The sequence below is a fragment of the Lepeophtheirus salmonis genome, chromosome 4, assembly GCF_016086655.4.
Source record: "Lepeophtheirus salmonis chromosome 4, UVic_Lsal_1.4, whole genome shotgun sequence".
In the NCBI taxonomy this organism is placed as follows: Eukaryota; Metazoa; Arthropoda; class Copepoda; order Siphonostomatoida; family Caligidae; genus Lepeophtheirus; species Lepeophtheirus salmonis.
The window spans coordinates 33,751,325-33,812,272 of record NC_052134.2 but is presented as its reverse complement, the minus strand read 5'-3'; the positions used below and the strand labels follow the sequence as shown (position 1 = coordinate 33,812,272).

Below are 60,948 nucleotides of genomic sequence, written 5' to 3'. Positions count from 1 at the left end.
ATGAATTAATAACCCCTTCTGTTATTTTTAGTTATAAAAGAACCTGATTTCTTTCAGGCATATACCTTTGCAACTTTTCTAGGTTACCAAGCACGTTACAAAGTATCCGGAAGTGTTCCACTGGTAAATACCGAATTACGTACCTTATCAAGATTTCAAGGATCTTGTGGTGCTGTGGGGATCTTCATTAGAAAAAAGTTCAACATTGTCCTAGACAAAATGGTATAAAGGGTCCAATTCCGTCGAGTTAGGGGACAACAAAATCGGTGGGAAGTACATCACATTATCATAATCAAGAAAATTGAATGTTCTTTTACTAGTGTGACAAGGTCTTGCTGCCAGATCCAAGGTCGGTCTTTCATGATGCTATGGATCCAGTGGCAAGACTTTGTTGAGTGAAACACTGATGTACACCGTGGTGGGTGTTGAATTACAGTCCCTGCTTTAATATGAACACGGAATAATGTGACGTTCCCTGCTAACAACGCCAAGAGCCATAACTTACTGTGGGTACTTGTCCTTTATTATCCTAGGGACGTCATAAGGACTTTTTCTCAACTATATTTGTTTCTCCAGTTTTGTTTCTGATTCTGACAGAATTTTTTTTTGATTATCTGAGAAAAACCATACAAAAATTTTCATGCGAGGCTTCTGTTTTAGCTTGATCAAAGACTTGGATCGGGTGACCCTTTTTTCTTTGTTTGACAGGGTTAGAAGCTGTCCCTTGCGACATGCATAGCTGTGATACCGTAAGTGTTCATTGATGGCACGATGGGCAGTTGAACGGGTCGCTTCGAAGATGTTATCAGCTATCGCATTCATCGATTGGCCAGGATTCTTCTCCATTTTTTTATTATTATTATCCTCAACAAAGCAGGACATAGGGCAATTTTGGCCACTTCTAATTCATAAGGCTTCTGGAAATCATCATCAGCGTGTCCTCACTATCCTGTTCGACATGTTTTCTTCATTTTTTGACGAATCAAATAGTGAACCCAACCGCTTTAGCCGGAGACAATTGCGAACGTTTAAAAGAAGTACCCTATGTATTGTAAGATAAAATAAGATCAATTGTGGATCACTTACAAACGTAGGGGTCTTTACTTCATATAGTTTGTTAAAATAACTGACAATGTCTTGTGGTTAAGAGATTGAAAGAAAACATATAGCATAAGTTATTTTTGTGTATTAGTATATTGTTTATTACAACAGCTTAGTTCATTTGAGCCATCATATGGATTTGAATATTTGGACGAAGACGAATGATATGAAACAATGTATTTTGGTCTATTTATTTTTTTATTTTCCAGAATATTATGGTGGACATCACTTATTAAGTAACGAACAAAAATTGATCAAAAGGAACAGGAAATAAACTATAGATAAAAGGAAGAAATGTCACAGAAAGGGGGTCAAATGAAGTTACTGGCTGACCAGCAGCAACAGTTGACAAGGGTATGACTTCTGTTTTCTGTTCGCGCTCTCTAAAAAATATTATCTACCGATTAGTATTATGGATCAGATGAGTTCACTCTCACAATTCTGTTCAGTCCCCTGCCATGCCTAAAACATATGCTTGATATGAAGTCTAAGTATATAAAATAACGTAGAAACATAAACTGCCACACTTCTTGCAACTGATTCTCTATTCTATACGTTACAATATCTCAAATTTCTTCTTGATTATTGACTTTAGAATTTTAATAAAACTATATCAATTTACAACAAAATAATCAATAATTATTAATAATAGCAACAACAATGAACAAATGAATACATTTGATTAAAAAGGAATCAAATTGTTTATTGATAAAGGGCTTTTATTATTTTAAAAAAAAATTCAGAGCTCCAATTTTTTTTTAAAGTGACCTCATATTTAGGTATGTAACACCGCTTGAAAAAGTCAAAATATGAATTTGAAAATGGGCTCTTATCCTTTGTGTGGAGTGTTTCTTCCCATAAATACCTCAATTATTAAAATCTATTGGCTATTCACTGAGAAATCCGGATATTCGTGGTCGAAAATTTAATATCCGTCTTCTCCTTGAATTGCACGTACTAAGAACTGGTTTCTTAAGACTGGCTTATTAAATATGACGCACGGAGTTTGTTATTGTCATCTCACTCAAATTATGTATTTCTATATTTAGAGCTGTATGAGCTTGAATCACGAAACCTGCACTTACCCCAGATGTGTATTGTACGAGGTTTAGTGACCCTAAAAGAATGAGCATAACACAAATATGATACTCTTCTCATATTTTATAAACGCAAACAATTTCAAATTTCCATAAAAACTTATGCACTCAATCAATTTATATATTTTTTTCATTAATGAATAGAAAAATGTTCTAGCTTTCTTACATTTAACAAAAAAATCCTCTATTAATTAATAGGGTCATTTTTTACCCAAAACATGGAAGCCAATTTAAAGATAATGATGAAATAGTTCTATTATTAATTAGCGACAACAAACTTATTAATCTCATAAAAATGGATTCCGTTTATCAATTTTATATATTTTTTTGACTAATGAATCGATAAATATCCAAGCTTGGTTGTGTGTTTTTAAAAATTTTCTCTGTCAACTAGAAAGGATAATTTTTTTTTCCAGAACGGCCATGCAAATCTGCAGTTCATTACATCTTCTATTCATTAGATCCTTCAAAATATTGCATCTCGTAAAAACTGATGCTCTCAATCAATTTTTATATTTTTTTCATTAATGAATAGAAAAATGTTCAAGCTTCCTTACATTTAAAAAAAAATCTCTATTAATTAAAAGGGCCATTATTCGTCCAAAACCTAGAAGCCAATTCGGAGGTCATTTTAAGTTATTAAATGAAGCTGTATATTGCGACTTTTTCGACAATTTTTGCAATGCCAATAAAGTTTAAACCCTCTAGAAAATTGTTACGCTAATATTTTTGTATGTCTTTAAGAAAAAGTCCTCAAATTTATGAGTTAAAAAAGGTACATATTTATGGAATTTTATCCGTTACGAAACTTCTTATCGATCAGCTGTTCGAGCAACTTAATATGTGGGGAAGAGAAAAGATTAGAGCACTCCCTTTTTTGTAACATATCTATCATATTAGAGTCGGGAAAAATGAAATCTCAGTGCCCCCGCACTGTTTTCTTGAACTCAATAAGGATTTAAAAAATATTTATGGTTTCTCGGCAAATATTACTTTTAGGCCTCAAAATCCGTTTTTATTCAATATCTTGAAGAAAAATTGATAAAAACTTTTGATAAATAAAAAAAATACACTATGCAACTTTCTCAAGATCAAAATACTCAACTTCTTGGTGCTTGATCCCCTGATTCGAATTAGGGTCCTAATTTTTCTTTTTCCGCCTCAGATTCTTTTCAAAAAGGTCATACATTTTTAGGTGGTCTTGCTACTATTAAGATTCAAAGCTTTTTTATGTGTTGAAGATGGTGAATAAACATATTCCCAAGCCGAATGTTAAAAGAATCTAAAACCATTTTCATAATGTCTTTATAATATGTAAACCTCAAGTAATTAGATGATGTAATGCAAATAATTATTTGTATTACATTATACAATTGTAATGTAAGTTGTATGGATTTAGTCTTTTTATGTTCTAGAAAAGGGGTCTGTCCCAAATTTTTACGCCCCCTTCTTATATTTATATTATATTAACTGATAGCAAAATAATCATTGATTCAAATGATATGATTCATAATAAAAACAATGGAAAACAAACTGCATTATTACAAATACAATATCTGTTATCGATCCTTAAAAAAAGTTTTAAATCATACATCGCCATCTACAGAGTATAATTTTTACTAATATTATGTAGAAATTTTAAGTTTACCATTTCAGTTAGTTAAGTAAAATTTTAAGTGTCCACGTTATTATGCATTATTCCCTTAGCTGACTCTAAATTATACCTATTAAAATGATAAAAAGATTGATTTATTAGTACGTCATTTATGAAAGATTGTTCTGCGGGAAGGCATTTGTGTCCGATTCAGACGCATGTTTAAAATTTAGCAAATCAACATTTGGGGCCCATTCATAAGGGCGTCCACAAATTTTTTTTTTTAAAAAGATCCAAAAATTAAAAATTTTTACAGAAAAACTTGAAAAAGCAAAATTTTAGAAAAAAATTTGGAAAATTAAATTTTTAATATGAAATTTTTTGGAAAAAATTTCAAAAATTAATATCTATTCTAAAAAAATATATTTAAAAATCCACAGCTGTTTACAAAATATTAAATTTTTTTGAAAATTAAATTTGTAATATAAAATTTGATATACAAAAGAATCAAATATTTAATTTTTTTGAAAAAAATTTCCAAATCCATTACTTTTCACAGAAAATCAAATTTTTTGGAAAAAATTAGAAAAAAAAATTAATTTTTTGCAAAAGTCAATCTGAAAAATCTAATTCAATTTCAAAGATTATGATTTTTTGTTGCAAAAACTTAACATTCTAGTATAAAGGAAAAATACCTTCATTTAAGGCGGGCTACAGCCCCTGCAGACGCCCCTATAAATCCTTAACAAAAACTTATTTGAATTCAATTAATGATCAAACGATCAGAACACTAATAAAGAGAAATTAAGCCGAATTATAGACAGCATTATTCAGTGAACATTTTTATGTTAATGAGGTTAGGATGTACATATTGATTATTTTTCACAAAAACTATCATCAATTTATTAAGTTGAGATGTAAATTATGTAGCCCTTGGGACTGTCGATTTTTTACAACTGTCCCCAGTCTTCCCTACATTCAATTTGTATGAATGTCCTGTAGGCAAAGATAAGAGAATCATATTATACTATTACACTGAATATTCTATATCAGCAAGACTTCCTTCTTTTTTAAAAATGCAGTGAGTGATTATATAAGCACTGCGTCATCACAAAAACAATCTTAAAACAAAAATCAAGATAAGTAAAAAATCCCAATATATATTTTTACTTCATATATACGTACAACCCAATCAAGTCAATTATAGGCCTTGATTTCAAATTTGTGGGATGAGTTGAGATACTCACGAATTTTAACTATAGTTTAGAGCCTTCTTTTTACTTAAGATACTTATATTGGCCACATTATGGTCTCCTTGAAATAAAAAAAAATATATATTTGTCCTTCTTTTAAAGGGACAATCAATTTTGGTGACTTTAACTGCAATTTTCGACACACCCACAGAGTTAATATGAATATTTTTTTAAATAAAATTTAAGGGTAATTCGTCAAAAAATGCAAATGCAAAACAAAGGGAAGCTTGAAGGATTTTTTTCAAAATTGATAGTGGATTACATTTTTATTCTTCGACGAATTATCATCAATTTTTATCAACAAATTATTCTTAGACACTGCAAATTACGCTTAAAGAAAAAACAAAAACAAAAAAAAGAATGTCGAATAATATTAGGGACAGGATTATATTTTGGTGGAGGCTAGGTTTTTGTATTTTCTTTTATTTATTAATAAAAAAATCAACTTGCTCATCACAAAAAATTATTAACTTTAAAAATTAATTTCAAATATTATATTTTTTGGAGAAAAAAAATCAAAATCCAAAAGTGTTTACAAAAAAAAAATATTTTGAAAATTTCAAATATTAAATTTTTGAAAAAAAAATTATAAATTCATAGGTGTTCACAAAAAATTAAATTTTTTGGAAAAAAATTTCAAAAATGAAGTTCAAATATATAATTTAAAAAAATCAAATGTTACATTTTGTAGCAGAAAGCAAACATTCCTTAATTTGGGGGGGGGGCTACAGTCCCCCAGTCCACCTTCTGATGAAGGGGCCAATTAATTGAGATTTTCTCCTTTTCCTGATTTTTGTTAAAGGTTTTTTTTTGTGTTGATGCACCAAAAATGCACTATTATATACCTACTATGTGCATATTATTGATTTGGCTTGAAATAGTTGTCATTACATTGTTAGGAGGAGAAGGAATCCGTTAGAAAACAACTACTAACCTGTTCTCATGGATCTTTAAGATCCATGCATGCCTTTTATTCTTATATCTACTAACAACAAATATGACAACCTACAAAGTCGATTCAAGCAATATAGAGTGCGCAGGAACAGCTGCAGTCATGAGTACTCGTTTCTTCTTCTTCTTCTTAACTACATATATAATATTATTCATTATTTCTTCTTTTTCCATGGAAGGCAGTATTTAAAACTTCACTCACTATGAAGAAGACAAATGTGAAGAATAAATTAGTACTTGAACATCATCAACTATGTACATAGGTGCTTGATAACAGGTAGTTATGGTTGGTATGCCTGCACATGTTGATATTCCACATTATCGATGGGCTTTCAATGAAAAGAAGAGGAAATATGTGGAGTATAGGATCGACTTTTGGCTTGGAGATGGTTCAATCTACGTTCAAAAATATGCTCGCTATTCCCAACTTCATATTTTTCATTCTAAGGTAACTTTTTGTTCTTTAAAAAAACCCATTAAGGGCTATGGATAAATATTTATTTTGAATTACTTAATGTGCGTGAGTTTCATTCCCTGTTACTTCTAGAGAAGAAAATATACGTTCAATATTTATATTGACTTCAACTTGTTAGCCCAGATGGATTGATTAACTGTAATACTTTAATGTTTACTAATACCTAATTGGTGCAAATTCATCTGACCAATGAGGGAATCAGGGACGTCCACATGATTAATTATATATAGACTTTTTTTATTTGAGTTTTAAAAATTTGATTTAAATTTTGAAATTTTTTTCCAAAAATCCATAGCTATTTACAAAAAATCCAAATTTCTCGTAAAAAAATTTAAGGTTTATAATTTTTTTGAAAAAAAAATCCAAAAAATCTACAACTATTCAAAGAAAATTAATTTTTTTTGAAAAAATTTCAAGAAATCACAGTTATTACAAAAAAAAATCAATTTTGTTTTAAAAATAAAATTTCAAATATGAAATTTTTTGCAAAAATCTACAGATATTAAAAAAAAAAATTAATTAAATTTTTATATTAAAAATTTCAAATATTAAATTTTAAATATTAATTAATTTTTTTGGAAAAAATTTTCAAATATTAATTTTTTTTTATCTGCCATTTAATTTGCCCGAATGACAAACAAAATTATTGTAAAAAGCAAAAATTCCTTAATTTGGGGAGGGAGATACAGCACCACCAGCTCACCCCTTGCAGACGCCCCTCGGATACAATTATGTATGTTCCTATAGTGGCTGATAATAAATATTAACTTATGCTTAAAGCTCTTGGTTGTACTAAGCATTTTTCCGCCCTCATAAGGTATACAACTATTCTACCGAATGCGAAATTCACCTTATTAATTCAGTGAGAAGGGTGAATTATTCATGGAGGTTGTATAGTTATGCAGTACTATTCAAGTATACTCAACTCCCCTAGAGGACAAAAAAAGTGTTACTGCAACCACTACTTTGTATAAATATTGATGTTGTGGTTTTTGTTTCGCCTCTTGGTTTATAGTTTTACTTTAACCTAATCAACACCATCTGATCAACAATGAGTTGAAAAGTAAAAATGCGTGCATTTTTAAACAAAAACTTGTATAATTTGCTTATACAAGGGGAAAAATAAGTGTGTTCATATGTACATATTAAAATCCTCCCGGAAATTTGCTCATTTTCCTTGTCTCTATTGTGGCTAACCGTCGAAGCAGCTCCATTAAATATCAAATGAATATTTCATTATGTAACTGAAAACTTGTTTTGATCTTGTTATATACATATTGATATATGTATATATTTAAATTTTGTGAAGAAGAAATGAAGATCTAATATACAAATTTGATTTCAGTTTCACCGTCTTATTTGAGACGTTTTGTTAAAAAGTAATGTAATAGAACCCTAGATCTAGAATAATTTTGAATAATACATTTTCTGCTTTGCTCCATAATTTGCCCGAATATGTATATTTATTTTTTTTTAAAGAAAAGAAATCTTTCCAAAAAAATGTTAACCCTATTTTGCACAATTTTTTTCCCTACCGACCAAAAAAAAATTATAGTAAAAAGCAAAAGTTCCTTAATTTGGGAGGGGGCTACAGCCCTTCCGGCTCTGAGGACCCCCTTGTTAATTATTTGATAAGCCATAGCACACTCAAAACCTTTCGTTGTTTTATTTATGGTTTTTTGTACTGTTTCAGACAAAAAACATGGATTTACCATATGAATAGGATTGTAAACCAAAAGCATTTTTGACTGGGATTGTTTTTTTGTCTTTGGCAACCGGAAAAATATTCTTTTTTATTTTCTGGAACTGTTATTTGTACTCTTTAATTCACAAATTAAGGACTTGTGTACAAAGTGTAACCGTGAGTGTGTTTGTTTATGAATGAATCTTCAGAGCTAATTTAATGAAACGTAATTACACTTACGCTGTTCTTCTCTCAAACATTATTCGAATTATCAGCGTAATTTTTTGGGTTTTTATTTAAATAATGAAAATGCCAACGATTTAAAAACCCTACATATGAATTTTTAATGTTTGACAGATTCCATGGTATTGTAATTTTTCTGTAGGGTTCGTTCCTTTCCCGAAAAAATACCTTACAACGAGATCCAGGGAAACTCATTTTTAAATTTCGGGATTTAGGGAAATATGATTTTAAATAATAAATAATATCAAATTTTAGTAATTTATTACAAATATAAATTTCAAACTAGTCTTACCAATACATAAAGGAACTATCCAAAATCAGGTTATATTTCTTACGTTAGAAGATGTTGTTATTATTACCGGATGGAAGCTTGAAACTTATTCACTTGTGCTATATTGATTTGAGAGATTATCCGTGAAGAAATTAGAATGGTCTGTAATTGTATAGCTAGCCATGTATCTCAAGCACTTGGTGCTTTTTGAATTTTTTAAATCGGACAAGAAATGTCATCGCAGCGATAATTAAGGTTTAGGACATCTGCTCTTCTTCGTGGGGGCAAAACTCCAAGAGATGTAGCCAGACTGACGGGAATAGCTCATAAGACTATTTACAATGTTAATTAGAGACTAGATCATAACAAGACCATAGAGAGGAAAGAGGGGTCTAGGAAAATCCCAGCCTTAAAGCGAATACCCTCCAGAATGCCACTGATCTGGTGCCCAGGCGGTTACTGGCTCACGGCAGCCATTTAGATCGAAGTTTTAAAACCAATATGCTCCCCTGGGTGCAGAAAAAATTCCTAGACGGCAGCTTTGTCTTTCAGCAAGATGGGGCGCTCGCACTGCAAAAATTACTCAGAGCTTCTTAACTAACAACATGGCTTTCTTGGAAAAGATAATGTGGCCCACATACAGTCTGGATGTCAAATCCCTTGACTTTTCTTTCTGGCCGTACATTGAGAAGATGGCCTCTAGCATCTGTCACCCAAGTGTTGAAACCATGAAGGCTTCTGTCGGCGAAGATTGACTACCATTGACCCAAACTTTATTTGCAATGGCGGTAGTATGAATAAATCAATTAGACATGGGCTATGTATCAAAAAAAGATTAATTAAGATTTTTGTTAAGAATGGCTGGCTATTTTCTTTCCAAGTCTGTAAGTTTCAATTTTTCACCTGGTATATATTCATTTGGTGGTCTTATAGTTATTTTTTGTTAATAGTAAAATTAAATTGAATATGCCCTCAGAGTCATAAACTGTTGATCATATTTAAATCATGGAGTAACCGAACATTTCTTTATTATTAAGAACATTCTGGAGCTATCGAGATATGTACCACTTCATCATATCTGGTGTACGGTACTCTTGCCTTAAACTATTTTGCCTCAGGATATTTCGCCTTTCAGTTATTTTGCCTCAAGGATGTATTGCCTTAATATATAAATGAATGATAGGTATAGGGAGGAATAACTTAACTTCCAAAGTAATCAATGGGTATATGCCGTTATTATTTATTTTTTATTGAAATAGATGTTACCTTTGAATTTTTAAATCATAATATGTTATGTTTATTACTTTATAAACAGTAAATGGTTGTTTTCTGTTGGAATAATTATGGTATTATGCTCAAAGTTTCAAACCATACTATCAAGATCTCACTTTGTAATGAATTCGACCCTGAGACAAAATAGGTAATATATTAAGAAAAATAAGAAACACAACATGATTCGAATGGAACTAGTGATAATCACTTCAACAGTTTCCTTTATCGATCATCATTCCACATGATGGATTATTATCACAAGAGCAGTGATTTATACTTTGTTAAGATCCATGATTTCTCAGGAAAAGATGCGACTGGCTATTAATTATGACTCAACCTTTCAGTCTCACAAAAATCAACCTTCTCTTTTTCTAACACATTATAGATCATAATGAAGTAGAAATCACTGCTTTTTCCTTAGAAATATCATTCAATGTTTTTTAAAGTAATAAACATAACATATTTTGATTTAAAAAATTCAAAGTGAACATCTATTTCAAATAAAAAACTCTTCATAATGATGTTAAAAGTTTAACATATAACAGAAGTCAATAAAATGTTTGATACAGTAGTAGACAATATTAATGATCCAAGACTCCATAATTAATGGATCACAATAATATACATTTGGGCAAATAAGAGTCCCAATTATCATAAAATAAATAAATAAACCCTTTTTTATTGGAAATGACGATCTAAATCGATTCAAAAATCAGAGGTCCGGAGTACAAAGTGTAGGAGCAAACAATTACAACATGTCTTTCAAATGATATTGAGTTTAAACACTTCTCACTCAGAGAGTCTCTATAGATATTACAATCCTTGGCTAGAGTTATAATCCAAAGCGAGGAATAAGCCATAAATGAGAATTGATTTAGCATAATATAACTATCTATTCCTTCCCAAGACGGAGTTAGAAGTTGATATTTGTATTTCCAGCTAATGAGGAAGTTTTTAAATTAAATAATGTCCTTTTCTTGTATAACATTTATGGGATGAATGTCAAAAGGGTGGTTGTGGGGGGCTGTTGGTTGTTTACTTATTGCATTCAATTATTACTAAATGAAATATTGTCACGACACCTTACAGATCATTTTTTTTTCTTCTTTGCCTGTGCTCGATTACATTCATTATCTACAAATCATTATATGGAAATTCAATTATTATTATTTTTTCTTTAGTCATAAGTTCATTAAATGGCTCATTTATAATGTTTCATTTTTTTTTTTTTTGGTTGCCTTGCACAATATATATAAAATATAACAAAAATGATGTAATTTGATTACTTGCTTTATAATAATTGAATGGAAATGAATGATTCTAAGGTTGAGTTGATTTAGATTAAAATTAAAATGAATTGTACAAAAATAATTAATTATACGTTAATATATTCATGCTGCAAGAACCTAACTTCCTTCTTCCAAAAAGCCATAAAACAGTTTTTATAAATTAAAAAGTATTATTTTTGTTTCTTAACAATATTTCAAATTTTAAATCAAAACAACGAAAATATAAATATTTAAGAAGAGTTGCACAGCAAAATAAGTACATTAATAGACATATACTTATACTATAGTACCAAGAACAGGGGTCTCCAACACTTCGATCGCAAGCTACCAGTAGCTCGCAATTCCTTTCCAAGTAACTCGCCAAAGGGTGTTGGCTACGTAATACTTTATTTTTGTATCTTTTTTTTGTCTAATAATAATAATATTTTTGTGATGTTTCAATACAGAATGGGAGATGTGTAGAGTAACATATTGTAAATGTTCAGGAAGAGGAAGATTATTCGTTTTGTTTGTTCGAAATCAGCGATGATAATAAATGTTACAAAATATGAGTAGCTTTTGGCCATTTTTATTTTGTAAAAGTAGCCCTCAGAGGAAAAAAGTTTGGAGACCCCTGACCTAGAATATCAAAAGAAAATATACTAACTGTACGCTATAAAATCCGTTCAACAAATATAAAAGGAATAAAAACGAAAAAAGAACCTCTACGGAAAATAATTGTTAAAATAGCAACCGCTAAAAAAATTATATCATTTTTAAAACATTTATTTGTAGCTTAGATAATACCTGTACCTGTAGATAATACGCCAGAAAGGTCATTGTCCAAGGAGCTCTGCCTTCCGTATAAAATCTGGTGAACCTTTATGATAATGCCGTTTATAAGTTTTTCTACATTTGCACTGTAAAAGGCCATGAAATGGTTTTTTTTCAAATTATAAAAGTCGTAATGTTCGTGTAGAAGATTTCCAACGGCGGCTTTGTATAAATGTCCAAGTGTGATGCAATCAAATAAAAAATGGTCACTTGATTCATACCTCTAGGGTAACAAAAAGAATCCAGTACTTCAGCCATTTCTCTGCTGAAGACAAAAGTGAGCTTTTGAGAACATTCAAACCTTTCTTGACGTGGAGATATACGATAGTGCGCATTAATAATTTTGAAAATCATATCAGATATGTGAGGTTCTCCATTGTCCATACACTGAATAAACCGAATTTTGGAATTTTAATACCTGGTGACTTTTTAACTTTAATTGATTATCTTGAAACAATTTACAGTAAGAGATTTTAGAGTGATTGTTACTTTATAAAAAAAAAATTACAACGTATCTTATTTTATAATTGTGGACAATTAGTAGATTCAATAATTAATTGTCGGCAATTCTGCAAAGATATATAGGTTTTTAATATAGGTTTATCCGGAACTAATCCGGTTCCAATCACCCAATTTGGACAAACTGAACCAATTTATAATTCTTGCATGATATTAGATAAATAAATGGATTTTCTATGTTTATTTCGATTCAATGAAGATTTAATGATAATTTAAGAAGATGTGGACAATTTGACCAATTATAGACTCTGTCTGTTGTCATGAATTCTATAGATTTATTAATTCATAAACTATTATCATCCAATTTAGCGTTCTTACACGTCATAGAGTAATCTATTTTGCATCTCTCAATCTTTTCTCCTTCAAAAATTAGAGACCCCCCAAATCAACTAATGGCTAGCAAATTATGAAATTGTGAAATTCATAAGTCATAGTTTTTATAGATTACTCTAATTGCAATATCAAGACTATCTTAGGCCTCTTTTTTAGTTAAAGAAATCATATATTCGACAATTTGAATCCAATGAATGCTTGTTTGTTTTTTTCCATAATAATATGAAAAATTACCTATTACACTTACCCGGTGGTCCATTTAATTCAAGCACTTACTAATTCAATAATTAGTTAATGTTAAGTGGTTGAAATTAATTCATATTACAGCATAAATAATTAGTTAAAAAACAAAATAAACCTCAGCTCTCTAGTGTTATATTTAATTTATTATTGTTGAAGATTACATTCATAAATCCTCAGTGTTACACTACAATTTTCATGAGAACGTTCCCATGTAATATTTCAATACTCAGAGGTTCTTTCCTCAAGAATCAAATAATATTGACAGCAGCTTGAGGTAATAAAAAAAACACTGTTGAACTTATTAAAAACAGAAAATGCTATAGATTTACAACCGCATCAATATGTACTCCCTTTTTTAATATGAGGGGATGAGCGTACCTTCTTTCTTAAATTATTTTTCACCTAATATACAATGAATTTATCTCCTTTTTAATTAATTTTTTAATATGAACTTGAGTTAGACATTCTCGTTGATAAATATGGGTCCTCAAATAATATTATATACAGTTCTATACAGTTTAGTATTGTACAAAATATGAGTTGCTCTAAACACTTGCGAGATTTCATTTAATTTTACGTACCGTTCTTACTCAACTCAATACAAATATATCATTTCTTTTTTAACACGCTCATACACTAAAAAATAAGGCTACGTAGTATATCCACACAAACAGACAGACATATTTAAAAAATATGAACACTTTGATTATTTTTACTTTGACCCACTGAGCTTTAGCTATACCCAGTTATTGTAAAAAGTGAGTCTTACAAAGAATACGAACAAGCAGGCAAATTTTGCTTTGTTAACATAAATTACACTTCACAGCAGTGACATTGCTAGCCCCTGGGGGTGGGGGTTGATCCCCCGATAGTTTCTGAACCCCTCCCCCCCCTCTCCCAAAAAAAAAAAAACATCGTATGGGTTGTAAACATAACTGCATAAGACATCAATTTTTTTAAATTGATGTCTTTTTCAATCAAATCAGCCACTTAGCTTGCGTTTTCGCCTTTATCAAAGAAAAACTGTAAAGTGTGGCGTATTTTCTCTTTGTGGGTGTTCAAAAAATACTGAGTCAAACAATCGCAAAACTGTTCAGGCAAAAATTAGTTTTGTTAGTAGTAAATTTATCTATTTAACGTCATCTAGCGTAAACCGACTGTACTCCTGCAACGCGAAATACACATTACTAAAGCTATCTATGATGTATAAAAGGAATGGGTTTCTTTTTAATACACCTGTTATATAAAGTAAGCCTATTTATTAAAGTAACAGTGTTGATGATCCCCCCTACCCAAAGAAATGCTAGCAACGCCTCTGCTAGTAAGATAATAAGGATATCTTTTAGTCAGAGCAGGGCCTGAACAGGGTTGTGAGAGTGAATTTATCTGATCAATATGTCGAATAGAGCAAGATAATAAAAAACTAGTTCTTTATTAATATCTGAACTGCAAATAACACAATTATTGGTTATGTAAACACATATGTACTATTACTAAGTAAAACAGTTACAAAACTGTCTTGGGGCAAAATTTTGTAAAAATAGTTCATTTTGAGTAAGGAACCTTATCTTTTTAATATGTTTTTATAATATGCATCCCCCATAAGTGATCTATAATATCAATCTTATTTTATTTTAATTTGCTATAATTCTTTGATAGTTTAATATAATTTAAAGATCTGATTCTTGCAACACTCAGTAAGGAGTTGTTATTTGCAATCAGTTCTGTAATTTTCATCTTGTTATTGATTCTTCTTTACTAGTTCATTTATTTAGTATTTACGTTTGTTAGCTGGGGTGAGGCTCTGAAAAGGTTTGTGAGCGCGAATTTATCTTATTATCTGACAACTAATACCTTGAAAGTCCCCGTTATATATTCCTCAAAAATATTATTTTGTCTATTTTCTATTTTTTATGAAATTCGATTTTTTAAAACTGTTTTAAACATTTGTGAGGTATTCAAATTGTATTTGTGAAAATCTACAGACTAGTTTAATTTTAATAGATTCAAACAATAGCTGACATATGCTGGTATACTGTTTTAAATTTTTGGCGTGTCGGAGTCAAACTAGCTCCAGGTGACTCAGACACAAATAAAAATTTTGTAACCCACTAAATTTGGCCTAAAAATTGATCCCGTTATTGTAAAAGGAAATTCATGAATGAAAGGAATTTAAATCAATATTTTTTATGCTAAATTAAATTTATAAGCCCGAGATTTTGATGTACGGATGCTTTGAGAGTATGTATATTTTATTGGTTCATTTTTTGTATTTCAGATCCGATCCCTCTATCGACGAGTCCCAGAGTTTCCACCTAAAAAATTACGAAATAATGAAAGCTCTTTCATCGAAATTCGTCGAAAGGATCTCTCAGAATATCTTCGAAACATTGTTCAAAGAGAGGATCTTGGTCATTCCCTGTTGAACTTTTTTCGGATAAGAAACACTCAACGGAGTCAGGGGTAATTTGGCCATGGAGTGGGTTCACATATTGGGGAGCATCATGTCAAATATGACAATGTATAAAATATGTTCATTTTATTTTAACTCTCGTATTTTCCTATTATAAAGTTTGGAGAATGAATGGAAAATGAGTATTTTGTTCATTTTTAAGGGCGCTCTACTGAAAATATCTTTTAACAGCGTTCATTTATGTACCTTTTTTTTTTATTGTTCTCCAAATACATACCTATGGACCAAAGCCAAAACAGAGTGACAAAAATGCGACTAAGGGATCCAGTTTTATGTAAATTTAATTGGCTACATGAATATAGATACTCCGAAGATATAATGAATTGCTACATAACACTTATATAATCTCTATGAACTCACCCTATTGATTGAAAAATGATTCAGTGACGTCATATGGTGTACCTCAAAAATAATATATACTGTGTAGAAAAACTTTTTGTAGCCCACTAAATTTGGCCTAAAAATTGATCCCGTTATTGTAAAAGAAAAATTCATGAATGAAAGGAATTTTCCCCGAAAAAACGGAAAAAGATTAAAATGGTCCAAGGCTGTCTATAACAAACCTATATAATATTTGATGTGACATCAAATTTTTCATGACCCTCATCAACGTGTGAACCCACATGTACTTTGATTAATTTGTCTAATTTTTTCTGCTTCTTTAGGAGTGATAAATTGATCTATCCAATTATGGGTTTTCTTGAGGACGAAAAAAGTTCCACAAAAGTATGTCAGATCTGTTACCGACGTGATATAGAATTTCCAAATGTTGCCATTCAAGGTGTACTGGAGTCCTTTTATGGTGAGGAATGAATAAAAATCTTCACTAGAGACTCAAATGTCGTTATCTTTTATTCATTTTGGATAATACATTTTGAATCAGTATTATGCCGTGAGCTTAAAATATTTAAAGAAAAAAAATAGATTATGTTGAAAAAATGTACATAATAAATGAGTTATTATGAATAGATTATTAATTGTTGGGGACTCTGAGCTTTTGAAGGAAAGCTCATTATTCGTCATCAGCACTTATCTACGAATGTATTTATTTTTGTAAAAAATGTTTATATTTGAGCTCAAAAAATTTATTAATTATTGGAATGACAATGTCATTCACAAACAAATCATGACGTAGGATTTAAACTGGTTTAGAGCATGTACCTCTTATGTTAAAGTATTTTTACATTAGCTTATTCCATAATCCAATTCGAACTTCTTTTAAAATAAAACAACATTCGTATTATGATGGAGGTTCAAAGAATAAGGATATCCTACTTGATCGACGCCCATGTCAAGGTGGCGGAAATTGTCTGGATCGTTGGCTGCTCGGAGAGGCTCGTTTACAAGGTGAAGCAGCTGAAAAAGGATGGCCTTAGCCTCGCACAGAGTTCTGAAAGCGGTGGCCTTAAGAAAATTTGATCTCCAGCCTTTTTGGACTCGGTGAAGGGAAGATAGAAATGGGAAAGATTTTTTGATGCAAATGAATAGCCACTACTGTGCCTTCTATCCATTCAAAATATGACAGGATCTCAAATTTTAACCCCTACGAGGAAGTCGAATTTATTTTAAAAAAATTCAAATTACTCTCTGGTCTCATTTTCTCTTGATATAAATTTTAAGAGTGTATTTTTTTACATTTAGTCATGTTTTCAGGCATAATTCAGGTGTGTTCGCAGGATTATATTTTGAGAGAGGCCTGACCCCTCTTTTAATTATCTTGATTTTTCCTCCAATACTAGCGCCGACAATCTGGAAACATGTCGTGTGATGACGTTAAACAGTCACTATATAATTATGGACCTTCTCTCGATAAGTAAATCAATAAAATATTTATGTTACATGAATATAAATGAATGTTTTCCCCACATTTCTGGGTTTCCCCCTCTCTCTCTTAAGACGTTAAGCCACAAACACAAAAATAGACTGTGTTTTGTTGCTGGCTATGATTATATCTGCTTCTTTTCTCCAAATAATTATTCTGAACATTGATTGATGGAATTGGAATTAGCTCTTGTTAAACTGTAAATACAAATTATTGAATGATAATTAAGAAGAATTGGCTAACTACCAACTGATTTTGGGCCCTTTTCTCTGCTTCTTTTCGTACGAAAGGTTGTGTGATACAATAGACGTAACAACGGTCTCTATCTGAGAATGAATGTTAATTTATTATTGCCCAGAGTGTGAATTTTATCCTTTAATGTAATATTTGATCCACCTTTTTCAACTGTTATATTTTTTTAAATACCAAACCTGGTTTGAAAGGTCACCTGTGCTAAGCAGTAACTTTATCTTTCAAGACGTCTTAATAGAAGTTTGACTATATTTATTTAAATATAGTCAAAAATTGTTTATATTTGAGCAATTAGATACGAGTTATGTTAACTTGTTAATTCACTCATTTTCAGTTAGTAGTAACTACCCAAAGGCAGCTCTCAAAATTGAATGAAAATCTGTTTTTAGTTTGTGGATTATTGCACTAAGTGTGACGCTACTTTTTCTACCTATTTCCAATACAATGAATCAAAAACAATTTCATTTTATAATTTTAGACTCTTTCTTGATGGGGGAAAATATCGTACAAGCTAAGTAATGGCTCACAATGTGTTAAGGGGACTCTGTTCTATCAGAAATAAAAATTTAACGTTGTATTGCAGACTTCAAAGGGGGTCGTTGATACAGCAATGATGCAGAACGCAGTGGACGTCCAAATGAGGTGGTAACAACAGTAAACATTTTTTAAAAATCACAAAATCGTTTTGAGTAATTAGAAAGGGAATTTTCGAGATTCAGGTGAAATCGTAAGTTTATCAAAAGAACATGTTGCCTTAAGATTGCAGGAAATTTTGTCCATGTGAAAGCTCTGTTCAAAGTGGGTACTGCATTTGCTTACCCTTGACCAAAAACCAAAACGTGCTGATGATTTGGAGCAGTCAGCAGTGGTTGACGCTGTTTAAACTTAACAAACGCAGTTCCTTCATCACACAATTTTGTATATCTATTTTTTGGAAAATTAATTTTAAAAATCAATAGCTATTCACAGAAAATTTAATTTTTATAAAAATATTGCAAACATTATTCACAGATGTTCATAAAACATTTAATTTTCTAACATTTCTTAGTCAAAAAATTTAATTTTTCAATTTTGTTCCAAAAATTTAAATTTCACCACTTTTTTCCCTAAAAAATTACCTTTCTGTGAATAGCTATGATTTTTTGAAATTTTTTAATACAAAATTAAACATTTTGTGGAGAGTTAAGAATTTTTGAAATTTTTTTCTATAAAATTTCTTACACATAAACATTCTATTATAAACGCTTCTATTTCAAGTTTAATAGTGTAAGCTTTAACACCAACGGAACACAGAGTTCACTAAATCAAGATAACTCTATCCTCAACGAACTGCGTGATTAACCTGGTCCGTCGGTTACCATATAACAGCCTCTTGAAGACTTAACGGTGCAGTACTTATCAATTTATTTAAATATAACTTAAATGTACAATTTAATAAAATAATGCATACACTTGACAAAACTTTTCAGAAAAATATTAAGAAAAAGAGTGTGTAGTAGTTGCCGTATTTTTTTCTACAATAATTTTAAATGTATCAAAAATAGAAAGGCAAAATAGAGGAAGCCAAATAAAATATGTCAGTACACTTCAATACAGCTTTTGAGCATACATTTCGGCAGCTGTGGGTTTATCTACTCTGGTCCATTATTATAATTAGGAACGTTGATTGGTTAAATTCGAAAAAAATATCATTTATCAGTGAACCAATCACCTACTATTAAACATAGGATTCACGGGAACAGGTAACCTACCCCTCGTCCTTTAACCCCCAACCACTACCCCCTGGACCCTTTACCCTCCATCCATTTCTATTTCTATTATTGAGAAGTACAGTTAGTGCATGATAGAGGGCCAAAGTAATAAATGAATGTTATGGTTGCTTGGATCGGTTGTTGAGCTATAAAACTTTCAAGTTCGAATCGGAAAGTAATTATGAGTTCTATAAATCATCAAAGTTTTAATACTAAAATAAAACTAATTTCAATTAAAATAGATACTTAGCCTGATTGTTTAACCATAGGCATGACATATAAGATACAATAAATATTTATTATAATGCCTTATCTGATTTCCTTAATCCCATTACAACAAAGTTGGTAAAACAATTCATTTTAGTATTTTATTTATACGAGGAATTTGAGGATTGATTATCCTGAACGACTACACACATGATGTTATAATAAATATCTGAGAAGGATTTTCGGATAACTCCTTAAATACGGTGAAATAGAGTTATGCATATCCGAAATAAATAGGTTAATTATATCTAATTTTTAATATATGTGTATCAACATCACAAAAATCAAAAAGAAACATCCAAAATCTTCTCAAGTAAAATCAACGGTATATTTGTAATGGAAAGATTCAAAATACTGACTTAGATGCATATAATTATTATCTCGTATTTGATGAGATATATTAGTTAATAATAATATGTATCACTAATATTTACGTCATTAAGTTAAATCAAGGACTCCTTGGTTAAATTAATAATTACGATTGTATGTTTGTTAAAAGGTTAAATGTTTGGTCTTATATTTACTATTTAATGTAATAGGAGGTGAAATACTGGGGGTAGATGTCCTGGGGGGCAAAAGGAGGTAATTGATCGGTGGTTAAAGGACAGGGGGTAGTTTGTCGGGGTGGGAGGGGGGAGTAAGAACCAGAATTCATAGGGTTACCTCAAAAACAGAAAAAGTAACACTCTGCAGGGCGTCCACAGAATTAATTTATATTATAATTATTATATATAGATTTTTAGGGGGTCATTGTTTTTTGAATGAAAATTTATTCAAATATTAAATTTTTTGTAAAAAAATTTCAAAAATCAGTATCTATTCATAGATAATGTAATTTTTTGGAAACAAAATTCACAGCTGTTCATAAAAAAATTTAATGTTTTGGGAAAAAAATTTCAAATATTAAAGTTTTTGAATTTTATTTTTTTCAAAAATCTACAACTAATCACAAAAAAATTTATAGCTGGAAAGAATTGGATAACTGTTTCCAACTGATTTTGTTCCTCTTTTTCTTTCTTTTTGAGGGATCACAATATAAGAAGGTAATGTGAGCAAGTCTAGGAATTTGGAATAATGTCACGGAATTGGGTAGCTACCTAAAATTTTGGTTCTTTTTTCTTTCTCTATTAAAAGGAGAAAATACCGATAAATAACTGAGTTTGGCCTCCTGCATTATTTGCCCAAGCACTAGGGATTCCTTTATTCTTATATATTCCAACCTCTAGAAGGAAACCAAAATAATAACATCTTTTTAAAAAAATCCTCAGAATATTCAACCCTAACATTACCTTCAAAATGCCACAAGTTATAGAATTGCACGTGCAATTATTCTACTAATACAAAAAGTATGTAAGTATTAGCCTTTCATTTCACTCATAAAAAAATGAGTTTCCTTTTACCCAACCTAATATAAAAAGTAAGGAAACAGTAAAAATATATGAACAAAATGATTCATTCGGCCTTTCTCAATAGATCTTTGAATCAATCAGCTGATACAGTTACAACATGTATATATACCAAATAAAAAACTAATCATACTTAAGTATAATTACTTATTTATGTGTAGTATTGAGTGTCCTTTACTTTCGAACATGATAATAATTTTCTATATGTACGATAATTTGATAAAATGAAATCCTTCAAGTAAGGGGTTTGTATTCTACTCAAGAAAAACACGTGGAAGACATGTTTACCTCACTACATACAATTATAAATTTTTAAAAAAATGGATCCGAAAGGCTTCTATGAAAGTTATTCTTTTTTTAGAACGCTCTATTCCCAATCGATAGAAATCTATTTATAGATATATATATTGCATATTTACAACAAGGTATACATAATTTGTGTAGGTATGAGATAAGCAATATATACATTTAAAATAACCTTTATTTATGTAAGGTCTAACAGCGGCCTTTAACATATATTTATACACATTAGACTGTCCCGGTTTCGGTTTGATATTTTTCTACCTCTGCACATAAACTTTTTCTCCTAGAGACAATAACATAACTGACTTTGGCAACATTTAAGGCCTCTCAAGACCTTTAAGCGTCAAAAATGGTCATTGTCCCAAATATGATGCTATGTGTAAAAAAATATACTTCATATATTTTTGAGTATTCGGCTTATCAGTAAAAAATATTGTGTAGCCTGTTTTTGATAATTAAAAGGCTCTGGGATGTGCTCAAGGGTTTGTTTCACTGTTTTATCAAACATAATAGAGTTGATATCTTTTTAAGGAAAAAAAGAGCGCAAGTAGAAGTTAAGAGCTAGACATATGGTCCACCTTAATTAAGACCCTTGTTGATATCAATTACCTCATATACGATTTTATTGGGGAAAAATGAAATACTGCTATAAAGAAAAGAACCTCAAACTTTAAAATAGCATCAGTGCAGGAAAAATATAATAATTGTATTTAAGTTCATTCATTTTTCTTTTGTTATGCATTTTAGAACAATTTACACCAAAGATAGGCGATAATTCTTCTTTTAAAAGAAGAAGTTAACATCACGACCACATAAAGGACTCAAGGGAATTAGCGGACAGACTAAACATCAAAAACGACATCCACATATTCAGGGAGCACTATAAATTACTATCATATACATTGAGAGTCAACGATTTTCATAAGTATACAATACGAACGGATAAGTTGTATTTTTTTAACAGTGAAAATTATATTGGTAATTATTGAAAAATTGTTATCATTTTCACTCTGGGGTTCAAAATGGTCCTATTATTTTCTAATAAAATATTTGTAGAACTATTGGAATCTTCATGGTCACTTTTCTTATGCATTTCATCATTCTAAATTTTTGAAATGAATAGTGTGGAAATCAAAAATAACGTCGATATCATTCCCCCTAAGCCTTGATAATATTTAAACAAGTGATCAAATAAATTTCAAATTAGCCACTACCCATGGTTTCTAAAATATATAATTACAAAGCTAACTTAATGAAATAAATATAGGCTAAATCAATAAGTTGAAACGGATTTCAATATACAAAATAAATTTCAAGGACCATCGGTATATTATCGTATATGTATTAAATATTCGCATTCTATAAAGAAAAAAAGTAATTGTCAAATTTATACAAAGTATGAGTGAAGAGTATCTAATTCAAAAATGCTTTGAAATTAACGATAAATTATTAAAATATAGACATTTCCTTCCATTCCATAATGGATCAGGTGGCGACTATATTTAGTAATATTCCTTACAAAACATTGATCCACAATAATGTAAACCCTTTGTTATCTTCGTGAGTCAGTTCTTAGTCACAAAAGAAACAAATTCCGAGGACGGAACTTATTTCGGATTAAAATCTAAATGAGGAGGAAAGTCAGTCGAAATTTATCGTGAAATATGCACTGGTGAATTCTTCTTGGCAAATGCGCGTTTGAACACATGAGATGGATTCCCTAGAAAAAAAAATTATGATAAAGGAGATTGATTTTTTGAATATCAAATAATGTTCAAATACTAGGATATAAAAATTATGGAGACTTCCTCAGAAAAAATATCTTCAAAATGAGCATAAAGCAAATAATTCAAGTACAAAAAATTAGAATATAAAGCCCAGTGACATCCTTTTAAAATAACCCACTAATTTAATTTATACATCCCTCACATAGTAAAAAAATAGATGATTAAATTACTTGACAAACTCTTGAGCCTTTGGTTGGATTCCAATTGGTATTGAACCACAACTTCATATAATTCTATTCATGTCCTTTGAAAAGGTTAACATTTTCATGGACGAGAAGTCTAGAGACTTTATATCAGTAGTTGATCAATTTTTTTTTTTTAATACACTTCAAATTTGAGATTACCATTATAAAAAATATATGGAATTATTGATTGATTATAACAAATAATTAAATTATACACAAAATGAATTAATAATCAAAAAAAAAAAAAGTACTATACTACTATATTACCACAACCTTTATTTTTTCACTCTATTGTGAATTTTTAACTATTTTAAATTTTGGTTTTTTTATATTAAGCAACTTAGAATCGAACTACAGTGAAAGTTGCTTGACACAATAAAATGTAATTTAAAATATTTTCTTTTTCATACAACAACAAATAAACTATGAAATTTAGAGAAGAAACTTCGGCTTTTTTTTTATACGTAACAAATTTAAAGTGAAACACAGAATCCATTAAAAATACAAAAAATCTAAATTAAAATATTTGAAGATCTACAAAAAAATAAATTATAAAATACAAAATTTTTTTTACCTGTTTATACACTCAACAAATTTAATGTAAAATAGCAACCCAGAATCCCTGAAAAAATGCAAAACAACAAAATATGAATAAAATACAAGAAAATTCAACAATTCCACTTATATAAATTTAGATTGAAACAACACAGAACCACGCAAAAAAATATAAATTAAAATGTGTAAAACAAAAAGATCAGCAGTCTCTACTGAAGATTAGCATTTAGAAACACCAGGTGCCTCATCTTTGAAGGACTGATTTGGCTTCTTCTATCAGTGATTATCTGACCTGTTTTAGAGAAGATTCTCTCTGAGGGTACTGATGTTGCAACAATGCACAGTCTCCTTGTCATCAGATTTGTGAGGCGTGGGTAGACTGAAGCCTTGCTTTCCCACCAATTTAGTGGGTCAGCACTTCTTTGAAAAAGGGGCTCGTCAAGGTAGGATCTCACCTCCATAATTGGATCTGCTGAAGGATTCCTTCTTGTAGAGTCCTCAGTTACTCGTTCTTTGAATAAACTCCAAACATCTGATTCATGTGGCCTCTCATACTCATATTGAGTTCCCTTTTGGCCCCCTGGCAGTGTTGTTGGGTGGCTCAACCTTGCTGCTGTAATAGTTATTCTATGAACAGCTTCTTCAAATGCTTTAGTGTCATTGAAGGCCAGCTTCTTGAATCGCGGATCAAGAATGGTTGTTTCTGACAAAATAATGTTATATTCCATTCGATTGAACTTTCTGTCCATGGTTGCACAAAGAATATCCACTAGCTCTTGAACATTTGCAGTGATTACACTGGTTTGGTTCACAGCTGTCACTCTCTGTAGACCCTTGCACAGGATTAACATTTTGGAGGCTGTAACATAGCTGAAAAAGAGTAAATAGGTGTTAATGTTATGCTTTGTTTTATTTGGTGGTGAACATCATTATCCTTGGTTATGTTTAATCCCGTTTTATTCCAGTAATTCAGCAACAACACCAAAGAATAATAATAATGTGATTTCATTTGTATACTGCACCTCTCTGTACTAATCTCAACTGTGACCTGCTCAAATGGCTCCAGAACAGTACATGCCTCCTGCAGTACCGCCCATTCCTCTTGGCTCAGAGGATCGATCGGTGCATTGATAACAGCCAGCGTAGAAATGACTGCATGTTTTGACTCCAGAATCCGTTTTATCATGTTCAAGGTGGAATTCCACCTTGTCACACAATCTCGTTTGAGCTTCAGCTCAGGCATACCCATCTGTAGTTGTGTTGATTCGAGCTTTTGTGTGGCTGTTGTGCTCCTGTGGAAAAATTCAACTATTGCCTTGACTTTGTCCACAGCGGGCTGGATCACCTTCAGAGTGTTTCTTACAATCATATTAATCGTGTGTGCAAGACATGGGTGATGGGTCCATTTGAGGATTTTAACTGCTTTGAGTATGTTTGTTGCATTGTCAGTAACACAAGCAACCACCTTCTTTTCCACATTCCACTCTTTGGCAACTCTGAGCAGCTCCTCCGCTAAGTTCTCAGAGGTGTGTCCGTCATTGAACTCAAAACAATCCAGAAGACAAGACGCCATTTTGTAGTCTTCAATAAAGTGACACGTAAGTGACATGAAGGAGGCCATGGCTCGGGATGTCCAGCTTTCAGTTGTTAGACAAACCGATGTGGCTCTATTCACCCTCTCTTGCACTGAAGCGCGTTCTCGGTAATACAGATCTGGGATCATATTCTGAGAGAGGGCTTTCCGCCTTGGAATGACATATACTTGATTGAGTGCATGTGTAAAGTTTCTGAAGCCCTTGTCCTCTACAACTGAAAATGGCTGGAAATCCGTCGCAATCATTTTAGCCAACTCTTCATCTATTTTTCTCTGTCTTGCCGGGCTCAAAGAATGCTCGAAAAAGTGTTTGATTGAGCTCTCGGTTGATGCTCTTGGCACTGGAGCATCAACACTCACAGATGAAACATTTGCATCTTCCTCATGGACATCAGGTTCAACTGATCGCTTCTCCAGTGGAACTGTCGGGTGGGCAGTTCTCAGGTGCCTGTGGAGTCTTTTGGTTGAGCCGGCTCTACATGAAATGTGGGTCTTACAGACACAGCACTCTGCAATGGAGCCATCAATACAATAAAAATGAGTCCAAATTTCGCTCCTTTTCCTGCTTTGACTCATCTCTTATTTACTTAGTTAATAATTTCTTTCTGTCCTCCTTATTGCGTGAGAGAGAGAAGAAAAAGCGTCTCGAAAGGAGATTAATTGATTGATTGATTTGATTGGACGGGAGCCGGCTCCCGTCCTTCACTTCAAAGAGCTGGCTCAGAAAGCCGTTACGTTCGCAAACCACTCATCACTTCAACAGGATGTTCTACCATTTTTTCAACAAGTGGTGGTGTGTGGTGTGCTCTCTAAGACAAAACTTACAATCCTTCTGCTCCTCAGCTGTTGAGTTTTCTGTTTCTTCCACCTTAGTACTTATCAGTACTCTGAAGGTTGATAGGGTGAACAGGAATTCGTTCCTGTTCACCAGTTAAGAATTTTCAACATGCTTACTTTCTAGAATCGTTCATTACTTGGAAAGAATTGGTTACTAATAACTGAGTTGGGGCCTTTTTCATACACTTTTCCAAGGAAAAGTTGGACGAGTCAAGGAAGGTAGGTAACGACATGCTGTTTATAGTGATGAATCAAATAATGGAATTCTACTTTTAAATGCGAGTTTACATATCTATCCAATTTTTAAACTGTACTTTTAATATGACAGGTTCACATATTTTTATTCAGAGGTTCATTTCTGGAAAATTTACGATATTTTTGTATTTTTTTTCAATTATTATATTTATTTTATATTATATACACATATAAGTGCATACCCACACATTATAAATGAAATATCATCAGAGTCATACAATGTGAAATTTATGAGTTATATTTAAATTGGTCCCTGTAAAGTTGTCTGCGAGCATATCCATTATATAAAATTAATAATATTGATATAATTAAAAGAGAGACCAATAATCTAGTTCAACGACATCCATACTTTTATTATTCTTCCCCCCTGAAAGAGGCTTATAACAAGTAAATATCCCATTAAATATTCTCAGAGATAGAGAAGCAGGTCAAGATTAATAAACAACGCATCTTGAGTGGATGCTATCCGTAAACATTTTCATTAAAAATTATTATATGGCTCCGGCTGAGAAGGAGTCCATGATTTTAATCAAGGTGGACGTGCAGCTTTGGATTCCGGGTGGAATAATTCCATTCCTATGCTTCGCCACGTAGAGTACTTCCTGGACCTTAGAAACAATGTTTTCTATTTTGAGACACTCTTCTTCATATGAAAGTGACGTACCGACAAGACATTCCATCTGAGTGAGTCTCACTCCCAAGTGGCCCCATATTATGTCTTCCATCACTCAACATAGATACATCCATTTGACAAAAGTAAAAGACATGAAATGATGTCTCCTTAGAGAATGAACACTTCCTATCCTCCGGACTCGCTCTGGATTTATTGGTAAAAAAGTGAGGACGTTACTAACTATACCCAATCCACTTTTGGTGAGAATCGCTGAAGGGTTGTTCAAAATTACTAATGGGTCTAAGTTTTTTCATGTCTCTTTCTAGTCCAGTCTATTCATTCTTCTCTGAACTAAAGTAGAGAGGTGTTCCACTCTATGGCTGTTGGAGAAGGCTTCTCTTATAAAAATTGTAATTTGTCGTAAGGTGAAATACATTCAGCCTCTTCCATATGGCTTCTACGTTTGTGGAGCAGAGTCCCCAACTTTTGGTAGGGGTGTTGATCCGGTTTCTTGAAACATATGCACGAGACTGTCCCCCATACAATGTCTTCCCTTATTTTATACACTTTTTTACACAACTCCTGAGAATATGGTACATATCTCATAGTATGAAAAACTTTAGGCAGGACATTTATGTCCCAAGCCTTTATTTTTTCAAAGCGCGTTAGGGGGGCTCTTTTATTAAATTGGAAACATATCTCCAATTTTTCTTTTAAAGATTCTTTATTTCTAATTGCAGCGATCCTCACGTTAGTAGATACTATAGTTCCAAGAAGTGATGTTGACTGGGCGAATTCAATATTTAGCAAGTGTAACTTCAGGTGGTCCTCACAGTTGGTAAGTATTTGTATTTCTCCAATATTAATAGTCCTGATATTTTTCCGAACCCTTGTATTGTTTCAATAGAAGTCCCAATTGATTTTAGCACTTCTTATCTAGTTCCTTTACAGAAAAGCGACAGATCATCTACGTATAAAAGACATTTCACCATCTATTTTAATTCCCTTAATGGTCACTATGGATTTTCTCATAATTGTCGTTTATGGCAATTATAAATAGAGTTGGAGAAAGAGGAGCTCCTTGTCGCACTGCTGGATGGGTATAAAACGTTTTTCTGGTACCTGATATGTCGATTCTTGAAGGAAAGTTCCTCATTATGGGCGATATTTTTTTTAATAAATCCATTCCGGAATCAATATTTATATAGTTGCCCAATTATGTTTTTATGGGAAATAGTATCAAATGCTTTCTCAAACTAAAACATAAGTGCTGCAAAATCTTCATTTTCCGAGCAGTCAATGGCATCTTGGATTGAGCGAGGAATGTCTTCTAGGAGCCGTGATTTAATTAAACCTTTTTGGGCTGGAGAGATGAATTGCGGGAGGAATTTTACTAATCTATTATTTAAAACACCCGTAAGTATTTTGTATGAGTTATTTAGAAGAGATATAAGTCTTCTATTTTTTATTTCTTCTTCATAACTATTTTTCTATAGTATCAATGTCAGAGATCCGGTGCTAATGAAATCTGGAATGAATCCCTTTTTAAATATATCTTCATTTTTATATGGGTATTAAAAGATTTATAAAACTCAAAGGGTAGACTTGAGGCCCCTGGATATTTGTATTTTCTATTGTAGTTCCTGATTAAGTTACCAATCTCAATTTGTGTAATTAGGTCGTCTTTACCCTTAAATTTATAATTAATCTGATTATTTGATCAATTTTTGTTCAAATTTAAATGTCAACAAAAAAAAAGAATTCCTCTCGCCGGAAGTCCATTTTGAGAGGACGTCACATTTGACATTTACAATTTTTTCTTTCCTTTTGCAGAATTTACCTAGAAAATTCAATTTAAAGTGTGGATTCATTAAAGTTGCGTATTTAGTTATAGAGTAATTAATGTGCCCCTAGTGGAAAAAGAAACTTTCTAACAACCAATTATCGGAGCGTCCACAGGGGGTTAGCCGGACTTTATGGAGACAACAGACTATATTGAGACTGGCAATTAAATTAATTTTGATAAAATTAGAAGTTCCAACTTTTTTTCCTAATAATGAAAAAAAAAAAAAAAAAAAGGATGAGAAAAGAAAAATAATACAAATATGAAATATTAATTATCATACAATTCGAATCAAAGATTGAAGTTTTGACGGATTTCTTCTTTGAATCGGAACAGACTTCGTGTGGTAGGTGGACTACGGATAGAAAAGAGACTCAAAATTAATTTCTCATGACTTGATTTGCACAGTCGTCGCATTCCTAGATCTCTTCAAGAGTTCTTTGCTCCTGGTTGGATGAATAAGCAAGTCTACTTCCTACCTATATAAACAGCATGCTATGCCAACATATGAGATGCCCAACGCGTGAGTAAATTTTTCATTAGATCAATTAGTGAAGTTCAATTGTCAGTTTGTTCATATCCTTTTAAAGGTCTCAGTGCCCACGTGTAGGAGAGTCTGGACGCTAAAACAGGTGACTATAATAACTGAAGCTTATAGAAGAATCAATAGTGAAAAATAATTATTGTGCTGAGTTGGTCATTATTTTGTAAGAAATTTTGTTGCTCTTCGTTCAGTTGTAAAATCACTTGAAGCACTGGGCAGTTTCCAGACCTCGACATATCGTTTTCCAATGGAGTCTAAAGAAAGGAAGACTTAAATACGTATCTTGAGAAGAAAGAAAATACTCGTGTGCTATGTTTTGAGCACTTCCGTGAAAATAACATCGACTTTGAGAATAATTGAAGAAGAAAGCGTCTTTTAACTGGAGTCATACCATGGTATTTATATTTTCGAAGGTGTCAAGACCAAGGAGTACAACCAATTCCATGAAGTCGAGAGGGTAGTTAGCAAAGGAGTCCTACCTAATGTACGAGGTTCGACAGGCCAAAATTCCCCATGCAGTGAAGCAGAACCCTTTATGCCTCTAGTAAGCGTAATGACCTTGATGAAGGTACTCGAATTGTTTTAATATGTGTTGCTTTCCATATTTTAATCTCGCCTACTTTTGTTACAGGTGAAAGTTGAAGGATCCAATCTGTTGTTGGGCAGACTACTGACGAAAATATTATCTTAGTTACGAATGTTTTATGCCTACAGGAATTAAGACAAGGTGGAAACAAGTATTGGCATTTCACCTGTAAATTCGTTTGACCCTAAGAAAATTTTTTTCTATATATAATTAAAAGCATATCTTGTTCAGTATTCGACATCGGCTACAGTGTGGTTTTTTTATTACAACCCTCAACCGCGATGAAGATTTCCTGTCTTGTAGGTTTTGTTTAATTAAATATATTTCTCTATGCTTCAAGTGTCTAATCAGTGTGGTGGAAGACCATATTCAAAGACACATTTCCGTCTGTAATATTTTCTTGAAAAGTAAAGATGAAAAGAATATATAAATTTGAAAATATATTAACAAACTTGGTGGTAAAGTGTACATTTCCAGTATGACTTTTGGTTTCTCTGCTTGTCCTTAGAGTACCGATGTCCACTGAATATTACATTCAGATACCTTTTCTTTCTGGTCGTGTACTCTACAGGTGTAGTGGTATCATGAAGAACGGTAGCTGTAGATGCTTCTAAGAGAGGAGGGTCACAATATTGTGATGCAGTAAGAGGTACTAAACCAATTATATTGAGGGAATCGTTGTGGAAGGACATAATGAGTTTGATATATTATAAACGAGTTTTTTTTTGTGCTTATAATTATACAATTATTTCAAAAGCTACACTAGTTGTTGTTATTGTATCCATAAAATCATTCCGTGTCCGGGGGATTCGCCATGAACATTTTTCTTAATATTGAGCAATTTACTTCTAATGATATATACCACTTCTTTCAAAAAATAAGTAAAATTTTAAATATACCAGAATTTATTGTATTATACAAAGGAATGTTAATTAAACTTTTGAAATTCAGCCCCATAACTTTATGATTGAAACTTCTCAATCCCTTTACAAGTATATAATTTCTCTTAAAAATATGTTATTTTCAAATGACTAAAGGTTACAAAAACGGCTTTTGAAGACTAAACCTTTTCAAATATACATTTCTCATAAATACATAACAGAAAATCGATTACCGAAAAAGGTAACCCTAGTATACACAAAATTAGAAGGTGCTTTTGTGTTTTTATATTCTAAATTTCGAGCCAATTTGTACTCTGTTAAAAATTTATAGAAAATTGTGACCTTATTCTACTTATAAAATTTATATTTACAAAAAATAGTCATAACATAATATTTAATATATATAAAGATATTATATGGAATACTATTTTTTTTATCATTTATACTCTTATCGACACTGGAGCTTCCATATCCTTTATTCCATCGAATCTAGTAAGCAAATGTACTCTCAGTCGTCCTATATCAATAATGTTATTCCTAGTAAGTGGGGCTAAGATTAATGTATTTGGAAAACTATTATAATATATTTTGATTCGCTCTTTATGGAGGTTCCCTTGGAAATAGTCACCGATATTCAACGTCCCATTCTAGGCATGGACTTTCTGGGTTTTAATAAGTTTGAAATTGATCTAAAAGGTCCACATCTTGATCTATGACTATAACTATAGTACAAGTACGATCATTGATGCAAGTAAAGATTTTAATATCTTTTCACGGGATTTTGATGAAAAAATGAACGACATACGAATGCCGATGATTCTTCGAAACGGATCATAGCAGTAATAATTCCGTGATTCCTTCTCGCTGTTCGTGCTAGCTTTTTGTACTTAAAAAATCTGTTGTCTCCATATTTTTCTTTTTCGGACTATATGGAGACCGAAAAAATATAAATACAAAACTGGCTTGGTAAAGGCCGGAACGCCCGCAGGGGTAGGCTGTTATTTTTTTTTGTGAATAGCTATGGATTTTTGAAATTTTTCTCCAAAGAAATTAATATTTGATTTTGTTTTCCAAAAGAATCGGAAAGTTTTATGTTTTTTCTGGAATCGGAATCGGGAATGCCATTATTAAAATAATATTTAATTTATAATTCCGATTATTATTTGTTAATATTATTTAACTATTTATTACTTTTCTAAATTATGAAGAAGGAAAAAAAAAAAACAATAAATAAAATAAAGGAATTTTTGCTTTTTACTAGAAGATTTAATGTTTGGAATTTAATTTAATTCTTTTTTCTAAAAAATTTAATTTTTCAAATTTTTTCCCAAAAAAATCAATTTTCTGTCAATATCTATTTATTTTGGAAATTTTTCTCGCAAAAGTTATATATATATTTTTTTTAATTTGATATTAAAAATTTAATTTTTCAATTTTTTTTGTGTCTAATATGAGTTTGTTTGGGTAAAGACTTGAGTAAGTTATTATTGACGTATTTAAATATTCAAAAATTAATCAAACAAATACTTCTTCAAATTTAAGATTAGCATATAGTTAAATGTTTATAATCTCCGAGAAAAGGTGTTAGAAAACTGCAGTAATATGGTCAAGAATAACAGCATGATTGGTCTCAAAGGGGGTCGTAGCTTCAAATGGCGTGCCAATAGTTCGTGTAACATCAGTTTCTTCGGTTAAGAATTGGGTATTCTCCATGGATTCTAATATGCTGAAGTGCAATTTATTTAAGATAAGTCTTGTTAAATACTGAACATATTAATTTACTTCTCTTTTCTTGGCTCTACAAATTATTTAGATGACGCAAATTTTGAATTTGAAGTATGATATGAGAAAAGACGGATTTGATTTCTATTCATAATTAGTATTTTTTTTTTTTTTTTTTGTATAAAAATGTCTCATTATTTTTTGTATATTTATAATTTACATTTGTCCCTAATAACACTGTCCAACAACAAAAAATGGTACAAAAACAGTATAGACTCAGTTTAATTGAATTTGAATATTCTTTCTCTGCTAGCTTTGTAGCTTTAAGAAAAAGGCCATACATTTTTTTCTATTTTTGGTTAATTTTAAGGTTCAAAGCTTTTGTAAGCGCTTGATGTTGAAAATAAAGATAGACTATGTGGATATATTTTAAAGCCTAATGTTGAAAAATTCTAAAACTATTTTTAAAATGTATATATTATGCTTATAACTCGAGTTATGATTGTTTAAAGTTGAAAATAGGTGCTTTTTATTCAGAGGCTTATAGCTTCAAGACGAATATATTAAAAAAGTTTAAAAGTATCTTATTCGATAGCTGAAAGTCTGAACTTTAATTTAAAAAAACTGATTCCCCAAAAACCCTCAATATTCTTGTCAATTTAAGACAAGGCCACGAAAATATTTTAAGGATAAAACTCTTTTTGAATTGGTCTCATAAGAAAAGTCCATAAATTTAGACTTCCCTAGCTGGAAGAGAGAGAGAGAAACTAAGAGCTACAGTTTTGAAATGAAATTCCTCCTGAAATTAGGATCCTGAATTCTTGTTCGGTTTTTCTCAATGGAGAAGAATACATTTGTGGGGAGGAACCCCCTACAACGAATTCCCGACTGAACTTCCCCTGACCACTAGGATTTGCTCTGAGGACTCCCTTGAATGTCTGATTTTTGGAGTCCCACTACGGGTCTGCAACGAGTCATCAGTTTTTCCATGGAGCTTACAATAAGCATGCATAAAATCAAGTCATAATGTATGGATGTCTATATGAAGGATGCTCATAGTACATAATAAAAAGTGAATGATTCATTGGAATATTAATTATATGATTTCCTGAATAGACTTTATTTATCTTTATGCATCATCAGACTCTCAGCTATTGATGAATCAAATAATATATTTTTAGCCAATGACGAAAATGATAATGGTTGAATTTTCCATGTCATTGAGTTAGAAATGTGTTCAGTATATGTTCTATTAAATCCAGACATAATGAATGAATGTCTAGATGAGGGATGATCTTAGTCCTGAAGAAAAATTAATTTTTGTTTTGAATCTTCATTCTATGATTTGCTTAAATGACTTTGATTATCTGGATGCATCACCACTTATCATAGTTTCAGATATTGATGAATATATGTTTACCTATGACAAATGAGATAATTGTGGAATATTCAAGCCATTGAATTTGAAATATGTTTATTATAATGTGTACGTTTCTATAAATTGTAATTAGTATGTAACAGTTTAAACAAAAATAAAGATATTTTATATCATTTTTAATTAATAGACCTAGATTTGAGCATCTCTATAATACGAACGAAAATGTTGCTTTGATCCAGACTCTTTTCCAAAGTGCCTAGAAAATGTTATTTTTCATAAACCAGTATAATGTAATATTATTGATTTTATAGTATATTTATTTAGTATAGCTTTGCAAATATCTATTAATTTGATATTTTTTTATCAATTTCATCAACAATGTGATTGTTATACCTAATATATGAATTGTATCGATCGTAATAAGCTTTTCCTTGAGAGTTTACCCTGTCAATATTTCGTCATTTTGGTTTTTCTTGGCTATCATTTTTCGAAGTATATATCCTAGTTAATATCTACTTCCATAAATTAGTGAAAGTTTCTATAATCCGAATGATTTAACTTCATATTCCTTAATTCTGAAGTGGTTTATGGAATAAAATATTGTCTGTCTTAGAGAAAGTTACTCTGAACCATTTTTTTTTAGATATTCGAATCAACAAGAGTTTAAATAATATCAAATACGATAGTTATACAATACATTTACCCTGTCAGATTACCTATGATAACAATGATAATTCAATCTGACATGAATATTATAAATTGCCAAGTAACTTTGACATCCACTTATATTTTTACTAACGACATATGTATATCGTCATAAGATTATGTATAATATGAACCGTGCAGTCAAGGAACATGTCATATAAACATTTGTGCATAAATTTACTTTAATTTTTCGAAACTTTGATCCCTTCTTAGAAAAATACCAAAACACCTTATATCATGGTCAAAATATATTAAAAATACACTTTACATTTAATCCTAAAGCTTCACATTGATTATAAAATAATTTAGTGGCGTTTATCTATTGACTCTTCAAGCAAGCCTCAAAGCTATACTACTGCACAACGGCAATATACTTCCATCTGTTCCTCTTTTGCATGCACTGGGTATGAAATAAACCTATGAAAGTATGAGGGTAATTTAGAAAAAATAAATTACATTTAAGATTAATGGTCATAATCTGTGGAGACTTAAAAGTTATAGCACTTTTGCTTGGTATGTAACTTGGCTTTACTAAATATTGCTGTTTTTTGTGTGAATGGGTTAGCCGGGATAGGAGCAACCATTATAAAAAGAGGCCTGAAAGAGTTTTAACATCAGGAAAGAAAAATTTAATAAAAGATTTTCTCTTGTTGATACAAAAAAGAGATTTCTTCCTCCAATATTAAATTGGGGTTAATGAAAAGTGTTGTAAAATCTTTGGACAAGAATGGAAAAGGATTTGTATATGTGAAATAAAAGTTTCCCAAAATTAGCAATGCAAAAATAAAAGAAGGTATTTTTGTTTGCCCACAGATAAGAAAACTAATGACGTGTAGAGAATTTGCAGGGGCGTCCGCAGGGGAAGGGGTGGCTACAGGGACTGTAGACCCCCTATAAAAAGAGAAATTTAAAAACATTAGCACCAAAAAAAAAAAAAAAAAAAAAAAAAATCCTACGGACGCTTCTGATTTGAAGAAAATTCTCAATCTTAAAGCGTAGAGCATGGTTGTCATTAACGAAAGTGTGTTCGCAGATCTTAGGAAATGTAAAGACCTACAACTACAAATAACATGTTAAACATCTTCTAACATATTACATGAGTCTAAAAATACATTTCCTAAGTTCTTACTTAGACTTCTTCCCAGAATATCTTTGAGATGTTAGTAATGAGCACGGCAAAAGGTTTCACCAAGATATTCATTTTATGGAAAAAGGATATCAAGCAAAGCGTAACACTGTAATGTTGGCGGATTATTGTTGGGGGGCGGGTGAAGAGAGATCTTCCCAGCGAAAAATATGTACGAAAATCCTAGCCATATAAATCATAGTGTTGTAAATTTTATTATATTTATGTAACTATAGAAATATTTATATTCATGATTCATGTAATTGAATTTCTTCAGACTTAAAAAAATTCCACTATAGGACTTAAACGCAGTAAGTGAATAGATCCTTTTCACGTGACGTCAGCATTGTGAATATCAGCCAGCTATTGAGGGTGCTGAAGTAACCAAATTTTATAATAATGGTAATAAATTAAAATATAACTGTCTATCATTGTCATCAAGTAGTATTCAATGCAGATGTTAAGTCTTTTTATTTTTAAAGACTTTTGATGGAATTCCATCAAGATTTATTGAAAATATACAATGACCAATTTAATTTATTTTATTTCATTCAAACAAAATATTAAATAGTACAAAACATACATAATTAAAGGTGTTGACTTAACCATAAATACATGGAACAAAAGAAATTAATATAATGAGTTAAATACATAAAAGATATAATCAGCCAACTTGTGAATTCAAAAAAAGATCAACACTGGAGCCAATTCAATTATAATACCTTCCCATAGCTCGAATGGGACTGAGAGAACAATAACAGAAATGGTGCTGCATTCTGCTGTACTTGCTGTAGCTGCAAGAAGGCTACAAACCAATGTGCAAGAAGAAAGTAAAAAACAAACCCACCCAATATCTTCTAACAATAATAATTACGTTAAAGTTTGCGAAGCAAGGTCAAGTTATCAGAGGGCACAGTGATCAAAACAGTAATTTCATGTCATTACTTGAAGTTTGCTGTACAGGATTCAAAAGCTAGGATAGATGGCTAGAAGGGAAGACTTCTAAGACATTAAATCAAATACAGGAAGAAATTCTTAACAGATTGTATTTAATAGTAATACGTCAGCTAGCTGGAGATATATCTGCAATCCAATTCACTACACTTGCAAATGAAACTGCGGATGTCTCAAGAATAGATCAGCTCTGTATCTGTGTTCTGACCGCTTTGGAAAACTTAATACGTGAGGAAAACTTCCTAGGACTATACTCCATAGACTAATGGGATGTGGAATCTATTTTCAAGACAATAAAGGATATCTTAACGAGGTAATCTTACATTGAGCCTTTGTCGTGCAGCATGTTTTGACGGAGCCACTTCATTTCAAGGCAAGCACACTGTTGTGCAGGTGGAAGAAGATCTCTCTGCCCCATACATGATAAATTTCCTTAAAACAGAAGTTAAGCTCTGAAGCAACATCAAAGAGCAGCTACCAGCTGTGAAGGAAGCCTTGATCACAATAGAAGACATCATCATAGACAGAGACACACAATCTAGAGCAAGTAGATTTTTAGAAGTTTTGAATCTTTGAATTTACCATTTGTCTTTTCATGAGTATCATTGTTTTCGAAGCAACAGGCTCAGTGAATCACTTTAGTCACCAGATGTATCAGCAGGGCAAGGAGTTAAACTTATCCAAGTAGCTCTTGGACAACTGCAGAGCATGCGTAGGGGTGAATTTTTGATAAAGTTTGGGAACAATTATTGGACTACACACAAAAATATGGTAAAGAAGAACCAAACAACCGACAGAGCCTAGATCCCCGCGGCACTTTCAGAACGGTGAACCTCACGTTCTTTAGACCTCTAAGGATATGTATAAGTCAGTTTGGTTTGATGAATAAGACAACGTGGTTTTGGGTCTTTTTTGATCGAGTCTCTTCAAAGCCAATAGTCATATTGACTGCAGTGGAAGATATTTTGCTATCCACATGGTCAAATAGTGAGGTTCCAACCAAGTTACTCGAGCGTGTAGTCTACCACTTTCGACTCGATCTGAATTAATCTTGACTTGAAGTTCAGCTACGGGTTCTTCAGAATATTAGGAATATCACCGGTAGACATACTCCGGGCTAAAAAAATAACAATGAAACACATCATTGACTCGATCTCAGAAACCAACAGGGCGAGCATGATCCCGGAGGTTGTTAAACTCTCCAGACTCTATATTGTTTATAATTACTATTTTCAATTTTTTTCCTTGATTATGGGTATAATGATTATTATCTTTGAGGGTGCCTAATATAAGATAAATATATATTGAAAAATTATTAATCTAACTTTGTGTGTACAATTATTAATTATTACGTAAATTGAAAACTTTTTATAAAATGTCTCACTCTATGAAATAGGTAGGATAGGCTAAAATTAGAGTTCTGTTTTCTACATACCCACTCATTTCATATTTTGGTTTCTATTTACTTTAACAAAACTTTAAATTTTATTGAAGACACGATGGTAAATGTAGTGTAAAATCAAACACATTCATGGGGATGCTTGTAAATATGTTGGATAAGAATTTTTGATGCCCCAAAATTATTGTCTCAGATTATGTGTTATGTTTCACTATTATTTTACCTACTTTTATTTATATGACGTAGAAACTAGTTTTAGCAATCAATGTAACTTGTAGCTAGCGTCTACTTGAATATTATATTAGTATTATATGCACCTTTTACATGTTAATCCCTGACAAATATATTATTCAGTGTATGATTGTACATCCAATGTCTCATTTACAAGTTCTTTCTCGGTCCATTGCTTTCCGTAATTAAGAAGTCATTCTTACAATACTTCATTATGGATCACCAGAGCAGTGACATTAGGACCAAGTAGTACATAATAAATAAGGTCTCAAAATTTTAAATAATGTCATAGATTATGTTTGATTCCTTGACTTCCGATCTTATTTAAGTCTTTCTGAAGGCGGAACTAACGTTTATACACTGATACTGTTATAAAAACTTCAGCTGTGGACATAACCACTAAAAAAAATTATTATTTGCTACAGTTTCCTATTTATATTACTAATTATTTAATAAAATTTTAAAAGGTGATTCCTTGAGAGTATCGGGAGAATAAAGCAAATTAACAAAGAACACTATTTCCGAAAAAAAACACCTTAGTCTTTAGATAAACTTAATACTTGGGTTGGCTGATTTAATTCAAGTTTTTGCTAATAGCAAAAATAGATAAAAATAGAATTTATATAAATAATTATATAAACTTTTTTAATTGAGAATTATTTTGTATCAGGGATAGCTTATAAAAGCAGATATTTAGGATTAGCGTGTTTGTCTTAGTATTCTTTGTATGTGAATAATAAAGTATATAAAAATCCTACATCCTAGTATCCAAGGTTAGACCATCATGTAATCGGGCTTGCTAGAATTTTCAATCTGATGTATTGTACTGACTGGTCGGCAAGACAGGTAGATTTTGATAAAACACGCAACCGCTCATAGTCTATGACATCACGTTTGCTAGAATTTTCAATTTAATGTACCGTACCGACTGCTTGCGCAAGAAAAACAGATTTTGACAAAACACGCAACCACTCATCTACTATGACGACAATATTAAAAGCGTGGTGAAAGTCAAACATCAGTCGTACACGCGTTATGGTATAATCTTGTATTGTTATTAACCTTGCTAGTATTATATGAATTTAATACTATCTCTATTATAATTAAGAAAAATGTGTCTGTCTATCTGACTGTAGAGAACACATTTTTATGAAAGTTTGTTCCTAAACCTCAGCACATCATATTAAAAAATACATATATATTTAGTATGTCAACATAAACATAATCTTGAACAAAAATCAAGAAAAGTAAAAATCCTTATTTATTTTTTAACATCATGTATATACACAACCCAATATTTTAAAGACATATATGACTAAATGATAGCATTGCATTCAAATTTGTGGGATGAGTTAAAACATCCAAGAATTTTAAATATAGTATAGAACCTATATTGTATTTAAAAGACTTATATTCCCTGATATTGTGTTTCAAATAAAATCCATCAATTTCTCATTCCTTCATTATAAGAATCAATTTAAGCTCATTTAAGTACAATTTGCGACACACACAATGAGTTAAAAATTTGTTTATAGAAATTAACGATAATTTTTCGATAAATATAAATGTAATCCACACTCAATTTTGAGAGAATTCAATCTAGCTTACTTTTGTTTTGACTTGCCTCATATGTATACCAAGTTTAAAAAATAGTGAATGTGACGTTATATTAAGCTTCACATACATATCTTCATTTTTAAATCAAAGTTCATCGATGCTTAATAACTCCAACCAATCCAGGGTACACGACGCTCTTGTACTAAATATATGTTTTACAAAGCTCTGACTTTACTAGATTTGTAGTCATGTCGTGAGGGCATTAGTTTTTATCGTTCCTCCAAAACTTTATTCTTCCATGTTTTTATTTTATTTACAGTTCAAAAATGAACGGGGGGAAAAAGTGAACGACGAACGAAAACTTTTCAAAAATGAACAAATGAATGGAAAAAGTGTGAACGGGTCCGAGCTTGGTGCTTAATGATTTCTCTAAAGGGTAGTTCTTTTAAATTTCCTCTAGCCTCATCCCATCCACCTACAAACCAATTAGAATGAACGGTCCTTAATCTTTAGGACTCGTCCTTAAGTTACGGTCATTATAAAACTACACCAATTAACTTCTATTAAGTTTGTAAAAAACTTTTAATGGAGGGACTTCTCTTACATTACTAATATTATAGATATTTCAAAAGGATGAGATGCACGACTCGATTCGTCCTAAAATTCAAAAAATGTCAAGATAAATTATGTTTTGGAAGCACCACACTTACTGACATGTTAATAAATTTGTTATTTCGTCTCATTTTCCAGCTGCTGAAGCGAATACAAATATTTTTATTATAAATACATTTCTAAAATGCAAAAAATCCATGGATATAAATGCAATTAGTTGAAACATCATGAATATACATAACATGTCACACTTTAGGATCTTAATCTTCAAATGCCTCTTCACTTGATATAATATCCTTGAGTCATCAAAAGATTAGACCGAGATTTGATGAGTATTCAAAAGTATTACATCAAAATAACCATTGCATGTGTATCTATAGAACATTAACACAGATTGAATCATGATTAACTGAAGGGACGTCATCTTAGAGGTCTAGAAATGGACAAATGTCTAAACAACTCTGTCAGAAACTTAATGTAATAATTTAAGAAATTAAAAGACAAACCACCTGAAATGAATACAACTTGATGCCCTTGAAAAACAGTATTTTGTTTCATCACTTTTAGTTGTGTTATATTTCGTTCCGTTTTGTCACAAATATTTTTGTTTATATTTCGTCAAGAAAATAGAGTTTTTTTTATTCAGAAATATAAAAAAAAATGTTTTGTTCTGTTTTAGTCCCCTAATCGTCAGTCAAAAATCATTCGTTCACGAATACATTTCGTCTAGTCATAACTGACGCAATTTATACTAACCTAGAGTTGATGTATTAGTAGGAATTGTGTTAATTATTGTAAATGAGCTAATTAAGCGGTTAACACAACTTTTCGAATGTAAGAGGATTTTCTAAGCACTCTAGGGGGAAAAAAACCCTCTAACCCAAAAATTACTTTTCACCCCTGAATGCGTATTTTTTAAACCTATCTTCAAAGTAATAAGAAGAAACTTGCGAATGTTTTGGTAATTAAAGCCTTTTTATGCTTAAAGCAATAGTTAACATTTTAAGTTTATAAAGTACAGTTTTAAGTACAAATAAATTTCAAATTCTTCTAAATTTTTATTTTAGTATGTTAGGGTATCCAATTTGTAGAATAACCTGTTAATTCGATCTTAAGTTATATTTTAATGACAAAGTTATGTTTGTAAAGTTTCAGTCTTCCATGGGCATTTTTTTACCTCTATAGTCATTTGAAAATTACTTTTTTTTAAACGATATTATTTATTTGTAAAGGGATTCAGAAGTTTCAATTTTAAGTTATTTTGGTGAATTTCAGAAATTGAATTCAAAAGTTTCATTAAAGTTCCTTTTCTCAAGTGATACATAAGAATATAATCCTTATTTTTCATTTTGAAGAAAAACAAATTGTGTCCCAAAATTGTGCTGTTTAAATATACCAATAGAGTATCAAATGAAACATCAAAGCGGTGGTTCCAACAATTCCGTTCTGGTAATATGGACGTCGAAGATGTCGATAAAATAATGGAAATCATCGATATCAACCACCATGTGAGCTTTTATTCCATTGCCTAGGAACTGAAAATTAGCCAGAAAACCGTTTGGAACCATCTAAATCGGAAAATCCTAACTCTATTCATTTTATTGTCAAAATTTAGCAAAAAAACGCTCAGAACTTTTTTACTTCAACCATTATTTGAGAATAAAAAATAGACTAAACACGTGTATTGATCATTATTGGTGCTAAAGAAAAACTGTGATATTTTAAGAACATGAAATGTTCAAATTTGTATAATTCATTTTGTTTTGGATAGATTAGATATGAGAAAAGTAGGTTAATTGGAAAAAAAATATATATATCGGATAAGTTCTATCTGATGAATAGGAATAAAAAATTAATATATATCTGATCCTTGCAAATCTAATAGTTAATTTATTGTCTACACTATGGAAAAATGTCTATAACAATCTACAAACATATTTTATAAATATACATATATTAGGATTAGTTATGTAATGAAGCTAGAAATTAGAAAGATTGATATTTGACGACAAAGGTCCTTTAATTTGTCAATCCCATTTTTACTTCCAATTATACACCAGTACATCATTTACCAATTTCCATAATTTTAGTAAAAAAGGGTTTCATTCGTAGGGATGTGATTGTGTAGACTCCCAAAATGGTAGACATCAACAATTCTGACGTCATGTATTTAATCTATATATTTTTTTATCTTTACAACATGACGAAATATTAAAAAAAAAACACAGGGGTTTAATACCATCCATATGAAGCAGAGGGATTATTACTTGATAAAGCTTTCGTATTACTTTTTTTGATAAATATTATTACAAGGACGTCAGCCGGATAATATTTTGGAGAGGGCTTGTTTTTTTTTGATTTTTTTCCCCCAGAAATCCATAGCTACTCACAAAAGAAATTAATTTTCTGTAAAAAAAGAAATGAATAATTAAACTTTTTATAATTGTTTTTTCAAAAAATGAAATTAAAAAAAAAATCAAATATTAAATTTTTTGGAATAAAAATTAAAAATTCCACAGCTTTTCTCATGAAAATCAAAAATCACTATAGCTATTATCAAAAAAAATTTCAGAGCTGTTCACAAAAAATGAAATTTGTTAGAAAAAAAAATTAAAAAGTTAAATATTTGTAGAAAAAAATTCCAAAAATGATATTTCAAATATTAAATTTTGGAAAAAGTCCTATTTTAATTTTTTTGGAATAAAAATTTTGGTAAAAGTCCTATTTTAATTTTTTGGAATAAAAATTTTGGAAAAATTAATTTGATTAATTAATTAATCAATGTCAACAAAACAACCATCAGTAAGGACAGCGACGCCATGACATTCTAAACGGGTACCAGGCCTTACGCCACCGTCTGAAAGACTTAATTACCGCTAAGAGAATCTACATTATGATTAAGAGAGCTCAGACAAACATCTATTTATAGCATTAATTTTGTTGAAATTCCATTGTTAATTAATAAATTTTATCTTGTTGAAATTCTATTGTTAATTAATAAATTTTATCTTGTTGAATTTTAAAATTCAAAGTGTTCAGATGTTAATGGACCACTCAGTAATTAATAACACAAATCTTAAGTGTTTACATTCGTCTTTAACGCACTAGGGATTACGTTATAGTCAAGATTAAAGAATACACTTTGGAAAATAAAGAACACTCTTCAAGTTACAATTTCATAAGGAGTGTGATCTTTCACTGCCATATTTATATCAGCAGATATGTTGTCTATCACACTTAACAACATAATTTTCTATTTTATTAACACTCATGAAGGTTTAGACCATTTTCACATCTCTAATAATAATGATAACAGTTTTGGGAAATAAAAAAACACTCTTCGAATTAAAAACTAGAACAAATCTGGAACGCGTAAAAGTCATATTTTATACAACTCTAATCATAATTTAGGAAAGGATGACTTTATTCATGGAGCGCTTTAGAGAAGGATTATCCACTCTATTAATATTTTACAAGTTGACATAAAAAAATATTATTCCAGTTTATTCATTGTATTTCAATTACATCGGATTGAATAAAAGTAGATAATATTCATATAATTTTATTTCGATGAATTATCTATTAATGAAGAGGAACTTATATTAAAAATTATTTTTCAAAGGATGGGAAAAAATATTCATGATTTAAAAAAAATTATATAATAATTTCTTATGCCATCGAATGCTCGTCTTCACATCTTTTGAAAATGACAAAATTACTGAAACTACAAAATTCGATGACATTAAATCCATTTTTGAAAAAGAGATAGGCATAGATATGAAATAAGCACATAAATTATATAATGCACAACCTATAGAAAAAACAAAAGTTACCTTATCATTAAAAAAATTCGATGAATCAACAATAGAGGCTTTAAATCATTATGGTAAAAATAAGGGATAATTGCAAAATTACATCGAAAATGCAAAATTTCTAAAAATAATAAAAAGATTTGGTAATGGTGTTAATGTTGATTCAACCATATCTTGTGTAAAATTAAGGAATGATCGTAGAAAACCAATTTCTTAACATCAAAGAACAAAAATACACTATCTAATTTGAGATAAAAACGTTATTGAAATGGAAAACAATATTGTCATGCACAAAGTCCAATGTAACATTTCAAACTGCAATTCACACAGTTAAATTGGTTAAGTTTGTATAAGTTTTAACCTTGTTGAAAGGAGATTCGGGTGGTATCGTTAACTTGGAGGTGGTAATTTTTTTTTGAGTTGCAAATAATTTTTAGGGAGTAAAAAAATAAAATAAAGTGCTTATCATAAATGAACATGAGGTCTCTTAATTTATTAAAATAAATTTTCCTTCGAACTCTTCTTTACAACACGTTGAAGATGATTCAAAAACATTTTTGTCAATAATTTTTCATAAAGATATAACAAACTAAGACTATCTTAGTAAAATAAGAACAATCGTCTTGAATCGTGACAACAGAATGTAAAAATAATCACAAATTTGATTAATTTTTTTGATAAAATATCTTTTAAAATGTAGAATTTGTTTGTATAGCAAATTTTCTTCTCAAATCAGCAGTAAAAGTTCATTCTGCTAGGAAAAGAAATAATTTATGAGATAAGAGTAAGTTTTCAAAACGAATTAATAAACTTCAATCATTAAATTCATAAATTTCTATTGAGTTCCTACTTATAAATAAATAAATATGTCAAGTAAAGTTCTAAACAATCTAATAATTATTTGTATTAATTTTGTGTATAAGTTTTATTATAAATTATACAATTTCATTAATCATTTAAGTATTATACATATTCACCAAAGAATACAATTCCCCACCGTCCAGCATGGGGGTGGAAACCTTTTTGTTTAGGGAAAGGAAAGGACAACTTCACTGCATCGAAGGGAGGATGAATCATTCTCAGGGAAATCTTGGGTGATAATCTCCTTAACTCAGGGCAGGCGACTGAAAATTGGTCGTTTAATGGATCTTCTAGCACGGCAATAACCCAAAACTTACGGCCATGGCATCAAAGGAGTATCTCAAGAAGAAGAATAAGCACATTAAGGTCATGGTGTGGCCTGCCCAGTCTCCCCATATAAAAATCTTTATAAGTGGGTAAACTTACGAAATCGGCAAGAGATCAAATAATTATTTATCTACGTTGTATATTATTTATTAATATAAAATTATGAAAAAATACGATCTATTATATTCAGCCACAAAATATTAAGAATTGACTTTTTCTTACTATCTATGAGTCACAATGATTATCTTTGAAAGTAATATTCTATTTATTTTAAACTTTGTGGATAAAATTTTATTAACAAATAATAAATTAAGAATTATAATTTCTCAAATTACATAGTCAATAACTTACTTTAATATTGTAGTACAACATTAGATTAACTCTCCATGTTTTTTATGTCTATGCTGCAGTCTCGTCCAGTTCAGTGTCGGTCAAGTCCAGTTAAGTTATGAATATCAGTCCTAAAACTGATAAAAATCGTCCTTGATGAAAACGCTCAACTTTATTTTTTCTTTTTTAAATAAGTTCTAGTGCTGAGAGTCTGAAGGGCCGACGTTCCTAAAGACTTATATGACTGGTTCAAAGACTGGAATAGACAGAATAATTAAGGACCAAAACAACACTACAATCCAGTACTAAAATATTCTCTGGGTAATCATTGCTTTAAATCAATGGTTCCCTATGTGGGGGTCGCAGGACACAACGAAGGAGTCGTGGGATGATTTCCAAAAAAGAGTAATATCATTTAAATTGTGGCATCAAAACTTAAGTTATGATAAATGTACATATTTTTTATAAGTCTCTTCTGGATCATTTTAAAAAGTATTTCCTAGAAGATAGTGCTCTACAGAATGATAGTTGATTCACACATTTTACCCATACAGCTAATCATCGATCGTGTGATATGGAACTTATTGAACTTTCATGTGATCAAATACTAAAACACATCCACAACGATTGACTAATTCTTGATTGTATTTCAATTTTTTTTGTTATATTTATTCTTTAATACATCTAAATATATATATATCAATATAGTCAAAAAGGTTTATATTCTTTGCCTCTATGTTGAACTGTATAATGTGTTATATGGACTTTAAGTTATCTATTTGTATAAAATTCATTCCAAATTTCAACTCTCAAATCAAGGTGTAGGTCTCGCACATTGTTTAACCACATATTTTAAGGGTCCAACTCAAAAAAGTTTGGGAACCACTGCATACAAGTAACGTGTCCTTTTATTTTTCCCTTTCATCCTCGGTTATATTATGTAAATATTTACAAATCCATATAGACATAAATCAATTACGTTGGATATTTTTACTAATATTTTTTTGCTATGAATTTATATTAATTAGATGGGTTAAAAAAATAATATACCTACATGGTATATATAAGCATGAATATTAATGTCTATATATATTTTGAGTTTTTTTCTCCGATCCATCACCACATTAAAGAATACTTATATACAGAAGGGGCCTCAACTTCTAACTGCGTATCCCATATATAAACAAGTAATTATTATGTTAACTATATATATCCATTAGGTATGCTTAAAGGACTCAAGGGAAAGGGCGGGCAGACAACAAATCTACTACAACAACAACATAAATATAAGGGAAATAAATAAAATCTTCTTCATCTACAGTTATTGCACAGACTACTGATGTATACTAAAGTTGTTATTATCTCATGAATCATGATTTGAAACGGTTATTTTTTAAGAAATAGTTTTAAATATTTTGTTTTATTATCTTTATTAAAGAATTCATTTAAAAAAATATATATAAAGTTAAAAAAACAACGAATTTACTTTTTAAATATTAAATACTTAAGTGAATACTAAAATAAACTATAAACTTGAATAATACATTTAAATAGTTAATTATAATTAAATGTGGACAATAATCAAGATATGTGTTGCACAATTTCATGCATACTTGCACTTGCAAAAATTTGCAGTCTAGTGTTAATGAAGAAAAGAAGAACAGGTGAAAAGAACTGGCGAACAACTACTGAGATATTTAAGCCTTTTTTTCCTTCCCTTTCCTTGGAGACGAAAAGCTTATATGTTCAACAAAAGTAACACCATGACTGAAAAAATATATTTCAGCCCAAATGAAATTTAAATAATTGTCAAATTACTTTTATATTTGTATGGAATAAGATTGACAGAAAAAAAAAAAGAAGAGTGTTTGAGGATTCAGATGTTTTTTCAATTTTTTTTTTTACCTACATCTGTTCGGGTTTGAAGCTTATGTAGTGTATATTTATAATGTATCTCTATACAATATTCTCCCTATATCATCATGTGCGTGCTAAATTATAGGAAGTAAAAGTAAACATTATGTTCAGACCAAGGGTGAGGAGTATAGAGAAATATAATGAGAAAGAGTTTTAGAAAGCGCCTTTACATATATAATACACGGAGCGAGGAATGCTATAACTATTTTTATCCTTTTTTATTTGACTCTGCTTTCAGTTGAATAAAAAAGAGCCCATCAGAGAGAAATATATAGAGAGAAGGCTCTAGACTCAGTGTTTTTTAAAATATTCTACATTTCAAAAAGCAAGCTAAGGAGGGGAAGAATCAGACAGACATTTACCTAAGAAGCAAGCAATGTTAAACTTGAATTTATAGACTTAATATATATATTTATATAATTTAAGATGTCAACCTCTCCCACAAAATTCAGACGTTGCTCTTCTGCAGCCCTAAACACCTCCACATCAGGGGTTAATCCTCTACGATCCTCAATTGGGCGAAGATGGAGCTTTGATTCAACGCGTGAGGGCTACGTCAAGGATTTAAAAAAGTATCAGTTCAATTCACGAGATGAGTCCTATCCTCTAATGCTCTCTGAGAAACAGAAGAAGGGGAATTATCATAACCCTCATCAACAGTACAAGGCCTCTGCAGAGATGCCCTCCTCTTCCTCTCCAACAACGTCTCGAAGATGCATGTATGGAAGGGGCCATTCTATGGATGTGACGAGTTTTGCTGTTCCTGAGGATTTTGAATTGACTCAGAGTTCATACTCTGTTTTCACTTCTTTGACTTCCACTTCAACTTCCTCTTTAAGTCAGGATAATCCCTCTATACATCGGAGTGTAGAGGATCACCGACCTTTGCTATCGTCTCTACGGCAAAGATCGTCCTCTCTTCCAAGGATTTTGCCTCCGATTTTCGATGATGAGAGTGAAAAAGTGAATTTATCTACTCATAGAAAATCAATCGCAGGCTCTCTTCTCAATCATACTTCAATGACTATGGGGATGGCCACTGCACCAGGGAACACAAAATATGCCTCGACTTCCACACTCGTTCGAGAAATGCAAAAGTTTGTTTGTCGACAAGCAGATGACGTCTCACATTTACTTCCTCTTCCACTTCCAACAAAATACAGTCTTATTATCAAGGAAGAAGACGAAGAGAGTATTGTCGAGGATTCCTCTGATTTTTTGAGTCCTCTTCAAACCCAGTTTGCCCTCATTAATCTAGCCAAAGTGCATGCTGCATCTCTAGCTATGAAGCGCATTGCTCCCCAGTTATTTGAAGATGTTATTAAAACCTTAGACGAACGCAAAGATTCGAGTAATTACACCCACCATCATCCTACACACCATCATCACCATTCATCTCCTTCCTCCACGCCCTCTAACACTGCCTCTTCAATCCCCACTATACACGCTCCGCAGTTATATCCAAATAATACGAGCAGTAGTGCGCCTAGTGGTAGTTGCCCCAACAACAATACCAACAACCATACCCTTTCGTCAGTAAAAATCCGACGTGAAGACATTGAGAACCGAATAATCAATTCCCCCTTTTCCAACTCAACTCTTCGCTCATTGTGTCAAACTTTTCTATCCCCTGAAAGTGGTCATATCTTTGGTCTCTGTCTGAATGAGGATATCAATGTAAAAACCATCAATTTTCGCTATGCTGTGGATGGAGAGGGTGAAATCGTCAGTTGTAAGTTTGATCGAATGTCTGCCTCCACTGTTGGTCCCATTCTGGGGGATCTCTACACTTTCTTTTTTAATTGTATTGATCCTGAGACTCTAAGAGGAGGCTCTCTGGATTTGAAGGAATTATTGAAGCACTATCATTCGAGTTTGGTCTCTTCTTGTTCAGATCTAAAGATACAAGTGAGTGGACTCCAAGGTTTTGAAGAGTTTTTGGAAACTTTTAAGAATAATGTTAAGCCTGGTTGTTTTATATCTTTTCTCCTAAATACAAAAAAATCCGGACTTCACGATAAAAATGAAGCCAAAGTGAAAATGGAAGCTCTCATGCAAGAATTAATCAAAATATAAGGCCCCCTCGTACACACTTTTGGATTTCATTAAAATATATTATATCTACTTGTTTATTAAAACAAATATTAATATTTTCATCGTTTATTTTTCTATACAACCTAGTTCCTTCTTGAGTGTTGTTTCACCCACGCCATATTTATGTACCCTATAACCATCCTCTTTTCACACCCCTTCCCAATCATAGGTACCACAATACCACCAAGACGTATTCCATCATCAAAGGATCTATTTCGAATAGTACATATGATTACAAGATGTACCTGCCGTATTTTTGGACCTAAACTTTATTCTATCTTGCAAAATTTTCCTCCAAAAAGAAACAGGGGGAAAGAGGCTCAAAATCAATTGGTCTTTAGCAAATTCTTTTTAACTTTGGAATTATTCATCATTATTTTTTGAGAAATATTCAAAGCTTAACAAGAGCCACTGCTGATTTGGATTCAATCAACCAACGTTCAGAACACTGATTAGGGGAATGTAAACTTACACATGTTCAGCTGACAACCAAATGCAATTAAATTTTTTGAATTAGTGAAGTAACACCGTGATATATGTAGACATACCCTCCCACCTCCTTTGTATCTGTTAATGTGTGATAAATTGAGAAACCCAGAACAACAGCCCAAACGACTTAGTGTAATAGCATATTGTAGATTTAATTGAACATGATCGTTCCTATATAATAATTCATTACGTTCTTAAATAAAAAATATACATACCTATATAGTTATTATTTTTAGAAGCCTTACTTTACATCTGAATATACTACTTTTCCACTTTTCAAATCACGTAATCTCTCAAAGATCAGCATACTGTTTTGATTTGATCATTTATAAAAAATTATATTTTTACTATTTTATGTAGTAAAGTATATTAATATGTCATTCCTGTACCATCGACTACTCGATTCCCTTCCGCTTACCTTCTTATTTGTAAAATATATTTCATTTCGTCTCCGTAGATATGGAATTATAATTTCTCAAGGTGGGAACAAGGTTAATAGAAATACAAGCGTGTACGACTGATGTTTGACTTCCACCACACTTTTAATAGTGACGTCATAGACTATGAGTGGTTGTGTGTTTTATCAGAATCTGCCTGTCTTGCACAGCAGTTGGTAAACTACATTGAAAATTCTAGCAAACCCGATTTCATGATGGTCTAAAATTGTATTTCTATTAACCTTGCGTGGGACAAGGCAGTAAAAACTACATCTATAGGATTAATTGTCTGTCCTAATACAATTGAAACATAAAGGTTGACTAAATTTCTCAAAAGAAAATCTATTTTAAAAAAGTGCACCATTTCTTGAGTAATTTACTTTTCCAAATAGTAGCGAGCAAAATTAGGAGAGAAGGTGCACATTTTAAAAGGTTAAAAAACTTATAAAAAATTTTCCAACCAACACTCTTTGTGTAAAACTCCCCCCCACCCCCCTTAAAATATTATTTTTTTCATCATCACTTCAGTCATTTTCTTTATGTAGGGAATTTTTTTTCAGTTAAAAGAGAGCTAGTTCTATCTCAACCAATCAATGTTCAGAACACTGACTGGGAGAAAAGAAGCAGAAACATCGATAGCTGGCAACAAAATATGATGTATATTTTGTGACATAGAGGTAACGCTGTAATCGGAGTACATACATCCAGATTTACTTTACTTTGTTAATATCGATGATTTATGTACATCAGGAAGCACTATGTACATTTCTCCCAGTATACACATAATTTCTTTACATTGATATTTCTCAGATCAAGTATCTTCACAGTCCTGAAATACACTCAAAAATGATTTTCCTGAAAACAAACAAACAGACTATTTATATGGTGATAATATGGAGATATTGTCTATCCAGATGTTTAGTCAACTGATTCATGGCCTATCATTGTATTAATTATACCTTAATTACAGATGTTAAATTATATGTGGGGGGGGGGAATAAAGTAAATCTTTAGGTTTTGTCGAAAGACAATTTAATAATTTTTGTATAATCAGTCTATGTTAGATAACTTTACAAAGCAGATGTATTTCGGCTTAAATTCAACCAAACCTGAAACCATTTAAGATATTATCTAACCTTCCTTCTATATTCGTGTTAAAAAAAAATAATAGTGCAAAACAACATAAGATTTTATTTCTCCTTGTCGAATCATCCATCTCTTAATACTAGGATATCTAAAACTGTATTAATGTTAAATATCTATAGATTATAATGCCTATGAAAGATTATTCAGCTTTAAAACAGAACGTAAGATAGTTAAGATGTATCGTAAGGAGAATCCGGAGGGAGTGGGCTACTAGAAAATTTATTTTTTGAAATTTTTCGTGAATAGATGTTGATTTTTTGCAGACAAATTTCAAAGATTCATAGTTATTCACAGAAATTAAATTTTGGAAAAATGTATTTCCTAGAAAATCCAACCATTCGGATCTTGGATATGGATTGAATTATTAAAAAGATGAGAACACGCCTCAAGGGCTAATACATGATAAAAATTTCACTTTACAATTTGATTTGAGTCACGTCAGACCTAAGTTCTTCTCCGTGCCAGGATTTCAACTATGATGAGCCATACGAGGGAGTGATCCTCGTGATTGACTACGACTTAGCTTCGTATGCTTCACAACAACGTCAATGAAACTCAAGGGATATGAATACTTCATTCTCTTTTGAAAAATGAAGACATTGTATTGACTCTAGTCCAAGAACAAGAGGAGGAGAGGGACTCCAATTCCTTGAAATAAAGAAACATTATGGAATATTGAGTTCTTAAATGTTCCAGAAGACAAATGTCTTTTTCGCAATAGTTGTAAAATGTATTTATTATGTACCAAATAGATGACGGAGATGGATATGAAATTGACGACAAACCAGCTTATTCTATTGACAGATACAATATTTTTTTTCTACTTTCAATAGGAAGTCAAAGGTTGACACTGGGTTACCTTAATTACATCTAGCAACCTCTCTTCCAAAAAGAAATAGGGAAAAACAATATTAATAGAAATACAAGGTTATACCATAACACATGTACAACTGATGTTTGACTTCCACCACGCTTTTAAAAATAGACGTCATAGTGTATGAGTGGCTACGTGTTTTGTCAAAATCTGATTTCTTTCCCAGAAGGCGGCACGATATATTAAATTGAAAATTCTATCAATGGTGACGACATAGACTATGAGTAGTTGTGTGCTTTTCAAAATCTACTTATTTTACCTAGCAGTCGGTACAGTACATCAAATTGAAAATTTTAGCAAGTCCGATTACATGATGGTCTAACCATGTATTTATATTAACCTTGGGGAAAAGAAGACACAAAATCACTTGGTAGTTGGCCAAATTCTTGTCAACCTCTAGTAGGGAATTATTATTCAATAGTCGCTTCTGATGGGGATTATTATCACCTAACAAAAACTAATTTCAATTTGACCGATATACGTTCAGAACACTACTTAACACTTGTAAATTTTTGTTTAAGTGAGAGAACACCGTGTTGAGTGACAACAAATTCTACTGTTAGTCCCTTATTTGTTAATTATCAGAATTATCTTAATGTTTGCGATTTCAATGTGTAATAATGACGTCATATTTTGATAGTAAATATGCTAGATGCAAGACGCCTGCAAGATTTCATTAATACGACTACATTGTTGTACATACATAATAATTAATAACTAAAAATCCCAAGCAGATGTTTTCTGAAAGGCATTGAAAAATAATAATTCAATCTTATTCCGTTATAACTTACTGAATAGAATGTAATTTTTTATATTTAATTTAGTATACCTATTATCATTTATCAAATGCAGTATCACGCTATTTGAAATATTAATATTTAAATTTATTATTTATTGATATTATACCTAATATTTATTTTATATAAATTTATAACTTAACTCTCTGTGAATGGATCCCTTTATAGATCCTACTCATAGTTTCAACTTTAGGGTATCGTTATATACGAATGGATAGATCCATCCTCAAGAAAAGGGACAAATCTAGAGGGTCAACTATGTATACTCCACTCTCTTAATTTATGAGGCTGGGGTTTCATGCTGTCGTCCTCCTAGGAAAACGTAATGGGGGGATTTCTTGTAAACTATGATAATTTATCCTTTTTTGCTCGTTCGGCATTACTCTTAGAGAATTAAGAAGTCTACTCCTTCTGCCGTTAATAAATGATAAAGAATCCAAAGAAATATCAAATGAAAAGAACTTCAAAATATCAAATTTGTCTATTAAGGGATTTATTCACGGAGAGTCGGAATACATATATATTTAGAATAAAATATGATGCTATAACTACACATAATAACAAAATGTGAATATGTTGTCTGTTTGCTATGATAGATAGCAAAATATAAAAACAAACTTAAAAATTTTGAGATGCATATATTTTTATATATCTTTTTTTAAACGAAAAGATAGGATATTTTTATATAATTTAAATATATTTGATATTCCTCATTAGTATGAATGATTTATAAGTAATGAATGTCTAAAAAAAGGCGTTGTTTTTCCTTATTTTTCAGCCCTAAAAATATAAATATCTTAAGTTCTCAACAAGATGCAGAATCCCTATTAAAGCATCTTGGAAATTATTAATCACTTTAGATAAGTTTAATTAATCGTATTTTTAATTTTCTGATTGTCTTTGAGGTCAAAAATGATTCAACGATATCAGTCACGAATTACTATGAATGAACACAGATCACATATAATAATTCAGACAAATGAGAGAGAAATAGTGATCCATTTTGGATTCTGCGTTCAAATAAGAATTCATAACAGATAATAAGAATCTTGTTTCATTGTATTTTCAAAAGCCACTCACAAATAAAAACTAATTTTATGAAAAAACCATTGATTCAAAAAATATTACATACTATTAAAGGTAGCAATTCTCCACCAGTAATTTTGACTCTAGAGCTATTTACTATTCTTTATTTTGATATATATATATATATACAAGCTTGTGAACGGAACGCATAATTACTTCCATAGAACACTGTTCAATGAACGAAACGGATTTTTTTTAAACGCTGAACGTAAAGAATAAAATTTTAGAGTTCCGTTCTAATAGTAATTAAATTTTTTTTCCCTTTTGAAATATGATTTGAAGAGCTGATAAAGCAAAGAAAAAACGCTTGGAAGACCTATTTTGTGGAAGCAGCACATGGGTGGGGGGATTGAGGGGGCTCTTTTTGAAGGCTCTTACTGAACATAAAAGTATATAGTACTCGAACATATCAACTTGACCAGTGCAATAATTCTTAATCATGGGACCAAGGCTCATCATTTGGTCGTGAATGTAAGTAAATGGGCCATTAAAAATAATAAATTCTGCTCTCGCGTGGTGCAAGGGACCCAGAATAGTTTCCCACTAATTAGTGTTATTATAGCGATAACACTGTAAGTTGTTTTCATCGACGAAAGCTGAATAACTGAGTAATTGAGAAATATGCTTTTTCCTGTTCTATGAAAAAGAATCGTGGCTCTTTCGAGTGGGAATATGGCTTCCTCATTTCTTGTTCTATTATGGGGGGCTTTTTTGAGCCGTTAGAATCGGATTCGATGCAATAGAACCAAGATACTGCTTAATTTTTTATCAGTCTAGATTCTCAATTTCCATTCTCTAATTTTAGATATGTTACAAAATGCCAATTTACTGAAGGTAAAATCTTGCAAGAGGCGTGCGCGAAGTCTAGAAGTGTTTTGGGGATTCCTGTAGAAATGCTGGATGTTTATTACTTGAACCGCGAAAATCAATTTGACGTCATTTATATTCAATGTAGATAAATTCTTAGTTTTTCATCCAGTCTAATTTTTTTTTCTTCAATCCATTGCTTCGTTAAATCGGACCATTTGCTGAAAAATAAATAGTCTCAAAGTAATTTTTTAAATTACAGATAAAGTGTGATGGATTAAATAAAAGTTATAATGGATTTAAAAAAATATATCTATTCAGCATATTGTTAAGTGTTTAAAAAATCTATTCATGCAACGTACATCAATTTTAACCCAACATTTGTACCTTCAATCTTTATTACTACGCAATATGAAAGTACTTTGTCTTAATTTTTAACATCTCCTTTTTTGCAATAACTAAATATCATTAATTGTCAAGATAGCGTGAGAAGATATCTATATACTTGAATTTCATATTATACAATTCAATTACAGGTATTTAAAAGTATCATCTTTTGTACAATACTATAATATGTAATTATTAAAAATTTCATTCAATTCTCTTGATGTTTATGAAAGTTGTGTTGTTTTATTGAAATATCATAATTTATTAGATCACAGATTTTGGTGAACGTTATAACGTGAAGAGTACGAAAAAAAAGGCATGAAATTACGATGATTAATTGGTGATAACTTTTTTAATATTGAAGCTAGAGATATAATTTTGGTATCAAAAGTCTTGATTATCATTATTTATTAGGTAAACGGGTTTAAAAGGAAAAAAATTAATTTGAAATTTTTTAGTGATATACTTACTAATTTTACCTATGAATGACTTGTAAATCTACATTTTTTCATCAGTCTCATGGGGGAAATAATTTATTTCAGTCTCACAGACAATCCTTTCCTGTTGCCATGTATAAATGACGACAAAATAATAACGATACAAAATGCACTTAGGAACAAGTTTGTTCTGAAAAAAATGAATAAATCTTAATCAAAATTAATCGTACCAATTTTTCCTTCATATTCATCAAGTTACAAAAGAAAGAAAAATATTATTATATATTGGCAGATATCTGTTCAAATTGTTTGTTCTTGAACTCTTATAAGTTATAACCTAAACCATTGAAATGGAACCGAGGACAATAAAAACACGCAGTTGGAGTATCTGACTTTTTTATGCCTCAAAAACTTACAGCTTCTTTTAACGAGCGCGCTAGTGTATGTATTCTGTACAAGCCTACCGTAGGATCGGAACGCGGAACCGAACGAAAATCATAGCTGAACGCTTATAATCCTGTATATATAATATACAGGATAGGTAAATTAATGAGTGTTCTTTTGAAGAAAAATATTTTATATTCATTAATGAATATTATATAAGCACAACAAACGTCCGCTTGACTCACAAGATTTCTTGTCATCCGGCAAAAAAAAATCAAGTTATTACATCAATCAAAGAGCCCAATTTAAAATGAAAAATCCAACAAAACATACAATATGACTAATGAACATAAGCAAAACGTTTTTAACAAAATATGTCAAAGAAATGCAAATAACTTACAGTTTTGTTTTAAAAGATATTGCAATCCTTTCTCCCTCCCATCAAAACGTGTTTCTCAGGATATAAAAAAAATTGAGCCATGATTTGAATGGATTTAAACCCTCAATCAATATCCTTAAAGCTTTAAAAAAAATCACCCATGTATTTCTCAATTTGATAGCAAAAAGTATTTTTAATGTGTGGCAAGAAATCTAAATTTATCCAAAAACTATACTCGTAATGAAAATACATAATTAATGTGTATCTACTAATTACAACATTTATATTAATTTCTTTTTATTCTAAAAATTAATTAATCTTCAAAAAGTCTTGTATATCATACATTTATTTGACGAATTTTCTTCAGATAAGACATTGAATTGAGAACTGATGGTTATCTTCCACGTTTTCGACGGATTATACTAATATCCTTTAATTTTTTTATTAATGAATTTCATTCTATTGATAGTGTCATGTTTGACTTTTATTATGCCGAGAGACAATTTTATAATAACATTGATTGTAGTGCTAAAACTGGCCTATTATTAATTTTAAGGTTTGAAAGGTTAATTTATTTTTTTAGCGTTTAGCCTTTTTTAGTGCTCTTTTCAGCGTTCAATTCATCAAGTAGAAAAACTGAATTGTTAAATATATACCGGGGGTCCATTGAAAGCTAAATATTTACTAGTTTAATAATTAATGAAGTTTGAGGGATTGAAATTAATTCAAATTTCGTTATATTAAAGCATAAACAATTAGTTATAAAACAAAACAAATCTGAGCTCTTTTGCTTACGTACAAGTCGAGAAAATGACCCTTGAACGTGATCGACGAATTTCCATTCGCGCCCTTCAAGCATTTGGGCGACTCCAGGATCACCATCTACGCCATCTAAAAGTCCGAAACGTTAGAGAGGAAGAAGGGCTCTGTCAATAAGGACAAACTAGACTCGGAGGAGTGAAAGAAAACAGCCCAGGCCAATCCCCTTAAGTCCATGCAAGAGATTTGGGGCTTTCACACCAGACTGTTCTGAGAGCTATCAAAAAAGTGGGTCAAAAGTGTCAAAAGTGAGAGGCCACTTTTGACACCTGCAATAAAAGAAACCCATCTCCTCCGTTTCAAGACTCTTTTGTGTTGTGTTTTAACGAAGTTGTTAGACACAATCATTATTATAAAAGGAATCCAGGACAATCAAGAGAAATGAGGAGGAATTTGGAGGAATAATACAATGTAGAAATTACGAGGATATTATATTCAAATACATATTAAATACTACTCTGGTACTACTCTGACATCTATAACAATGACAAGCTTTTTATACTAAAAGATAAAAGAGAGTACTTTTTACACATCATACACACACAGCCCCCCTACAGCCCTTATGACAACCCTCTTAACTAGACTTTTTGGGTGCATATCGAGAGGAAGGGATGAAGTGTCTTCATCCAAACACCGAGTTCCTCAAAGCCACTTTCAGCTAACACTGGGACGCCATGAAAGGGGACTACATCCGCAGAGGGTGTCAGGCCTTCTGCCGCCGCCTGGAAACCATTGTTGCCGTTAAGGGAGGCTACAATAATGATTAAGGGAACTCCGACACACATCTATTTATAGTATTAATTTTGTAGAAATTATATTAATTAATAAATTATATCTTGTTGAAGTTTAAAATTCAAAGTGTAAAATTAGGCATTAGAGATATATTTTTGATATGTAGTAAGGTGTAAGATCATTTAATTGTTTGTCCCATTTTGACATCAAAATCAAATAGATTAATATTTTCATAAATATTAATGAAAAAGAGGGTTTCATTTCCATACAACTTGGTTATTTAAGCCCCTAAAATGGCAGAGATCAACTTATGCTGTGTCACTTAATACTTTCTATATAGTTCTTTTTTGGAAGTATTAAGAATAATTCTACCAAATATATTATGCGTTATTGTGCCTTTTTCCAACTAAACTACAGATATTTCAAGCTTTATGAAGTAGGGGAATTACTAACAATTATTAATTAGAAATGTGCTTTCAAACAAAAATGCAGATTTATGGATTTTTTCAATTGAGTTTTTAATTTTATCAGAAGATTGAAAAAAACATAAAAAATGGCAGGTTGCATTATATAAAGTTTAAATAATACTCCAGGATTTAATAAGATTAAAATAATATTCCGGAATTTAATAAAATTAAATTGATTATATGACTATATAATTAATTAATACTAATCAGTCGCTTTAAGAGTTCTCTTGCCTCTTAACTATCAATTACTCATTTAGTCAAATCCACTTAATTTTTGAAATATTATTGAATTTTGTTACTAAACCTTATTGTGGTGTTTACATGAATGTAATGAAAGAGTTATACAATTCTCGTTCCCGAAACTCCAAGGGAATAACCGAGTAAATGGGAGTCACGGAATGGAGAGGAATGATTAATATGAACGTAGATTGTATTTGTTAAATGATAAAAGACGACTATAATATAGAATATGGAAAAGGGAAAATTAAGGATATCATAGAAGAACGTAAATTGGATAATTAAAACCACTAAATATTACTACGAATGTACATGACTAAAATAAGGGGTGCTTAAATAAATAAGGTTTAGTATATTTAATTGTAGAAACATACAAATATAATAAATATAAAACATATTTGTTCCTAATGTTTGAATAAAATTATATATTCAATAAAAAAAAAAAAATATCGAACTTATTTTTTGAAGGAATATTTTTTAAGTACTTTAATTATGATAAAGTAATATTATTTTTCCAAATATTTTATCAATTGATTGCACGTTTAAGAATAAAAATTATTAATTATTGTTTATGTTTATTTCAAAAATATATTTTGAGTTTTGTTTTTTATTGAATATATTTTGGATGCTTTTTATTTAAATTATATTTTCAATTTAAGTCGATTTGTAACTTGCGCTATATATCCTTAATAAAACTGGACATTTCATGAATGTATAAAAAAGTAGCAGGAAAATATGTAAAAAGAGATCATATCTGGGAAAAAGAGATGGTACTGTAATCTTAAATATCGCAAGATACATTAATATGTTTATCTCGCAACCATCCAAATAAAATTAAGAACTATTTTTCACTTATTTAAAATTAACGATGAAATTATTGATACTCTTAGATTTCAATTTATATCTTCCAAATTAAAGTTTGTATTCCACTTAAATTTTTATTAATTACAACCTCATTTGGATCCAACGATGTCCATCAGAAGAATGAGAATAAATATGAAAGTTTTGAGAACAAAAATTTTACTACGAATCAAGGAGTTTTGTTCAAGTTCATACGTACGGATCCTGATTTTTTATTAAAGGCAATAGTTCAACTGTAGCAAAATAATAATACCATTCGATTTAGTCATCTTGCACTTGTTTCCAATGACAAATAGACTCAGTAGACTAGTAATAAAGAAATCAGGCGTGAGTGAAGTGCCCAGGTTGTATAATTATCCGTTTAGACCGTATATCGCAAAGTCCGATTTATAAATGAAATTGATATGATATGTATTCTGTATTTATTGTCTTTTCATTACCTATTATTAATTATTATACTTGGATTTTATGTTTAGATATTATCACAGAGAA

At 30.9% G+C, this 60,948-nt stretch overlaps 2 protein-coding genes and 1 long non-coding RNA gene across 3 annotated transcripts; 2 read left to right on the top strand and 1 right to left on the bottom strand.

The window, feature by feature from the left end:
* Positions 1-4,840: 4,840 nt before the first annotated feature.
* On the top strand, positions 4,841-16,655 carry LOC121115785 (sorting nexin-22). Its single transcript, XM_040709917.2, has 3 exons — positions 4,841-6,444; positions 15,417-15,601; positions 16,277-16,655. Exons 1-3 carry the CDS (start codon positions 6,280-6,282, stop codon positions 16,422-16,424), a joined length of 498 nt encoding a protein of 165 aa, XP_040565851.1. The 5' UTR covers positions 4,841-6,279; the 3' UTR covers positions 16,425-16,655.
* Positions 16,656-22,718: 6,063 nt separating this feature from the next.
* LOC121115781 (E3 SUMO-protein ligase ZBED1) lies at positions 22,719-26,411 on the bottom strand. The gene is made up of 3 exons (XM_040709914.2): positions 24,962-26,411; positions 23,370-24,809; positions 22,719-23,132 (listed from the first exon to the last, which is right to left on the bottom strand). The coding sequence occupies exons 1-2, from the start codon at positions 26,107-26,109 to the stop codon at positions 24,149-24,151; spliced, it is 1,809 nt and encodes a 602-aa protein (XP_040565848.1). The 5' UTR covers positions 26,110-26,411; the 3' UTR covers positions 22,719-23,132; positions 23,370-24,148.
* A 633-nt stretch (positions 26,412-27,044) lies between these two features.
* On the top strand, positions 27,045-30,662 carry LOC121115783 (uncharacterized). The gene is made up of 9 exons (XR_011779790.1): positions 27,045-27,498; positions 27,565-27,831; positions 27,979-28,076; positions 28,146-28,654; positions 28,735-28,753; positions 29,127-29,427; positions 29,490-29,604; positions 29,672-30,193; positions 30,257-30,662. It is a non-coding gene; the product is annotated as an uncharacterized lncRNA (long non-coding RNA).
* The last annotated feature ends 30,286 nt before the right edge of the window (positions 30,663-60,948 follow it).

Excerpts from the sequence above, each read along its gene's own strand:
- LOC121115785 (XM_040709917.2), top strand. The coding sequence starts at position 6,280 with ATGGTTGGTATGCCTGCACATGTTGATATTCCACATTATCGATGGGCT. Across the intron at positions 6,445-15,416 it reads TTCATATTTTTCATTCTAAG|ATCCGATCCCTCTATCGACG; the intron begins GTAACTTTTTGT and ends TTTGTATTTCAG. Across the intron at positions 15,602-16,276 it reads AACACTCAACGGAGTCAGGG|GAGTGATAAATTGATCTATC; the intron begins GTAATTTGGCCA and ends CTGCTTCTTTAG.
- LOC121115781 (XM_040709914.2), bottom strand. The coding sequence starts at position 26,109 with ATGAGTCAAAGCAGGAAAAGGAGCGAAATTTGGACTCATTTTTATTGT. Across the intron at positions 24,810-24,961 it reads GTTGAGATTAGTACAGAGAG|CTATGTTACAGCCTCCAAAA; the intron begins GTGCAGTATACA and ends ACTCTTTTTCAG.